Consider the following 72089-nt stretch of genomic DNA (forward strand, 5'->3'; position numbering starts at 1 on the left):
TCACTTTAACATGTTATTAAATGAGAAGAATAAGCACTTTCTCACATTTGAGAAGCAAGTGATAATCAATCAATTGTTTTGAATTGGCTTATCATTTCAACAGTGGCCTAATGAATCATTGTGTCTACATTTTGTGTTTCTTGCAGCAGCTTCGCCATGAACTGTGTGAGAATATTTTCAATATCCCAGATACAACATCCCTTGGCCTGCTTATAATCATTGGAGAGGTCTGCTTTGGCAGCAAGATAATACGTTTTTTTTTTCAACTTTTCAATTTTAAGGGAAAATCTAACTTCTAAAACAAATATCTCGGGATAAGACATGTTAGAACTCTTTATAAATATCAATTTAAAGTTGAAAAGCAGCCATCAATCCTCAGAGCGATCTCTTTCAAGCCTGGTGGGCTTTGAGAAAGGCCACGTCTTGGCCTGCTGTCCGAGTCCGTGCCTTTTCTCATACCTTGAACTTTTCTCGGACCCTGTTGATGAATCTTGTCAGACAGAGGGCGCACCGGCTGAGCCATTGGCCTTGTAGCCCTTGTAAATACTTGAGTGATTCTGGAATGTCAGACACAAATTCAGACCAAGACCAACAGCAACTCTTAGTGCTACCGCCTCCGCTTTGTCTCATCCACCCAAAAATAATACATAAGTAGGATGCTGTTAAAACCACAGGTTTGGTGAAACCTGTTGAGTATTCACACTGTTGAGTGTCGGTCACTGCAGCAAGGTGAGACGTTTAACCACTAGAGGTCAGCAAAAACAAGGTTTTCAAGCAGAGATTTAAATTTATTTTAATTGTGAAATGTTAGCTCAGGGCTTGAGATGAATAAGGGGTGAAGGAGAAAAGGAGAAATTAATTCCCCCATAATTTAAAAACATAGTTTTCACACTCTAGGTTGCGTGTTGTGGTAATCAACTTAAAATAAGTCACTACTGTGTATGAGGAAGAACCAAATAATGTAAAAAATAGGGGAACACATATACATTATTGTCTATAAGCTTTAATATGTTGTCATACACCTTATGTTATTTTACTTCATGACAAAACACAAGACCAAAATAATTAAACGCAATTATGAAATATTGTAAATCACAGCCATATCAGGTAACAGTTAGTGAGTTGCTAAGTCAGTACTTATTGAAGTTTGCTGTTCAAGATTTCTGTCTGTCGTCAATAAAACATCCATTTTCAATCACAGAAATTAAATACATTGTTTGCTAACACAAAATAAAAAGCTTCGTGTTGTGACCGGAGGCTTCCTTTGAGGCTTTTTAAAGTGAACAAAAAACAGATTTTGTTCAGAGAAAAATTAACAAGTGTTTAAAGTAAGAGATGAGGAGCTTACAGACAGATCAACAATCAAAGAATAACAAATCCTTTGAGCCGTCCCTCCACATACCACCCACGTGCCAGTACCACCCAGCGAGAGAGAGAAACATTATTCATCATCAGTCCCACTGGAAAAGGACTCCTCTGCATTTTGTCTGGTTGTAGTTTTCTGTGTCTGCTGCTTGTGTAAGTGACCCCTGGGTGAGGAAGTGGCCCAGTGTGTCTGCCCTACACACTCTCGCTAGTCCACGGCTGACCTCAGAGCTGTTCTTAATCTCAACGGGATGACAGAACTGCTGAGGAATTTCTCTGCTCTGTGCCTAAGCCAACCTGTCAAGACTCTCTCTGCAGGCCGAGCACGTTCCTCTGTTACGTCTCCTGCTCCCCAGCCTAAAAAAATACCAAACTCCCTGGCCTTAGTAACCCCTCCAAACACAGCCCACCTACGTGCAGATGCATCCGGAAAATGTGTCTCCTTGCCACAGTATGTTCAGTGTCCCCTCCTCACCTTACCTACCTGCACGCTGGCCACAGTGGAGGTGCCAACATGGCTACTTTTTTTTATATTTTATTCGTCAGCCTCTGCCAAAGCTGTCCTGCTCTTGTGTAAGACTAACGAGAGACTCCGTCCAGATGTAAGTGTGGAGCGCCACAGCTGAGCAAACAGTCACTGGCTTCTCTTCTGCATGACATGTTTAAAATGACGGGCTGGTCCAAAATGGAGGAGACCAGCTGAGCTTTGAGGAACAGTCAAGAAACACTCGTCACCTGATCGGCTTGTTACAGCAGCTTAAAGTTCGACATCCCTTGGATTTTTACTGGCTCTGGGGTTTGGTAATGTTGGTCAGACTTAAGTCAGTAAAAAAAACATGTCAAGAGAGTGCAAAGTAGGTAAAAGATTAACACCAAATGGCGAAACAAACACGGAAATCCTGAGGTATGTTGATGGTTTTCATAAGGTCGGTTTTGACTTTAGAGCCGCAGTGTGTAAAAGGAATTGACATTTTTCAGAACAGACTTGGTATAAATAGAATATTATATTCATAAATGTTTTAATAAGTGTATAATTGCCTCAGATTAAAAATTGTTATTTGAATCACTTTTGAAATAGCATTTTATATCTAAATAGGGGCAGGGATGCCATGTTGAACCGCTATGTTTCTACTGTAGCACAGCTGGGACAAACTTAACAGCCTTACTAGTTTTTATATATAGTGCTTGTCCGCCGGAAATGGAACAGTTGGCAGAAGACGGAAAAGTATTCTAGAATTGAATAAATTACTAAATGCATATACAGCCTAAGCTGCAGTTTGTGTTTTGTGTCCTTGACAGACAGGACTGAGGTCTACAATAGAAGGCTGGGGGGTGATTTTCCAGACACTTTCAATAACATAGACAATCTACTCTGGCAGGAAGGCACCTTGTCCACTTCCAACGTAAACCAGTTCAATTGGGCCTAATCTCCCCGGTTGGCTGATTTCTTAAACTAAGACCGAGCTGTGTTTCGATGTAAATACCCAACATCTGTGCATTTAACAGTGCATACATTGTCTGGAGCCTGCATGTTTTCCAGGACATCATTCAAAACCACCTTTGTGATACATAAAGCTTTGTCTGAGGTAAAAACATATTTGAATCAGGTGAAGCACTACCTGCCCGAGAGTCAATAACATCTACGCAGGTTTAGTGTCTCTCCATTCATTCTTTTGTTGTTTGAAACAGTCTAGTGCTTGCTGCAAACACACCTTTATCCTTGGTAAAAGTATATATTTGAAGGACTCTGTGGTTGGTTGTGTCAATCAACCCACTCAGACAAAATATATACCAGTGCTATTAAAAGGCCTGTCGTCTTAGATGACCTTCGGTGGACGTGAGAGAAGCCACCACATGATGAATTCTGGGGCCAGGGAGGAGTCCTTTACGGCCGCTAAGCAGAGAGTGAGGAAAAGGCCTCCATTCATCTTGCTCTGGCTGTGTTTTAGGAGATATGGCACGGCTGTATAAGATCCTGCGGGCGGTGTCTTCACAGGGGCCTGTCAGCAAACATGCCGCCAGCGTCTTGTCTGTTTGTCTCGGAGGCCGCAATCTAGAAGCATCACTCAAAGCAAAGCTCCTCCATTCAACAGTACAATGACGAAATACTGATCCAGTCCTGCGTAGCGCTGTGTGAACAAGACACTTTTGTCCAGTTAGGAAATCTGATTTAAAACCTTCAAAGGCATCGATTCTTAAACGTTCCTATGAATTTTAAAATGAAGCATTGACGTGCAGCTTCAATCCAGGAAATGATTAATAGATCAGCTGGAAATACTTTAGCTATTGTGGCATCTAAGGACGTTAAACAGATTCCTGTGGTGATCATTCAAAAGACAAAGGGAGAATTGTTTTAATAATAAACTCCTCGCCATCTTTATTGCATTAGGTCCAACATACCAACAGAATCAAACAATTCAACAATGTTTTTAGCAATATAAACAGTTTTACATTACAGTTTCCACATTCCGACTGTTCCACATAAGCACACATTCATCGAAACATACTCATAGAAACATACTTTTTGACATTAAATGACATTTGTAATATGCCGATGTGACTCTCAGTGGTTAAAGGAGAAGTCTGGTGATGTTAAGTTATTTTCGTATTGGAAACACATTGCATGAAAAGACAAAAAGCAGCAATAAGAATTGATTCTTCTAACAATCCAGAACCTGATTTTTACGATTCCTCTGGGCTACATACAGGTCCTTCTCATATAATTAGCATATTGTGATAAAGTTGATTATTTTCCATAATGTAATGATAATAATTGAACTTTCATATATTTTAGATTCATTGCACACCAACTGAAATATTTCAGTTCTTTTGTTGTTTTAATACTGATGATTTTGGCATACAGCTCATGAAAACCCCAATTCCTATCTCAAAAAATTAGCATATCATGAAAAGGTACTCTAAAGGAGCTCTTAACCTAATCATCTGAATCAACTAATTAACTCTAAACACCTGCAAAAGATTCCTGAGGCTTTTAAAAACTCCCAGCCTGGTTCATTACTCAAAACCGCAATCATGGGTAAGACTGCCGACCTGACTGCTGTCCAGAAGGCCATCATTGACACCCTCAAGCAAGAGGGTAAGTCACAGAAATAAATTTCTGAGCGAATAGGCTGTTCCCAGAGTGCTGTATCAAGGCACCTCAGTGGGAAGTCTGTGGGAAGGAAAAAGTGTGGCAGAAAACGCTGCACAACCAGAAGAGGTGACCAGACCCTGAGGAGGATTGTGGAGAAGGTCCGATTCCAGACCTTGGGGGACCTGCGGAAGCAGTGGACTGAGTCTGGAGTAGAAACATCCAGAGCCACCGTGCACAGGCGTGTGCAGGAAATGGGCTACAGGTGCCGCATTCCCCAGGTCAAGCCACTTTTGAACCAGAAACAGCAGCAGAAGTGCCTGACCTGGGCTACAGAGAAGCAGCAATGGACTGTTGCTCAGTGGTCCAAAGTACTTTTTTCGGATGAAAGCAAATTTTGCATGTCATTCGGAAATCAAGGTGCCAGAGTCTGGAGGAAGACTGGGGAGAAGGAAATGCCAAAATGCCTGAAGTCCAGTGTCAAGTACCCACAGTCAGTGATGGTCTGGGGTCCCATGTCAGCTGCTGGTGTTGGTCCACTGTGTTTTATCAAAGGCAGGGTCAATGCAGCTAGCTATCAGGAGATTTTGGAGCACTTCATGCTTCCATCTGCTGAAAAGCTTTATGGAGATGAAGATTTAATTTTTCAACAAGACCTGGCACCTGCTCACAGTGCCAAAACCACTGGTAAATGGTTTACTGACCATGGTATTACTGTGCTCAATTGGCCTGCCAACTCTCCTGACCTGAACCCCATAGAGAATCTGTGGGATATTGTGAAGAGGAAGTTGAGAGACACCAGACCCAACACTGTGGATGAACTTAAGGCCGCTATCGAAGCATCCTGAGCCTCCATAACACCTCAGCAGTGCGACAGGCTGATTGCCTCCATGCCACGCCGCATTGAAGCAGTCATTTCTGCGAAAGGATTCCCAACCAAGGATTGAGTGCATAACTGAACATAATTATTTGAAGGTTGACTTTTTTGTATTAAAAACACTTTTCTTTTATTGGTCGGATGAAATATGCTAATTTTTTGAGATAGGGATTTTTACTTGTTTGCCAAAATCATCAATATTAAAACAATAAAAGGCTTGAACTACTTCAGTTGTGTGTAATGAATCTAAAATGTATGAAAGTCTAATGTTTATCAGTACATTACAGAAAATATTGAACTTTATCACAATATGCTAATTATATGAGAAGGACCTGTAGCCTACATGCAGAAGAAATATTTTAACTAAGGCACATCGGTTAACTGGGTTATCAGTGCTGAAGTCTTACCATATACTGTACAGCGTCCTGCTTAACTGCAAACCATCCAAATCTGCAGCTGAAAACAGTCCCTAACAAATGCACAATTTGAACCTGTTTCGAGTAAAATTAGCAAAAAAAACTACAGTGCCAAGTTGTTTTGGAAAAATTATTGACTTTAAAAAAAAAAAAGGACACAATATATTTGTGAACCATTTAAAAAAAAGTAAGTATCTATACTGAATATGCAGGAGGGACAGAGAGCAACACAACAAAGCAGAAACACAAGACAAAGACAACACGTGGCAACGAAAACACACATTTCAAGCAACAGCATTTCACACCACAGTACTTGTATTTAATGCAAAATCTTTATGTTTTGGTTATCAATCATGGCACATTTGTAAAAATACATAATCAAGTAAATCTGAGGATCTCACTAGTTTGATGTACAAAAAGTTGGTGTAAACGTTTGCATTTGTTTCCAGTAAATGCAACACAAGACTGTGTTGCACACAGTTGCATTCAAACACTTTACCAAAAGAAATGCAGATTTTGATGTTGCTGTACCGTTACAGGGAGAGACGTTCGCTGCAAAAAGTAAGATTTTAACCCCTGGAAAATGAAAAAATAAATAAAAAATAGATATGAAATACAGGCATTAAAATGTAAACACACAAGACAAATATTTGTAATGGAAATAGACATTGTGCAATGAAACACAAGTACCGTACCTTGTTACTCGACAGTTGCGTGTCTGAACATAAACTCCTGTGTAGGTGATATCACATCTCACTACGTTGTTGGTGAAGTCGGACTCCAAGACATGGAAGTTGGGATTGACAGTAACCTGCAAAAAATCATAAATAAAAACCGTTTGAGCAGGTTTGTTAGATACAGCTCCAAGTCGAGAGAGAAGTTGAAACAAAGTCCACGTGTTACTACCTTCAAGATGTAGTTTCCTGGAGGAACGTCAGTGATGTCGATCCACTGACAGTCGATGTTGGCAGCATAGACGTCGTGGCATCCGGGGCTCAGTCCCTGCAAACACAATCCAAACCCCCCACCGGGTACTGTTTATACATTTCACTCGGGCTCTTAAGATGACTTTGACTACAATTTTCCTACCAGTGAAGCACATTTGAGTTTAAGTTATACAAACAGCTCTTTGGAAGCAAAGCTGTTATGAGAAACCAGCACTAAAGCCAGAATCACAGAGCCGCCGCAACAGATATAATAAATATCCCCATGTTCTCAGGATGCTTTTTTTCTTTTACTGGCATACAATAGAGCTTTTATAATAACATTTCTAAAGTGGATCTGGTGGATTTGCAAAAAAAGAAATAAAAAGGAGAAAATAAAACTAACACAAACGTAACTGTGCAATTCTGGGGCATTCTTTCTGCACATTTTTTATTTATTTATTTTACTTAATAAAAAAAGATTTATAAAAAAGGTGTCTCTTCTACAACCTATTGACTACTGAATTGACTGTGATTGAATTACATAAAAAACAAAGTTGTTGCTTCTGTTTTTAATATTTTTCTTGTTCAGGTTTTAAGCAGTATTCCTAAGTTGTCTTTTGACACATCAAAGTAAATGTATTAGTCACAGAGAATAAGTAAGCCAAATGTAAACTCGAATATCGAAATATATTGAAATATGGATTTTAATCCTTCACTTTGTAAATATTTAGAAATGTCTGTGGCTGTTTCCAATTTCTTAAGGTCTCTCTCTTGCAACAGCAAGCTTGATCTGTGAGGTCACGCCATTGATCAAAAGTTATACAACATGCTGTCCAAGTGCATAATACCTGTGTATGAGAGGTGCAGGCATAGCGCCGCCTGAATCCAGGATCACAGCCTGTGTCCTCTAGGCAAAAACTGGCCTTGTGCCCCTCTGCCACTTTACGTCCAGTGACGATGTCCAGCAGGTCGTAGTTACTGAAGGCGTCCATGCTGTGGAAGTGTCTGAGGGGGTGCAACAGAAAAGAATAAACATATTTCTTGAGGCGTGGCTCACAAGCTGATCAGGAATGCTTTTAATGCCACAATTTATAAGGAGATTTTTTGAGAATTTTGTCACATCACATGATGAGTGAACTCACTGATGACAGCTGTGCCAGTCCCACTGATATCTGGGCTTGACTGGAAGGAAGTCGGTGGTGCCTTGGTTCTTCACTTTCTGGGGGAACCGCAGAAGAACTCTGAAGTCGATGTCTCTCACGGCTGGTCCATACGCCGACCTTGGGTGGATCACAGGGGGAATCAGACATTAGCTGAATTGGAAAGTGCTACTGGCCGAGCTCCCGGGGCCAGTTTTCTTAAAGGTAACGGAGTGCAGAGGGTTTGTTCCATTGAGCTGAATGCTTTTGGGAAAAACCAACCCAGAACATTTATGTCTTGGCAGGACATCATGTTGGAGAATCACTGCTCCGTAATAAGATCAAACAGTTTTTGTAACTTTCTCAACAGAGCAGTTATTTGGCCTTGTTTAAAAGTTACACAGACATGATTGAAAGTCGTCCTAAAATGACCTAAATCTGGAAGCTGAAACAAGCGAAATTGACCTTCAATGAGAAGCAATAACAAAGGAAATACTTGTCTGTAAGTTAGTAAGTGCATGTGTGTGTGTGTGTGTGTGTGTGTGTGTGTGTGTGTGTGTGTGTGTGTGTGTGTGTGTGCGTGCGTGCGTGCGTGTGTGTGTGTGTGTGTGTGTGTGTGTGTGCGTGTGTGTGCGTGTGTGTAAGTGCATGTCGGTGTGTTCCTGTGTCTGGTTCAGTGTCTACGTTCTGAAGACATGAGTCACTTTTGGCACGAGCCGTTACCTGGCCAGACAGTTCTCCTCAGCAGCACAGCGGAGCGCGTACATCTGCATGCGCTGGATGTAAGCACCTGCTTGGATGGCATACGGGTCTGGCACCAGGTCTGGTAGTCCTGGCAGGAGAAGACATTACAGGGACAAGTTTATTTAAATGTTGTATTCTTCTGTATCTGTTGCGATTTTGAACAAATCACAAAAATAGAAAATGTTCAGGCTTAACATGAGAGCAGCTGTTTGTGTCTGTTGGCGTAATTCAAAGTGTTTTACATTCCTGAACTGTCAGCCTGGTTTCCAAAGCCCAAACAAGATTTTTTTTTCTCTCAGTTTTTCCCCCTCTCAGTAAGTGATGAGTCTTTGCAATCTGGCTTCAAAATACTCCTTAATTCAGCTGATTCAAAACACATTTTGAATTTAATAGATGACTATTTTATTTCTTATTTTTTAAATATTTACCCTTATGAATGCATTCACTGGACCATCATGTTGGTCTAAGATTATTCAAATCCATGACAATTAACAAGGCTTTAGTAATTCCATAAAATTAAAAAACCTAATTTACCGTTTTGGAAATATCTTGTTCCATGTCCTGTGCCAGGCGGAAGGCGCGTGCGGCCTGCCGTCCTCCCGCTGGGATACGCGTTGTAGAAAACAGAATTTCTGTGGTTTTTAAGAGGGTTTCGAGGGTCGTCGTTAACCATGTCATCTCCACGACTTGTTGCCTCGTTTGAGAGAGCCTCACCAAGTGTGGCAGTAGCCTCGGATTCCCTTTCCAGAGTGGTTGGATATGCTGGGATGGAGTGATCCGTCTGCGCCTGTTGCCTGGAGACGGGCATCACCTCTGGCACCGCGCGTAACTGTTGGTTTTGCGCGCCGGGTCCTGGTTCTCCTCCTCGGCCGTGCAGAATTGTAGCATCTACACCGACGCCTCCTCTTCTGCCTGTAACATCTGTATAGCTCCCCATTGTGTTGGTGTGGTTAAAGCGACGTGCGCCTGGGTAACCTGCAGCTCCGTTAGGGCGCTCGGGCGGCTGTCTGGCCCCGGGCCCACCACCGTTAGAAGGTGCGTACTGTCTAACAGGCTCCACACTGTTTACGGTGCTGGACTGTCTGGAATCAACTTGCCCGGTTCTGACTCGCGTCGCTCCTCTGTGCGCTCTCGACATTTGGCTCCCGATACCATCGCCTCTCACAAAAACCCTCGACTGACTTCCAGACCGAATCGGAGCCTGGAACTCTGATCCGGTACTCACTAAACTATAAACCTGCCCGTTGTTCGCCCACTGAATCCGGTGTCGCCAGGGGCCAGCTGTGCGCTGTTGCTGCTGCTGCTGACCACAGGTGAGGGGAAATAATCCTTGGAAAAAGTATAGAAATAGAAGTGACCATTTTGCCATGGTAGAAAAAATATTAAGAAAAAATGAATCCGTCCCGTAAATCAGTTATAAATCAGATGAAGAGATAAATGGCGCGCACAGATGTTGCCTTGAGGAAAGTGAATGAAAAGCAGTAGTGTGCGCTCTCAGACGGATTCACATATCAGTTCACAGGAAGACTGACAAGTGGAAAGGAGAGGAGGGCTGGAGATTTTTCTTGTTGGTAGTTTATCGAACTCAGTTACTAAGGCAAAGTCAAACTTTGAAGCAAGGAAATTTAACCCATGCCTTGCAGCGGTTTAGCTGTTACACAAGGCTTACACAAGGATGTTTGCTTGGCAAACTTTACGCACGGGCGTGAACTGAAGTCATCTAAGCTTTACCGTTCAATGTGGTGAATTTGAAGAACCAGTGCTCCCAGTAGAGGAACATATAAACAGTTTTTGGTTTCATTTTTTTTAACAACAGTTTACCGTTTAGGCCTACTCCTTGGTGAAAATTGTTGAATTACAATGACATTAGAAAAACAAAAACAATGAAAATGTTTAGTTTATTTCTAAGTTAATGTCATACACGGTTAGGTTATGAACATTAACAGACATCAGATTGAAACTTTATACTAAATCTACCAAATCAATGTGCAGCAGCTTTGGAGCGGCTGCACATCGTGACTTCACGGCTTCATGCGGTACTAAACCTCCGCCACACGGCGGCAGCCTGCACCTACGACCATCCTGCCCATTAACATCCAGCATCATCCTGCTCAGGTCCATAAAGAAAAAAACTATTTAGTTGTGGATCATATAGTTACTGAATGTATCTATATTATATTATGAATTTCATTTTTATTTTCATATTACATTCCAAAGGAGCAGACAATATGCTCATGCAATTATTTCCTCAGACAACATAAAAACTGTTAAACTTACTAACAGGCCCGGTTCTAGACAGTTAGATTAGGGTGGGCCTGTAGACATTTTAGGTGGGCACACTGGGCAGAGAGACCGAAGATGCGAGCGCGCACAGAGCGCGCGAGCCACATTTTTTTTCCCTTGTAAGATCTCTGCATCTGCTTTTTGGCACATTTACTGTGAATTGTGTAGAACACAATATGCAAATAAACTTTGAGTTTTGCTGTGTGGGAGATTTGATTCTTGCATGTTTTTTTTACCAAATATTTCTGAATAACATATAATATACATTATATAAAACATAATGTATCTTTTTTTTAATCGCAGTATTAACTGTAGGCAGCCTGAGCTGATTGAAGAGAAAGCTTTGGGACTGGGCAACCTGGATGGTGGTAGTCCAGAGCTATATACTATACACACTATATAGATATATAGTCTTTCCACTATTGCCTCCGATGTCCAGCTGCGTGAAAATAGCAGCCAGCCGAGGTCACGTCCCTGCTAGGGGGGTCCAGGGGTATGCCTTTTTTACCTTTTTAAAGTGAAATGCATGAATCTGGTAGCCTGGCATTCCCAGACCTGCCACTAGGCGCTGGGAAATTAAATTTGCTGCGCGTGTTGGTCTGGACACGCTCCGTTGAAGCTTTATCAAGAAAACCAGAAATCTGGCTATGGTTTCAATTGGTTCTATCTAATATGGGCGCGCCAGAGCCCTTTATATGGTACTCTGGGGAGGACGTAACCGGATGACGACAGTGACGTGCATGCGACGTCGAAGCCGTGATAGTAAACATCAAAGATGGCTGCGGATATGTTGTGTGAGTTTGAGACTACTTTGGCCTCGACCCTTAACGATTTGGAAGACGGCACTCAAATCTTTCATTAGCAAGTAAGTGGAATGTTCTGTTTTGCCGACCGACAACGGCAAACGTTTAATTTAACAGTTTAACAGGTGTTCGCTAAACGAAAGGGGCTTACGTCACCTTGTGCATCGCTCTGATTGGTTGTAGTGCTATCCAACTGCGTGCAGTGGCATTTGAAATGCACGAGTAGGAGCCGCCCCTTGAGTTGGAAATTACTATTGATCGTGGCCAGACCCTCTATCGTTCAAGATATCAGTGTCTGGATTTCCAGGCTATGAATCTGGTGCACTTTGAGAGGAAAATTAAGAGGCTAAATCTGAGGAATTTTGTGTGAACAAATAATTTGGAGACACTGGGTCAGATGAATTAGAAGCTATTGAAGAAAGACACATGGATTCTCCATAGAAATATACATTTTAAATAAAATATTATGCAGGGTCCTCTGGGATGGGCTTGGTGCTCTTTTTCTTTTATGGGACATATTTTTCTGTAATATAATGAATTCATTTAGATGCAGTGAGAGGAACGAAGCAGAATAACTCTGTTGTCCAGTTATCTTTTTTTCCACAGACAAGGCTGAAATAGGCTATAGACTATACACAGTGCATGGGCAACTGAGGGCAGCCCCATTTTCAAATATTTTTAAATAAACTCAATACACACTGTGCATGCCATGGACTTGAACGTGACGTGATCAGTTAACCTCGGATTACCTCCCAGATGAACTGATTCAATTATTAAGATATCTACCAAATCATTGTATTCCTTTTATTGTATGATAATTTACATTTACATAATATGATGTTGATATCAAACACACAAACTAAAAACAAAACAAAATAAAATAAAAAATTGGGGGGGCCCCCCTGGCAGTCGGGACCCTAAGCAACCGCTCATTTCGCTTATGCCTCGGGCCGGCTCTACTGACCAGTGACCACTATAAGCGGGTGGGTAACTTGGAGGCAGGCTGTCCTGCCCACCCAATAATACAATTAGAAGCAATGCATGGTAATGGTATATTCTTTAGTATTAATTAATTGTCTGAATTTTATTTGAAATTTTCTTGGACAGCAAATGAACAGGTCCGTCCGATAGTGGGTCTGGACTTCCACCTAAAAATTAAAAAAAAATTTTTTTTTGATTGGGTGGGCACGGCCCACCTTGGCCCCTGGCTACTGTCGGCCCTGCTTACTAAACTGTTTGTGGTATTTTTAACCACCAAAATTATTTTATTACTGAATTCATAACCTAATGCATATGTATTATCAAATTAGTATTACAATCATTGTTAATATTATATTATGCCTAACTTGTTGGGTGTTGTTATCGCCATCAAAATGTACTTTACTTTCAGTCATCATACAAAATGGCCCATTTCAGAAAACCGTATATTATATATATTGCTAATTAGTAGTGCATGCTTGTGTAAATTTTCAATTACATTATATACTGCTGAGGAGCTAAATATATAACAATACATTATCATTTACATTATAAATAGGTCATATTTGATATTAATAATATGAATCTGCAAGGTATATATAGTAGTAACTTGAGCTGTCAATTAAATGTAATGGAGCAGAACAATAAAATACTAAAAATGAAAATATTCAGGTAAAGTACCTTAAAATAGTACATGAGTTAATATACATACTAGTACACAGTTATACTACCAATAAGGTGAGCTCACAGTAATTTCAAGCAGCCCCTTAGCTTTTAACATAAAGTGTTTTATTGTATGTGTCTGTTGCTCAATGTGGCTTTTACATATAACAAAACAACAAAAACTGTCATCACCGTTATATTAGTTTTCCAGGTAAGGAACCTAAGTTGTTTGATATGGGCCACACATAGGCTACACACCCTGATCTATGGACGAATCACAGAGACCTCAGTATTAGCCACTTCTCGGATGACGTGCCAAATAGGGCATCGGGGTGGCAAGCCTGTGTGCTGCCTTTCTATTCTTAGTCAAAGAGAACCTTCCCCTTGTCCAAAGTCCAGCCCCTCCCCGCTCCCTGCTGCAGTCCATATTTATAAGAGCCCTGGATCCTCGGCACTGGTTTGGCACAAGACTTCCCGAGCAGGACACATAAGATGTAACCCACAAAGTTTAGCCAGTAAGTATTAATGTTGAATTTAGTCTTTCTTGTGTGTCTGACGTGAACGTAAACAAATCACAACAAATGTTGCCACAAAAAAAACCTAATCTTTACTTTAACTTAGGAGTGCTTTTGCAAATAAAATACTGTTTCTGGTTGTTTTTCTCGGTACACCTACAGCGGCAGATCTTTCCCTGTGTGAAAGACTAATTATTTTACGCTCTGAATATATCTTATCCCATGAATCTAGGTACCCAGGGCTGCTCACAGCTTTGCTTCTTGTGAGATTAAACGACGGTGATGGTCTTAAAATGGTTTTACCACAAGAACACTTCCCCCACAAGGAATATACCTGTTGTCTTCCCCCTGAGGCCTCACACTGCCAGTCTGAGGAGTTTACAACTAAATGATAAATCCAGAAGGTTTACCACAGATCATGGGGAGAAAATACAGGTGAGCTGCTGAATAAAATGTGTGGAAAAACCAATGAAAATTATGAAACTCTGTTGTGGGACACCCTCCCATTTAGTTCCTCCTCAAGTTTTTTTTATTTAATTTCTTTAAATTTTTTAATAAAACTGAGAAAGATTTTGCAGTCTAACCGGAGTTAAAATAGAAATGTCTAATAGCTGATGATTTATACGCTATGTGACAGCTACAGAGCTGCCGATCATCAGGTTTCCTGCGACACATGTCTTGCTTATCGCTGAATAACCTTTGCCAGAACCACTGTGGCCAGCTCAGCTGACATTTCAACTTTGAGCAACATAACTGCTGTGTCTATCGTCACGTTTTGGTCGCTCTACACGTGACAATCTAATGTTGAGAGCACTTAATATGTGAGCTATTAAAAAAACTGTCTTTAAAGCAGTTCTAACCAGTGGAATCTTGACCCCGTCTTAAATGTTAATATCTTCTGCTATTTAGGGTTTCGCCCTGACCTTAAAGCTTCACAGTATCTTGTTAGGGGCAGCTGGCTACCTCTGCTTTTGACACCTTTTGTATGAATCTTTTTTTATTAATAAATGATGAAGATCCAAGACAAGAAACACATAGTATGAAGGCAACTGGAGTCTTTTTATTATTTTGTCTCCATTACAAGATGGACTAAACTTAGTGTAGTATTGTATGTCGGTGTCCCCAATCTAAATCACAGGTTTTTTATGTATTTCTTTTAACGATGGATGTTTGATATGGGGGACATTTTTACCGCGTTCACTATTACATTTTTACTTAATTTTTTGTTTAACCATTCATTTTACTCATTTATTAAAGCCAATGTGATGTGAATGAGTCCGAATTATCTTAAAGGTCACGTCAAGTTTATGCATTAATAAAAAAACAGCAAGCAAAACTAATAGAATAGAAATTCATAAATAAATGAAAAGAACCTCAATAAAAGCATATCTATGTGTTTAATTCTAAATTCTAAAGTATTATATATAATTTATGTTTTATTTTATAAATGATATAATTAAATTAAAATGTTGATAGTTTGTTTACCGGAAATTATACAGCTGAAAAAAAGAGTATACCTCAAGGAACTGGTGCCAGATAGAAAAAGCCAATAATGATACAAATTACTAGTAAAATGCTGCTTGTTCAGCAGGACAAAGTCATTAAGACACCGTTTGACTGTTTGACCTTCCTATAATTTTTTTTCTGGCTGTAATGAAGCCGTTGGAGAGGAGTTATGGTTTTGTATTTGCTCCTCGGTTGGTGGTGTGTGCTTTCACACTCTTGATGAATGAGCCCCACTAAAAGTTGTTCTTCTGTTAGGGGTTTTAGGTAACTGTAAAACGATCAGGACCAAGTGCCAAATACATAATCAGCGTCTGTCTGTGGCCTTTTATTAATCAACGATGAACACAAGGTCAACTTGTTCTTTGGTTAACACTTCACTTTAATATTTCCCTATTTAGAATTTATAAGCAGTATATAAGCATTTAATAATTGGTTTATAACGCAGTTCAATGAAGCTGTAAGCACATATATTTACGTTTTTATTATATAATGTCAATAACTACAACTCGTTTTGTTGCCAAAGCAGTGGCTCCTGTATAAACAGATAATACATGACATTGTAGTAAAACTGTTGTAATATAAAATATGTCTTCATTAAAAACGTTATGATTGGTGACAAATGACATGAATAAACACTGTTTACAATGTTTATACTATATTAATAAAGCTTACAACTTCAATGACCAAAACATGTATTAATTGTTAATATGGGTCTTATAAATGCTAAAATGAAGTGCCATGTTTAATCAGAGCGAGGCAGCCATAAATATTCCTGTCATTCATTCAGTGCCATAATCACAACTGTTCAAATGCCTCAGGGGGTGCTCACTCACTCATACATGGGGGGTGTACAGCATACCACTCGTCTCCTGTGTCCCTGCCTCATGAACCTTATATGGAAGTCTAGGTTGTACATTTTTTTGGGGGTTGCCATGATGGTGGGTGACGTGGGAGCACATGACACCCTACACAAGTTTCTCGCCTTACCCACCCTGTGGTGGCAAGTGGGGACCGGACTGAGTCAGACATGGGGTGTGTAGGTGCACACGTTCTATATATTCCCCTGACACCACAGGCCCATATCCTAAATATAAACCGACAGACCTGCTACCCACTGCCCCAGGCCAACTGTCGGCACGAAAAGACTCTCAGAAATGCATCACAAGACCCTGAAACCCCCTTCAACACACCCTCGAGGGCCTGCTTGGTCCCCGGACAGAGCTGGCATGTCTTCTAATGTACAGTGTGAGGCAATAGATATGATCAGGACGAATGATTCAGAAAACCCTTGACATTGGAAAATAATCAGTACAGAAGTACAGAATAGATAGATAGATAGATAGATACAGTCATATGAAAAAGTTTGGGAACCCCTCTCAGCCGGCAACATTGCACTGATTTGTTGAACCATGTACAGATACACAATCTGCAGCCAGATATTCTTGCAGGTCTTTGGAGGTGATCTTTGGGTTGTGTGCAACCATTCTCACAATCCGCCGCATATGCCGCTCTTGTACTTTTCTTGGTCTGCTAGACCTGGGTTTAACTGCAACTGTGCCTGTGTCCTTCCATTCCCTGACAACGTTCCTTACAGTAGAAATTGACAATTGAAACCTTTGGGAAAGCTTCTTGTAGCCTTCCCCTAAACCATGATAATGAATAATCTTTGTTTTTAAGATATTTTGGGAGCAGTTTTGATGGTCCCATTCTGTCTCACTTCAGCAGAGAGTCAAAGAGAAGTGCAACTTGCATTTAGGCACCTAAAATACATTTTCTCATGATTAAACAGACATTTCTATGAGGTTCAAGGCTTAACAACATAATCCAACCAACTTTGTGTTTAAAGTCATCAGTTTTACATGCTGTTACAGGCATTAAAATCAACAAAACCACAAGGGTACCCATATTTTTGCACAGCCAGTTTTTCACATTTTATTTTATTTCACACAACCAAATACTGCTTTTCAAAAAATCTTTGTTTGGAAAACATCCCAGTAGTTAGCTGTTCCTGGTAAATTAAAGACATACCACTTTTATCTTTTTTTTGTGAAAGCAGAGTCAATTATAATGCCGGCTGAGAGGGGTTCCCAAACTTTTTCATATGACTGTAGATAGATAGATAGATAGATAGATAGATAGATATATAGATATATAGATAGATAGATAGATAGATAGATAGATAGATAGATAGATAGATAGATAGATAGATAGATAGATAGATAGATAGATAGATAGATAGATAGATAGATAGATAGAATACATATATCTTGTTCATCACTGACAGTCAGACATAAGTAATTTGTTTAATTCCTTCTCAAAAGTCATGGTGTGTTGTCACAGATAGGAAATACAACTCTCAAGGTTAAAAATATATTGTATTTCACTGGGATTTGATATTGAAATATAAATACAAGTCAACATTCACCGCTCTATGTTTGGCATTTGTTCTATTCAAGCAGTGTTGGCTGAGATGAGAGGGTGTGGGGGACTTTCTGAAAGGACGTTTTGGATTAAATATCAATAAATACAATATATGCCAGAGAGGTTGTCGAGACAGAGATTTGGCAAATTTATTTTGCAAAGCACCAGGCTAGAGGTTATGTCAGTGGATGTGCTCTCAGCACAGCACGCCAGAATAAAAAGTCTTCAACCCAAACAACAAGGGTTTAGCACGGCTCCTGAGCCAGACACGTTTAGTATACAGTAATCATTGGCAGACTCTGACCTTCAGTCAGTCAGTTGACAATGACCTTTGTTTTCTTTTTTTTGCCTTTTTAACACTGAGGCCAGGGGACAACAGATGAAAAGTAGCCTTTTGATTAATTCTAGACTTTTTAACCCATGTATCATCATGTGTATATAATAAATAAATAGAATTGCACTTTAACCTCCGAGAAACTTATCTCTTATTATTCTGCAAATTATAACGACATGGTAGGACTTGTTAAATTTACTGTTTCATATATCAAGAGCTAAAACAACAATTATTATAACATTATTAGATGTAATGTTAAATGGCAACAAATATGCCCTCATCCACAGGGAAGTGTGGCATTAAAAAAACACTTCCGAGCTTTTAAGTTGGTTATTCAAATAAGTATCTTCAATAAATATGATTACGCATAAAAACCCATAAAATGCTCCTGTTTAGTTTTTTTTTAATCCTTCAAAGTTATTTTCATATTTATATTTATCCTGATGTATTCAATTTCAGTTACATGGCATTAAATTAAATCAAATTCCTCTTTCTCTTTCTGTAAACCACAATAGTCTGTTGTCTTTTAGAGGAAACCCTTTGATCCAGTCTGTCAACCTCTTTTATTACGGCTTTAAATCTAATCTAGGTGATAAGGCGTATCATTCAAGAGCCGCGGGATGTTATCAGTCATCCTCAATGTTTGTGCTGTAAAACGGTAAGTTTTATGATTCCAAACAGGAAACGTTATGTGTGAAATGAGACACAGGAAAAAATGAATTTGATTCAGTTGTTTCATTCAGTTACAAGACCCAGAGTGTGTTCTAAACATTCACATACAACAAGATCAACTTGAGATCTGTCCGTGATGTTAAACACTGGGGCGTTTCCAGAGGTGGCTTGTCTTTTGGAAATTAAAAAAGTTGCACAGGATTATACAAAACACAATGCTTCTGCCAGTAGTTCTTAATAAATTACAGGATTAACTATTTACAAATCAGGCTAGAAGTATAGAACTGGTGTTACACATTGATGCAAAATGATATTTACAAGTCTATACACAAATCCGCTGTCGTCCCCGTTCGCTGTAGAGAGAGAGAGAGAGAGGAGAAAAGTTAAACTCATTGAATGAAAGTCATCAATTTCTGTAATTGAAAATATATAATATGATATATATATATTCTTATAAAAGTTTGTACTAACTTATAAGCTGTTCAGCAGGGTATTCTGAATGCTTCCGTACACTGCGCTGTAGATATCATCTTTTGATGTCATCCCGTCAAGGTATTCTGTCCAAAAAGAGACAAACAGTTAGCAGCTAAATCTCTACTTTTGAAGGAGAGATTGTTTTTATTTTGATGCTAGTGATGTCGATAGGTGGACATCTTTAATTCAGCAGTGAGGAATTGGACAACATACTTATTCTATTGCAGTTGTTCTCCATCTCTTTCCTGTGTCTCAAGTACATGGGCCAGACGTGGCCGTCGAACAGGTTGGGGGGGTCAGGGACTGTGTAATTCCTTGTACTGCAGAAATACAATCACTCAAGTCACATAACAGCCTGGCAGTACGACTGGAATCGGTCAAATTCACTCTGAGAACTAGTTACCTTCTCCTCTTTTTGCACTCCTCATACGGAATGGAAATGTAGAAACATTTGTCATAGACATCAATGAGGGGCCTGTGGAGTGGGACAGAGATCAGATTAGTGAAAGGTTTCAGAGGTGAAGAGGTCCGTGGGTAAAATTCAAGACGCTAGGCGACCCACTTGTAGTTGTAGATGAGAAACCCCTCCACGATGAGAATATGGATCCCGTTCTCCCCCGAGTCGTCCTCCTCAACATCAGGCGTCAGGCTGACGCCGTGAGAGCGGGCAAACTTGACCGGGTTCTCGCGCCAGCCTTTCACAGTGCTAACCATAGCCTCCATGTCCAGGGCAGAGATCACTGATTAAAGAACAAGGGGAGAAGAGAAAAGAGCAGGCTTAAACACACAAGCAAAATAACATTCCTCACCAATGTGCTTTAACACACATTAGGCACGGCTAGTGAATGTCTTTAGCATTCACAAAAGAAGTAGGATTTACTGGTTACCAAACTACAGAAATGTGCAGGAAAGAAAATGTACATTACTGCATGGTTTTCCTACGAGAAATCCATTCTTACCATCCCACTGTCTAAAGCCGTCCTCCCCGACTTCTATTTGATCGGGTTTCTGAAATAATAGTCACCAATAAAACATTGCTGCAACCTAGTAATCGGTCGGAGCTGATCGCACCTGGACAGGACAAGTCAAGGACTCGTCACCACCAAAAGTATTAATGCACGCTGACGTTTTTGGGTTCGGTAGTTAAAAGGTTTTCCCCCAAGGTTGAGCTTATGGATTGTTAGCTTATGCAATAAGCACTTAAATGTATTAAAAATAATGCTGGGAACGCTCTCTCTATCCTCACATTGATGAAAGGAAGAGTGTTTTTTTGTAGATGGATCCTCTAGCTTGGTTCGCGAACTATGTTTTTACCTTTTAAGAAAATATCTGCAGGCTCCAACAAATTGGAAATTAAGATTTAGATTTTTTTGCAGTTGTGCAGCCCTAGACAACACCGTTGATGTATTGCTATAGCAGTGAAACGTATGATAAGGGGTGGAAAAATTACACTACGTCACTGATCTTAAAACCAATTGGTGATCAAGGAACCTTTACTGGCCCTGCAGAGATAAACTCTTGTGGCTTATTTTCAAGCCAAATGAGGTTAATGATCATGAAAACGTTGGTTGCAGAATTTGCAATATGACTACACATAGTCTGACTTTAAGTGGGGACGCCAAGCCCTTTCATTGGTTTGTCCAGGAGACAATCAGCCAGATGCATTACTAGGCTACTGAGATGACAGAACATCTGCAGGTCAGAGTGGACGGACATTTTTAAACACATGTTCTCGTGGTTGAAAATTAACAAGCAAATCAAATATGTTTAAAACACTTGCAAGATTGTTACATTAATGAAATATAGTTACCATAGCTTTAAACAAACTATAAAATTATTCAAATGCTCAAAGCTCAAAAGCAAGGTGATTTTCAATTCATCTTACCTTGAAAAAGTCATCCTGGTGCACCACGCAACAGTTGGGTAATGTCTTTAGTAGACTATTTGTCAAAGTGGTCTTTCCACCGTTGGTCACTCTGAAAGAAACATTTCATTCAGAAGAGTTAAATGCTTGAAGGATTACTCATCGTAATCAAAAGACAAAAAAGTTAATTCTTAAAATAGGACTTACCCTCCAATGCCAATGATGAACTTCATTTTTAGTTGTTTTTGTATATTGGTCACCTCTGGAATTCAGTAAATAAAAGAAGGGAACCCAGCCAAAGCAAACACTCTTTTAAAGGCTTGTTCTTAAAACCCTTCCTTCTCTTTGCCACCAACGTTCCCTTCTTTTACTACTTCATTGATAGACTATCTGCTCGCCCGGCATTTAAAGGATTCAGATGCAGCGTCACAGGCCCAGCAAACCAATCGGCAAGCCTTTTCCCGCGGCCAATGAGCAGCAGCTTTACAGCATCGCAGCACCAATGGGAGGAGGAAGACTTTGGAATCTCTGGTTTGCATGAAAGTCAATTCCAGATTTTTCCGCATGCTGTCAGGAGTCAGTTGACACTGGCCAAGCCAATGCAGGGCAAATCGCACACCCAACAGAGTTCTAAGAAGTTGACAGAGAAGTTGTGACGGGGCTAGGTTGTAAAACACAAAATTAATTTGGTCTTTGGAAAAAGCCAAAGTCATAATGTGGAGTCTCAGACTGACAGAGAGAGAGAGAGAGAGAGAGAGAGAGAGAGAGAGAGAGAGAGAGAGAGAGAGAGAGAGAGAGAGAGAGAGAGAGATAGCCTACCTTAGACTGTTGATATCAGCATATTTCCTCAAAGATACATTTGATTTAAAGAAATTGACATCAAAAGGCCAAATCTTTTAGATTAAAAAGTAAGTCCGGTGTTAGTGCAGGTGTTATGCATCAAAGGGGATATTTTCTATTAGAAAACGGTAAACGCTGCAAACAGTATAGTCATTAGAAACTGAGATTAATACATTCCTGGGCATAAAAGTTGCATCCTTTTACTGGAACATGTGTCTCACAGCTCAGGAAAAAAATCATTTGGGATTTTTGGAGGGAAAAGTTTCCATGTCTGGACAGCTCCAGGTGGGTGAAAACCAGAAGAACTATATTTAGTCGGGCTGTTGTGTGTCTGCCTGCTGCGTCACGCATATTTCTGATGCAACCAGCTGGAGTACATGGCCATCAGCCATCTGAGCACAGGGTCTCCAGTCACGGCTGTAGGTCTGATTACACAGGTCTTCCTGCTTTAAACTGCTTATTATCGGCTCTGTTTGCTTAGAATCTTATGATGTGTGCACCCTAACATAACCTTGTATTTACTCTTTGAACAAATTGGTATAAGGCTTTTATCCTTTAACTGTCGATGTGAAAGAGGTGAACTTTGAGTCCAAGCTATTAATGCACATGGTCTCATTCACTGGCAATCCCAATGGAAAGGTTAGGTCTATTGACACCACGTGATGATAATATTTGGTTTATCTCTTATATCAAAAAGTGATTAGCAGTTTTGATGTGGTGTTGTAGTTGTCTTATGTACAGGAAATGTGGTGTCCAAATAAAGAGAAGGGATTACACAACTGTCCCATATAGGCTGAGACATGCTGTAGGGCATGGACACCATGTGGTCCTCCACGCGAAGCATGTGGTGCGCATACTTTTTCCTTCTCAGACTCCGAAGATAGGCAGACATTTACTTGACCAGCATTTCTGTGAATACTTTTGTAGCAGTTATAATTTGACAGTAATTATACTTCTCCTATCTATCAAAACTGTTATATATTATACCCATGCTAATCCACAAATAAATTGTGACATTACCTACATTTACAGGCTAAAATGGATCGTTTCTTAATTTGGGAAATACACTGACTTAGGGACTAATGAGAAAACTCATACCACTCTCTTGTACGGTATGTGCCGTCAAATATGGAACAAAAACAAGGAGGTGATTAGCGTAGCTCACTGATAGATGAACTAGTGCTTATCAATCAGCTATACATATATATACAGTATCTCACAAAAGTGAGTACACCCTCACATTTCTTCAAATATTTCATTATATCTTTTCATGGGACAACACTGAGGAAATTACACTTTGATACAATGTAAAGTAGTCAGTGTCCAGCTTGTATAACAGTGTAAATTTACTGTCCCCTCAAAATAACTCACAGCCATTAATTTCTAAAGTGATGGCAACAAAAGTGAGTACACCCCTAAGTGAAAATGTCCAAATTGGGCCCAAAGTGTCAATATTTTGTGTGGCCACCATTATTTTCCAGCACTGCCTTAACCCTCTTGGGCATGGAGTTCTCCAGAGCTTCACAGGTTTCCACTGGAATCCTCTTCCACCTATTCATGACGACATCACGGAACTGGTGTATATCAGAGACCTTGTGCTCCTCCACCTTCAGTTTGAGGATGCCCCAAATATGCTCAATAGGGTTTAGGTTTGGAGACATGCTTGGCCAGTCCACAACCTTTACCCTCAGCTTCTTTAGCAAGGCAGTGGTCTTCTTGGAGGTGTGTTTGGGGTCGTTATCATGTTGCAGTACTGCCCTGCGGCCCAGTTTCCAAAGGGAGGGGATCATGCTCTTCTTCAATATGTCACAGTACATGTTGGCATTCAGTGAACTGTAGCTCACCAGTGCTGGCAGCACTCATGCAGCCCCAGACCATGACACTCCCACCAACATGCTTGACTGTATGCAAGACACACTTGTCTTTGTCCTCCTCACCTGGTTGCCACCACACACGCTTGACACCATCTGAACCAAATACATTTATCTTGGTCTGATCAGACCAAAGAGATGGTTCCAGTGATCCATGTCCTTAGTCTGTTTGTCTTCAGAAAACTGTTTGTGGGCTTTCTTTTGCATCATGTTTAGAATAGTCTTCCTTCTGGGACGACAGCCAAGCTGACCAGTATGATGCAGTGTGCGGCGTATGGTCTGAGCACTGACAGGCTGACCCCCTACCCCTTCAAGCCCTGCAGCAATGCTGGCAGCACTCATAGGCCTATTTTCCAAAGCCAACCTCTGGATATGAGGCTGAGCGTGCACTCAATCTTCGTAAACTTGCCCGCAGGCCAGTATTGCAACATGATAACGACCCCAAACACACCTCGAAGACGACCCCTGCATTGCTAAAGAAGTTGAGGTTAAAGGTTATGGACTGGCCAGACCTAAACCCTATTGAGCATCTGTGGGGCATCCTCAAACGGAAGGTGGAGGAGCGTAAGGTCTCTAATATCCACCAGCTCCGAGATGTCATCATTAATGAGTGGAAGAGGATTCCAGTGGAAACCTGTGAAGCTCTGGTGAACTCCATGCCCAAGAGGGTTAAAGCAGCAGTGCTGAATATAAAGGTGGCCACATAAAATGTTGACACTTTGAGCGCAATTTGGACATTTTCACTTAGGGGTGTACTCACTTTTGTGAGATACTATATAATATATATATATATATATATATATATATATATATATACAGTATACTGCATATACCTGTATAAAGTATGTATGTAATGCAAAGTGCTTTTCTTGACTGAATTCATTTTCAAATTCAACCAATGACTACACTGCTTTACAGGTAGACTTAAAAACTCTTTTGTGTAAAATACTTTCATAATGCCCTTGCAATATTGTAAATCACACTGATGGCATTAGGTGCCTCTCTTATCACAGATAATGACAGTATGAAAACAACATACAGTAGTAGAGAAGCGTATGCTACTTTGGTCATCAGTATAACACTGACGCAATAAGCAAAGCGTTGTCACTCATGACCAAACCTGATGTCCAAACTCTCCTGCCACAACAGATCAATAAGAACATTTGTATTATTATCTCTAATGGTAAACATGTTAAGGGTCATAGAATACGGGAGTAAGTATGGAGTAATACGGGTTATGTATGGCCCTGTGATCACAGTCACCTTGCCTATAAAAATAAAGAAAGGTGACATTAGGAGTATTATGTCAAAATGACCCCAATAAAGAATAGCACAGTGCGACCAGGCAACACAAAAAGCTTCAACTGACGACCACTCATAAATCCTGATCATGCCTTCCAATAACTCACCAGGGTCATTCAGAAACATTCAGGATCAAACCATCAGACATTTAAGAGGCAATAAAAAAATATATATTTATATAAAATATTTGCTGTCAAGTTCATGAGCATACCTGTACCTCAGGCTCATCTGCTTTGTAGCAAAAGTCAAGGTTGCAAGAGGTTACTAATGACAAAGACTTGTTTTGGTTCACTCATTTATTATTATTATATTTTTTTATAAACAATAAATGGCACATTTTCATAAATAACACTTTTAGCAATTCATTAATTAATTTCTCTCTTTAAATACATTTTGATTTCATTTTTAACAATGTACGCTTTCCATCTTGTAAAAGTGACATGATGGGAAATGACTTGAAAAACTGACAAAAACAAAAGTAGCAGAGACAGAAGGATACAAACAAGCATGCCAGCTGCATATCAGACTCTGGGAAACTGTAACACATGTTTGCATCAGTAACATCTACTGTAGGTCCAAGAAGAACAAATTCATTGCACGTAATTATTTTCAGTAAACTGACATGAAACCAAACAATACCCATGCCAGTCATATTGAAAAACACACCTGTGCAAACACCTTTCTCAAAAATATATATTTACAAGTATGTACAATTTGAAGTGGATGATATTCCAGACTCTGTTTGGAAGATGCTTGAGTCCTTAATTTTTCCTCTGTGTAGTTGAAGCCATGCTGTAGATAAAGCTCGATTTGACATGCGTCGAGCAGACACTTTTTGATTCAGCTATATCTCATAAAGGCTTTGGCCTAAATTAACTTTAAGTTAGAAGCAGACATGTCACACAAGATAATGTTTCTGAGAAATGATTGTCTTGCAGCTAATAGATCCAGTCAGGAGGTTTAATCCTGTGGTAACGAACGTGAGATGATGGTCTGGGTGGATTCACGTTTTAATGAACACACGTTCCTCATTGGCTCTTCATTTTAAAGCTCTGTAAAGCAAATACAGACAGTATTTATCCTGACAGCCTGAATACCACAGTCTGAAGATATCAGTCGATATTTTTGCCAATACAACAATTCTTCTAATACAGTCCTCCAAATTGTCTTTAGGCACGCACTGTATCTTAACGAAATCCAACTCAACACATATCAGGTTTTCCTATTTATTTTTCCCTTGCTTCCTCCCTTGGCATTTGGTTTGGAGACGGTGCCTGTGTCCATTCCTAGGATGTCGGATGCCAGTCCTCCTTTGATATATGGCTGGCTGACAGGAATGATCAGCAGCCCAGGACAGTACGAGGGGTGTGTGTGTGTGTGTGTGGGGGGGGTTCTAAAATTTCCCACCTCGACCACCCTAATCCGGTTTTTGTTTGTTTTATCTCTTCATGTTATGAATTGTTTAATTCATGATTGTAGGGAACCCAACATGCCAAGCCCCTTGAGGGTTTTCTGGGTTTCCTTTGCATGTCTTTTTGTACTTACCGTCTCCTTAATGTATCCTTTTGTTTTTATGTAGAAATATGTGCTAAATAAAATAGAATAACCGGTTGTGGTGGGTATTTACTCAGATTACATTTGCAAGACGTTGGTTGTGAAAGCTAATTCAAATAGAATTGATCAGTTGTGTTTAGGGCAGGCTAAAGAGATTAGCAGATGTTCGTTATGTAATATGACGTAAAAAGGGAACATGATGTTTGAATATCAGCTTACATTTCTTGGACACACACATAGTCTGAATTTAAAAACAGAAACATGACATTGCAGAATAGATGGACCTGATGATATTATTTATTAATTTTTACAAAGGCTAACTATTCATGAATGTAATTATAAATTATTTTGCAGATTATCTTCTTGATTAATGGTTTGTTCTATGAAACAGTGATAATGTATCTTTATAATACTGATGACGTTGACGCCACGTTGTTGTGTATGTTTGACCAGCAACATATTTCATTTAACATATTTTATATAATCATACAAGACAAGGAAAATCAACTAATCTGCTCTATTTGTGAATGAAAACTAACATGAACTGTATATTTGTTAAAGAAACCGATAGAGTTTAATGTAAATGAGAACTGAGTCATCCCCTCAGTGTTTCTGCGTGTGTTTTATATTGACCGTCTGATAATATAAATTGGATCTGGGTGTCCCTGAACTAACCCTTTGGACAAATCGTCCAGCATTAAGGTGATTTACGGCATTGTGTCTCTTTTGCACACAAAAACACATGTGAACATATCCCCGTACGTTGGAGATTAGTTACAGTGGGCTGACATTGAAAACCAGACAAGTTGCAGTTGATGGAAACATAAGCAAATGAAACCCTTACCTTAATGTCAGATGTCCCGGCTGACCTCTGGTATCACAGACTTTGGCCTGTGAATGACGGATTAAAGTTAGGCCATAAGTAAAAATAAACATTTTGTTTGACACGTAGGCCATATTGTGCTGTGCTTTTTGTTGTCAAAATAGATGTCTGCAGAAGTAGCTCACACACATCCTGTAATTTAAAGAGAAGTAAAGCAAATTCAACCATTTACATCAAATGTATAGATACTTAGAGTGGGAGCTGCTTTATTTCAGTAATACAACCAACTAAATGTAATAACTAAAGCTACTGAAGTTGCACTGTGTGTAAGTGAAAGTGACATAATATTACAGCAGCCAACTGTTACAATGAAATTAGTTAATAAAAGCGTATTTTCTTGTTTTACAGAATAATAAATTATGAAATCTGAACATTTTCCATGTCGAAGTGTTGTAGTAGAAAAACATTTTATCTAGCCAAAAATGGCACTGGACTGTATGTACCGGGAATTGAGGTTACCTTTCTTTAGGCAGTGTTGATTTGGTCTGCTGCTGCTCTTGCTCAAGTCTGTAGGAGAGATGGGCAAATTATAATACCAACACACAGTGAAATAAAAACTCTCTCCAACTTTAAATCACAATGTACTGCTCACCTTTCCCTTTGTGTTCTTAACTTCTCGTCGTCATACCTTAAAAAAAAAAGAAAGATCTGATGTGTCATGACGTCAACATACATCTCACCAATGGCACAAATTAGCTAGAAGCAAGTATATAAAGTCCAGTGCAAGTATATAAGCCGAATATTATTTCTGCTGCTATAGTTTGGCCCTGCTTACTGTATTCATGTATTCAAAGCATCTGGATATGAGACTCACCCAGCTAAGTTAAGCTCCCTACAGTTGCTTAAAAGTCAATATTAAAACCAATGCTTGATTTTAACTTTTGGTAAATCCTGGTCCTCTGTATGTGGTATAGGACTTGGATGTCATGGTTTCTTTGATTTTCAGCTATCTGGGGTTATCCACAAAAGAAAGAAATTTAACGAGTCAAGGTTGATTTAGAGTAGTTTACTTGATCTTGATCAACCACTGTTTCAGCACATAAGAATCCAACAGTTACAGCTATACATTTAAATAAATGCTAGCATACTGTACATACTGTAGATTCCTACACACTTCTTCTCAGGTTCAGTTCGACCGGCCTTATTTTCAAGGTCTTAGTACTGTATGCATGCGATGTGTAACTGTAGCTGTGACAGGCATTTGTAGTGTCTCAACAATGACCCTTGGTGGCTTAAAAGACTTACTGCAAGACACACTCTGGGATCTGCACATGCTCCATGGGGATAAGCTGGCTGAGTTCGTCCAGGGTGTGAACGTAACGGATCTTATCCATAAACTTCACACTGCAAAAAAACAAAAAACATGATAATTATTGTGACAGTTGAACTTGTGTGAAACTGTGCAGTGTGCACCTGTACCAGTGTGATCAGAGGCAGGGCCTGAGGCAAAGCTCTCACTCTGTGGTTTTGTTTTGCTTTGTGTAAGGACAGATTGATGGACTATTCACCACACTGAATATATCCTCACCTTATGAACGGTCTTGAGATGGCCAGGACGGTCCGGATGAACCACGTTGGGTGAGCAATGATGAGACACTTTAGATTCTTCCGCAGTCTGAAGGAGACATTAAGATTTAAAGTGTTTGTGAAGCTTAGCCGTTTTTCATCATCATTCAGTATCAACAACATAAGTTTTACATTCTTGTTTCCATCTTATTTTCATAATCTGCCCAGTCTTACTTCCTGTCAATCATCTGGTAGCATCTCTTCAGCCAGCTGATGCCGGGCATCTTCCTGCGAGGAGTTGCTCCGTTCAGGTAAATAATCATGTAATCTTCTGCCACTAGCAGCTCCAGGCTGCTCACAACGTACCTGAAGACAGAACAAACAAGCACAGATCTTAGTCACACTGTGCTCAAACACTTTACATGAGAGAATCCCTTGTTCAAAATGTATTTATAAGTGGATACGACCAAGGTCTGATCTTCACAAAGTGGAATTCCTGAAGCCATTATTAGAGTTGTTCAACCTTTTCATCTTTCATTTCTAGCACCTTATGTTAATAATCAATCAATGCATTATGATTTGACATGCATATTCCATTTCCCCCAGTCTTACAGGAAGAGATTCTCCATGATGTATGTGTAGTCCTCACAGCTGCTGTCAGGAAGGTAACTGGCTGCAAACACGATGATGGCATTCAGACCCTCACCATAATAACCTGAAAGATTAAAGGGACAACTATAAAAAAAAAGTATCTACAAAAATTGCGATGTTTGGTGTGGGAGTTATAGCCCCAAACGCGTTTTCTTTGATACAAAGATGCAGCTCAATGTACCGAACAAGTGGATGTCAAGTTTTTGAATGTGCGATGTTTGATTGGGGAGTTATGAGCAAAAGCCCTCCACTGTAAAGACACTTAAAAACTGCTTTTAAATAAACATTCTAACATTTAGAAAGGTAGGATTAACTGCAGGTTAAGGTTGTTGTATAAGGCTGCATTAGTTTTAGGTTGATGTAAAAAAGAAACTGGAAACTCACCATTAAATATCCTTACATAGCTCCTATCTGGCGCTCACATAATCTTTTTTGTTGAACTATAGTTATATCGAGCTCTCTTTGGTTGAGTATAATGTTTTCTTTCACCAAAGTTCTTAATATTTGTCTTACAAAACCCACAAGGGCCCACACATGGAGACACTTTGCAATATAAATAAAAGGATACACACTCAGACTCTTCTACTGACCTCCATGTGTGACCACCCTCAGGTACGGCCTGATGACCAGCATGTCAATCCGCTGCTCCTGGTCACCGATGACCACTGTTCGCCACAGACGACCGGATGAGTCTCTCTCCTCTTCACTTTCACCTGGAAGACGCTTGGCATTGGCCACAGGAGTGTCGTCTAAACACAGGGTGACACAAAAAATTGGTTGTTCAGTTTGTAAAATCTTCCTTCACCACTTAATTTAAACTTAAGTCAGTTTGAGGCAGATTAGTGTCCATGAGCCTTTCTAACTGCCTACTGCGAGATATATCTAACCGTGATCGGACTCTTAACATGAGAACGTGAAAAAAGTAAAGAAAGAAGTTAACCTGTGAATATTTTGCAAAGCTCCCACAAAATAAACGTGGGAGATACAGAAAAGACAGACTGTACTAACTGGTTGTGGACAAAATAAAATGAACACCTGACAATATTTTGCAAATCCATAAAGAGTAGCCAGGGAAAAAGTACTGCTATTGTGAAAGTTCATATACTGTTCTATTAGCTTTGGGAGATGGATATTTATGCTATCCATAGTTATATCATTGCACTGCGCCAGTAATGGAAATATTAGAAAAGAACAACAGCCTTGGATTTCTAGCCATGCATTGATAAAGACATTCAGTGTCATAAATACAGAATATACACACACAACAGCTAATATGATTTGCTTCTCAAATTCAAATTCAAACATGGCTCCCATAGCCTTGAACAGATTGGTGCGTATTCCCTCTTCCAATTAACATCTCCATCTTTATAAAATTGTGATGTTTTGTCATTCCACCTCTGCCTGACCTTCCCACTCCAGCTCATTGCCGTTGTTGAACTCCAGCGAGTCGGTCTCATCTGGAGTCTCCATGTCGTCCACGTTGATGTCCAGGTCGTCGGGCGTCTCCAGGAATTCATCGGAGAGCACCGAGCACTCGCTCTGATCCAGGGACAGGTTCATGTCGGGGGCCACCAGAGTGCGACGCTTACGCTGGGCCAAGGACTCACCCACATTCAGAGTGGTGGGAGGATCTGGACAGGCGGAAGGCACAAGAGAGCTTGGATATAGAATGTAGTAAAAATAAATATACAGTGTATAGCCCTGTGTATTTATTCCACTTACTGCTTCTAATGTCAGTGAGGCCACATGAGGAATCCATGTATCCATCCTCTGGTAGCGGCCTGCAGAGAAACAAATGAAGATATGGCAGAAATACAATGACAAATCAGAAACAGTACAAATTCAAAATGAAATGCTATGTATAGGAATTCTCTGTGGAACTTTTAAACTATTGAACTTTTTGAGTGTCTCTATTGTGATATAACTACAGTGTGTCCATAGGAAACACTATGTGGTGTTTGAGAAAGCAACACCCGTAATTACCGACACCCCAATGACATTTTAATAAGACAGCTGAACTCTCAGTGTTCAGGGACAAGAAGGCTAGATTATAGTGGATGACTATCACACACACACACACACACACACACACACACACACACACACACACACACACACACACACACACACACACACACACACACACACACACACACACACACACACACACACACACACACACACACACACACACACACACACACACACACACACACACACACACACACACACACACACACACACACACAGACAGACAGACAGACAGACAGACAGACAGACAGACAGACAGACAGACAGACAGACAGACAGACAGACAGACAGACAGACAGACAGACAGACAGACAGACAGACAGACAGACAGACAGACAGACAGACAGACAGACAGACAGACAGACAGACAGACAGACAGACAGACAGACAGACAGACAGACAGACAGACAGACAGACAGACACACACACACACACACACACACACACACACACACACACACACACACACACATAAAGACGGGCATTATCACACACATGCACACATAGACAAACACACCCTAAAACAGCACAAGTTTGGGCTTGCTGATGATGCTGTTAGAATAATTGCTGTTATTATGTTGTCAGTAGATTTTTAGTGGTGTATTAAACAGTTGGGAGGAGAAAAACAATTTGCAGTATAAAGAATTCAATGTTTCTATAAAGGATTTTATAGGTTTAAACTGTCTGCCACTGTTTTCAATGTCACACATAAAGGAGAAACAAGATGCATGGCTGAGATCAAGATGAAGTAAAAAAGAAAGTTAGTTTGACATGAAAGTTTGAGTTTTTGCTGAATCCCATTACTCTTCTTCTCTTATCTTATTTCATTATTTGTATTGTAATGAGCTACTACGAAACCATTGTTATATTATTAGATCTTATAAATACCAAGATGACTTGCAGCAGATAACAAAAATGTCCCCAAACTATAAACTAATAAACTCAAATAAAAATGTACTTAGTGATATCATGTACAGTATATTGCCATGTTGTTGTGATTACACTGTATGTTCTTGAATAATTACATTCCCTTAACTATAGAAATGATTGTTGCCAGCAAAAGAGTGTCAGTAACAGAAAAGGCATTTTCTCATTGCTTGATGAAGTTTGACTCTTTTTTTTTCTCTCGGCGCTAGCTGCTGTTTTGTCCACTGACGTGAAACAGCCTCATCACGTAACACATAACGACAACATCATGGAAAAAAACACACTGCAGCATTTCAGCATTAAACACATGTGATTAACAACCCATCATAGCTGGGTCTGTTTGTGCAGGCCTGGACACAAATCAGACAAACTGTGCCCACACACAACCAACCACCCACTCACATAGACTTACCCTAAAGTTAGCGCTATACGCTACCCTTTCATTAAACAAAGTCTCTATCATAAAATGTAATAATTAACGTAAAGAAAACTTGGGTTTGTCCCCAAAAGGAAGGTGAGTCCCCATAATGTGACTGTGTAAACATGACTGTGTAAACATAACAATGTCCCCACAACATCAGTAATACAGGTAGACACACACACACACACACACACACACACACACACACACACACACACACACACACACACACACACACACACACACACACACACACACACACACACACACACACACACACACACACACACACACACACACACACACACACACACACACACACACACACACACACACACAGAATTACCTAGGGAAGTCCTCATCCTGCCACTCGTCCTTAACCTCCATGCTGTCCATACGTAAAGTGACTTCTGCTGTACCCATCCTCTGCCAGTATGACGGGCTTCAGCTCACTGCGGTTGACAAACAGATAAAACAATGTCATGTAGGAGAAAACCAAACCTGTAACTGCAGTCTCAAAGGGCCACTCCCATCACACCCATTTGAGTCAACCATGATGAATTCATCCGGATTATCTGACTCAAAAATCCAAATTTTGACGTAGAACAAAGCCAGCCTAACAAAGCTGAAGGTGCAGACTTTGAGGACGTGGGTGTTTACCTGAGAAGGAGGGCTTAACTACAGACACTATCCAGTTGCATTATGGGAATTGTAGGATTCTATCTCTTTAGGGCTTGAACCATACAATGGATTGAAAGTAATATCTCAGAGTCTTTTGCTTCAGTTTCCATTATCTCGTCTCACAGGTACAACACCCATATGGGAGTCATTTACTAATTTGCAAATATTCCAAGAAGTAGAAACATTTGAACCAAATTTTCAGCAAATGTCTAGAATTTCTTGCTATGGAAAATTATTGTTTAATGATGTAATAATAAATTAAATAATTAATAAATGTTCCCTACCTCCCTTGGGAAAGAGACATAAATAAAACACCACATTGCTCATACAACTCCTCAGGGCAATACAAACAAATCATTTGTGGCGCCATAATGCAGATGGCCATCTAAACGTCCATATTTTACATAACCAAATTAGAAAATGACAGTGGTCTTGATCCAACGCTGCATGTACTTTACGTGACACAAAGCTTCATTGTCTTGTGTACATAGCTGTTGTTGAAGGCTGTCATGTGGGGCTCAGTCATGCAAAAAAAGTAACATCATGTGTAAGTCTTGTGGCAGAAATGTGTGTATGGGGGAGGAGTGCCCTTTCTACATCACTGTCCCATCCAGAGTTCAGGCTGCAGCAGACGCTACCACAGTCCATTTGTCCACTGAGATGGCACTGATGTGCTACAGCGAGGAAGAAAAAAAACAAAAAACAAAACAGAAAATGTGGGCTAAAAGGCACAGGGCCCTCAGGCTACATGCTGCTGTGTTGTGATCGGAGAGATGGTAGCTGTGTCTGGTTGCTATATTCCCCCAGCTCCTTTACTTCCTAGGTCTTCGGTCTCCGGTGGGGGACGTCCTGTGTCTTCGGTCTCCGGTGGGGGACATCCTGTGTCTTCGGTCTCCGGTGGGGGACGTCCTGTGTCTCCGGTGGGGGACGTCCTGTGTCTTCGGTCTCCGGTGGGGGACGTCCTGTGTCTTCGGTCTCCGGTGGGGGACGTCCTGTGTCTCCGGTGGGGGACGTCCTGTGTCTTCGGTCTCCGGTGGGGGACGTCCTGTGTCTTCGGTCCCAAGTGGGGGACGTCCTGTGTCTTCGGTCCCAAGTGGGGAACATCTCTGCAGTCGTGTGGTATAATTTTTAGTGATTGTGTGCTGCTTGGACTCTGTGTGGCTTGGCGGTTGCCAGAGCAACCGTTTTAAGGGGGGGGGGGGGTGTTATGTGTAGATCTGCTCTATGTTTGCAGTGCTCCTGAAGCCCCTCCCTCACCTCGTTGACTGCCACCTGCGCTGCCTATTTAAGCCTGAAGGCTTAATTTACTCTCTCTCTCCAGCCAGGGCCAGCAGCATGGCTCCCATTCACCCTTTAGTTGATCTTATGTTACAATAAACACAGGTTGCGTTCCGAATCGCATACTTTCTACTATATAGTATGTGGAAAAAAGATTTAGGATGTCCCGATTATTGTGGCCAGATTTAGGATGGATAGAAGTACCCGGATGTCCTACTTCATGCGGCCAAGATTGTTAGTGTTGAAAAGTGCATCCTATTTGGGCGATTCTGACCCACAATCCAGTGCGCACGTGAAGTGACGTAACATCGACGAAGCCTCCATATGAAAACAAACGGTGATGCAACGGATATAAAAGCAAGAGGCAAGATCAAGGCGCAATGTTATGATGAAATAAGAGAGAAAAGTATGTCCCAATAGTATGCCTTCTGCATCCTAACTAGATTATTTTTATCGTCGGATGTAGTATGTAGAATAGAAAAAAGAAAGAGTATGCGATTCGGAACGCAACCACAGTTTTCTTACACCTTTAACTTGCTTTTGTGTACTTTGTGTTGCTTGATGGGGGACACCTTAAATTCACACTTTGAGTCGACTTCCACTGTTCTCACACTAAAGGCTTTCTCAAACAGATTGATCCGTTTCCCTGCTAAGATAAGGATGAAAGAGGGGATGACTTGCTGAGAACAAATTGGAAAATTCACACGGAAACAGCAGATCCGTGCATGTTATTTGTTGTCTTTGCAATGGTGGCTCAGCTGCTCATTGAACTGCTGATTGATGGACACAAAGTAATATTGCAGTAGCACGTGTTAGGTAGGGATTTGAGTCCAGATGGCAGAGCAGCTTTCTCTTACCAAACACTTCTCTGAGAACTACACTCAACAAAAATATAAACGCAACACTTTTGTTTTTGCTCCCATTTTTCATGAGATGGACTTAAAGATCTAAAATTCATTCCAGATACACAATTGTACCATTTCTCTCAAACATTGTTCACAAATCTGTCTAAATGTGTGATAGTGAGCACTTCTGCTTTGCTGAGATAATCCATCCCACCTCACAGGTGTGCCACATCAAGATGCTGATCTGACATCATGATTAGTGCACAGGTGTGCCTTAGACTTTCCACAATAAAAGGCCACTCTGAAATGTGCATTTTTTTGCTTTATTGGGGGTCTGGGGACTCAGAACCAGTCAGTATCTGGTGTGACCACCATTTGCCTCATGAAGTGCAACACATCTTCTTTGCATAGAGTTTATCATATTGTCAATTGTGGCCTGTGGAATGTTGGTCCACTCCTCTTCAATGGCTGTGCGAAGTTGCTGGAGACGGCTTATGGTGGAGAAATGAACATTCAATGCACGAGCAACAGATCTGGTTGACATTCCTGCTGTCAGCATGCCAATTGCACGCTCCCTCAATGCTTGTGGCATCTGTGGCATTTTGCTGTGAGACAAAACAGCACATTTCAGGGTGGCCTTTTATTGTGGACAGTCTAAGGCACACCTGTGCACTAATCATGATGTCAGATCAGCATCTTGATGTGGCACACCTGTGAGGTGGGATGGATTATCTCAGCAAAGCAGAAGTGCTCACTATCACACATTTAGACAGATTTGTGAACAATGTTTGAGAGAAATGGTAAAATTGTGTATCTGGAATGAATTTTAGATCTTTAAGTCCATCTCATGAAAAATGGGAGCAAAAACAAAAGTGTTGCGTTTATATTTTTGTTGAGTGTATTAACCAAACACCCAAACATCTCTCCGATTGACTGAAAGCAGGAATGCTCAAGATATAGACGCTTAACTTTATTTTTTTGTAAATGTTTTGAAATATGACACATAATATTGTCTCTTTCTTTGACATACAGTAAGCAGAGTGTAAAGGAACTAGTAGAGCTTCCACTTGAGCAGAAAATCATTGTATTATTTCCTCATCTGCGTTATGAAATCATTTACATGGCCTGCAGCCTGGAGATAAGCATCAACAAAGCCATGGATGATAAAGGGCAAGGCAAGGTGAGACAATATCATTAAGTACTGGCTTCGTCAGCTTGTCTGAATGGAAGTCGCAGACAAAAGGTGGTTGATGCTAATATACTTCAAAAGGATTAAATGGCTTTGATTTCTGACCAGCTTTGAATGACTGCGATCAAACAACCCACCTGTCAAATGTTACTAAATCATTAATGAAAGTGATTAACTGCATTTTTGCAATAAAAAAACAAGGGAAACAGAGAAACATTTGGGGGAAGAGGTGTGTTCATGTAGTTTACTCCTATTACGTAGCTATTTGAGAAAATAACACTTTCAAGGACTCGAAGTGTGTGTGCGAGGGGAGAAGCTATTCTGCTACAAATGACATACTTTCCTTATTTGAGGCCTAGAAACAGACAATGTCCCAAATAAATTGAACAGCTAACAGTGCTAGTAGTGAAAATAAGCATGACATTTCCTGTCATTGACTGAGAAAAAAAAAGCACCCAGACCAGAAGAATCATGGCCCATGTAAAGGCAGGGTACTCACATACTGTACCTAGGAAGTATTCTTCTTCGCCGTTTTGAAAGTGTCTGTGTTTTGCTTTCAGATGCTGCTTTGCTTCTTCTCGTTCTTCCTCCTCCTCAAAAGTGCCTGAGCAGTGCGTTGGTCATCACTGTTTACATCTGCAGGTGGCACACGCTAACAGAGGCTGATATGAAGATTGTGTCCTCCTGTATAGAGGAGAATGGTTAGTAGAGTCGGGACCATCACAGAGAAAACACCATCCTTTTCTCATCTTCTCAGCCTCCTCTACCAGTCAGATGCTGCCGTGCTGCTTTTTTGAACAAAAGATAATCCTCGCTGTGCCCTTTTAGCCCATCTCACGCCGATCACTCTCTATCTCTACATCCTCCCTTTTAGGTACGTTTGCTTCTCTCGGCTGAATCTCCCTCTAGCCCCCTCCCTCCTCCTCCCTACATCAACACTAATGCTCCCGCCCCGGGCTCTAATCCTGCTGTGATGATGTCATCTGTATGGGCGCTGTGTTATGGTAGTTATGTAATCACACCTGCCTACCTTCTCTTTGATTCTCTTTGCCTCCTGGGAGTCAGGATCAGCTGTTTTCTTTCTCCTCACGTTCAGTCTATTTTACATCCGTGATTCAACGTGTTTTTGTCCTCTCGCAAGCTGGAAAAGACGGACGCTTCTACTTCACTGCTGTTCCCTGGCAACAGCATCTTCCTCCATCACACACACACACACACACAAGGCAAGGCAAGGCAAGGCAAGTTTATTTATATAGCACAATTCAGACACAAGGCCACTCAAAGTGCTTTACAGGGGCAAGATTATAATACATAAAACACATTATAAAACATTTAAACGCGAATAAAAGAAGCAAATAAAATAAAAATTGCAGGTTAAAATGGAGACACATTATAAAACATTTAAAAGCTAATAAAAGAAGCAAATAAAATAAAAATTGCAGGTTAAAATGGAAACAAAAAAGTCTTCAGACTCGATTTAAAAGAACTGAGAGTTCTTTTAAATCGAGTCTGAAGACACACACACACACACGCACTCTCTTGCTCTCTCTCACGCTTTTTCTCACCCTCTCTTTTAAGCTCTCTCACTCCTGATGAAACTCCTCCTCCACATTATTTACAGTCCTTTTCCTAATGCCGTGATGCTCACACTCCGATCCCTCCCTCTCTCCTCACATCTGCACTGAGCTCTGGGCGATGTCAGTAGCATCTCTCTCTGACATTTGCCCTCATTCAGTGATCAAAGCCAGTTTCCAAGCTTCTCCTGCCACTGGTTGTTTTTGGTAGAAAAATGCATTTCAGGTTTGTTTACATATTTCTATTAATAACACTACTTTGCACAGCACTGAATTACTAAAATATTCCAAAATGTGAGACTATTGATTTAGATTCCCACAGATCCGATGCAGTTGAGACATGATAAATAAGTTAATAGGTTTCATTTCTATATGTATTTAGGAAAGACAATAATTTTTCAGTTCCAGTTGCACATTGTGTCGTGTTTAATTTCATAAAGTTCAGTATCAAATATGAAACATTCCTATATGTATTTGTATTGAACATGTGAATCTGGGTCATTGAGTTATTGTTTTGTTGTGCATCTTAACTTTTCTGCCAGCAGATGGTGGTAGAGTTTTCCCTATGAAAGACACATTTGCAAGGCTCCAAGACAGGAGGTTTACTCATCATGTTTGGGATTCATAATTCTATACATTATTATAAACGGCTGTTGCATTTAGCTCCCTAACCAATGCAAAATTTCCATAACGTCTGTCATGTATAGTTATTCAGCAATAACTGAATAACTATAGGCCTACAAATAAATTAAAAAGTACGATTTCAGTGTAACATGTTTCTATGAATTAATGAAAAACATTATTTACTGTTGCCTGTAATCTCTCTGAAACAAAAATCTTCAATTTCCAGGAATGTTTTGATGCATACCTGATAAGATCTAGAAAGGCTCCTATGCAAAGCCTCTGTATTACCACTAGAGGACACTGAGGCAGAAAGCTATAGGCCAGGGCAATGCCAGTGAAGGCAGCAAGAAGTATGGTGACCGTTTAACAGGTGGTAGCCCAATTCTCCCATAAACCTTCCTGTCCACAGATGATATTCCTGAAATAGAAATCCGTAAATGCATGTTATTGTCGTAATTTAAATACAGTGTTGTAAATAATAACCACAAATGAATAGGCAATTTAGGATGGATGATTAATAGGGAAACAACATCAGAGAAAATAATGTTAAGTTTGTTTTGGGAGTACTGCTCAATGAAAAACCATGTTTAAATCTAACATAATCAAATCAAAATGAGTCATTTTAAGGGCATCCCAGACTTTCACAAACTGCATGTGACTTTAAATAGCCTTAAGTCGTAGGAAAGCTTGCAGCAGCCATTAGCGTGGTTATTGATTATGAATATATACTACCGTGATTATTCCCAGAGAACTATGTGTTATGTGGGTCAAACCATGTCTTCATTGATTAATTGAATCTAGTCCAAACAAGCTGTGGATCTAACCTGTAATCAGACTGGAAATGATGAGAGGAAGCACCAGCACCTGCAGGATTCTCATCAGCAGTTCTCCAGGAAAGGTTGAAGATTTTTCATCCCGGCAGGGCTAACATATTAATGTGTTGCAGAGCAAAGCCCAAGAGGCCAGTGCCTCAGAAAAACATAAACACAACAAGCAAGCGAGTCTATCTAATGATGTGTTTTAAATACAAGCCAATACCACAAAGCATTGCTGGAGAAGTAACAAAGCAAGCAAGAACCAGGTTGTAATTTCTTACAAACTGTATGGTAGATTAATTGTAGATACAAAAACATCTGTTGGAAAACCACTTACGTAAAGAAACAGTGGCCATAGTGAGCCCAACAAATATTTCTCTTGAGAAAAGCCATAATAATAGATAAATCTGAGTCGAAGATACTTGTAGGAGAAGTAACAATGAAGTGTGAGAAGCATAAGAAGTTATATATATAAAAAAAACCACATTCTCCTAAGTCATGAAATAAAGAAAAAAAATTATCACTTTTAAAATTCGATTCCGCGACAGTCTTTCTGCATGAAGTCCAGTCATCGCGGTAAAGACGGCATGGTCGATAAATATAAGTAATTTTCCTCTTGATGGATTGACTTGACACAATGATTTTACTACATTAATCATCAGCCTTGTGTTTGCGCTTTTGCCTCAAGTTATTTGCAATTTTTTTATTTGAATGTTTAATTCAAAATAGAGAGGAACTAGAATATGCACGACACCCCAAAGTATAACAGTATAATATTATGTTGAGTAAAGTGCTATATTTTCTCAAATACAGAGTTTGTTGCTTACTTATTTTACCAGCCAGCAATGCTGTACGGTTCAAGGGCCATCAAAACAAGGTAGATATTTTGCAGTCTTACATATTGCCCCAAAATTACAAGATGAAACGTACCCCAACAGTAACAACAGTTTCATCGGAAACAATGTAGTCCTACTTTAAGAACAGTTTAAAACTTTTATTTTAAAGTGTTTGGGTGTGAATTAGGCAGGTTAAACTTCATTTCCTGTATTGCCAAGTGTGACGCAAGTGTGACATCAATGGATGTGAGCAGGGCTTACGACTTAGCGTTGGGGGTATTTTCCAGAGAGCACCAATTAGAGAAGCAGATCAGGCTCGGAGTAAATAACTCGCCAGGACAGAAGCCACCATTAAACTTATCTCTTGTCTTACTCAGTGTGCTTTAAAACAATTATCATTTAATCCCCTTAAAATCAAGTAATTCTGTTGTTTTGGTCATATTCATTTAAGTAAAAACACACAATGTAATGAATTTAAGGTTTCACTGAGCAATTGAATGTGGCAACGTGTTTAAAAACGGGAACAGTTTAAAACTCAGGCCTTGCTTTTAAAACAACAGATTACCTAATTAACCAACATGCATGGATAAGCCTCAAGTCCACAATTTGTATAAACTATATTAGAGAAAGGATCTAGGTCTGGGGCTGAGTCAGAGTTTCAGTAAATCCATACTGTAGTGTAGACAGTTTTTAAATTGATTTGACAAAGAATTCCAATGTATTTATTTATTTCCACAAACCACAAAATGGTATCTAAGCAAAAGATAGTATCCTCTCTTTCTATAGACAGCAAAGCAGACTACGGACATAAAGTCAAAAGGGCAGTCTTGGAAAAGTAACTGCAAATCTATATTATCTTATTAAAAAGGCTCATGGGCTGTGTGACCGCCCTTAAACAGAACAGATTAGCCTATATTAACCTCAATTACAACAGTAGGCTAGTCTGTTCAGGTCAAAAAGCTACAATTGGATTGAGAGCGGACCAAAGAAAGAGATACAATTAGGGTATGAATGTTTTAATTTGTGGTTTCTACAAAAAACAGCAACGCAGTATGATAGAGTGATTGATCATTCCAAATAATTATAGCATTTACAAAACTCGCTCAACAGTCTTTTATTTATTTATTTGTATAGGTTAACAGTCAAATCTAGTTTAGTTACTTCTGAAAAATGCTATAGAAAATTTTAATATAACAATGTTTATTTATTTAGGGAGGGCAATTGAGAGCAAGGTGTCTTTTCCAATTATGCTCTGATTACAGCACACAACATAAAAACAATCCCAAAATTACAGTACATATATGATCATAAAACAATCAATGTGCTATTATTGTATTAATGATATTATTTGTACTAACAAATTTAATGTGTTTATTACCACATTATTAGTGCTGGTTAGTGAGGTGGACAGAAGTGACCTACATCCTGAGGATACGCATATGCTTCTGCATTTAGGTGACAAGGTACAGACTTTGTCTTCGTCTTGAGTCTTCTACTTATAAGCTGAGCTCTTAAGACGTTTTGCATCCGCCATGATTTCCATTTTGGGAAGTTTCAAGAGCAAGCAGAACATAGTTATGGGGATCCTGTTTGGTAAAAAGTTGAAAGGTTTACTTGAGAGTATACCAGAAGCAGCTGGTTAGCAGGCGCTTATTATAGCTTCATAGCAAGATAGACTACTGGGCTAAAAACACAAATGAGTGATGTAGCACAGCAGGTAAACAAACAGGATACTCTGCTTGAAATAATTCATCAATATTTGCTTTGTGTTAAGGACATACTCACAAAGATTCTTAAATGTTGAGTTATAGTTTGTGGGCCTGAACCGTTTTGCACAATAGCTAAGCTGTATTAATTTATGGACAACAATTAGCATAATTAACAAGATATTGGTTTATACAGAATTGTTCAAATAGTCTGGAAAATAGTTCTCAAGAGAAAATATGACCTACATATCCAGTCAATTGAGATTAACAACTGTGATTAGTATTACTTAAAGTAGGCTCCCAATTCATGCTTGTCCCATAGCCACAGACACACAGATATGGGAAAAAAAGCCTCAAACACTCATATAATAATGAATGAATGATAAAGTATTTGTATACATTTGAAAGTGGACCAAGTACTCCAAATGACAGTGTACTGTTACAATTTTGGCCGTGTTGGTATAGCACTTACTACTGCAGATTGAAACAGGTGGGTTTACATTTAGTGATAACGGTAAGATGATATTGTAAAAAGAAGACCCTATGCCCTTTTATGTAATATGATATATTTTTGTAACTGTAAGATGTTGTTCTTATGTCTCCACTATATTATAGTTTTCTAACATCTCTATTCAAATCCAATTAATTATCCTAACTAATTTAGAGTAAACTCTCAAATGACAAAAAAAACTAAGAATATTTTTTTTATTATATCAATCATAAGCTGATTTGAACTTGTTCTTGACATGGATTCGACTGTACACATTTTTTTAATTGTTTAAGTGTATAGTTTCCCAATTCATTATTTACAGTGGATGGGAGTTTGGATAGAATATTATTTCTACCTCCATCAAAGTTATAGTTTTTACAATCTTACATTACTGCCCCAAAATTACAAGATGAAACGTACCCCATTTAGCAAAACCCTCCAGATGCCATCATCTGTAACAAGGTGCTGAATAAGGCAGGTTAAACTTACTTTCCTGTTCTGCTACGTGTGACACAAGTGTGACATCAAAGGATGTGGGCAGGGCTTATGACATAATTTTTGGAAGAGGGTGATTCCTATGGAGCTCCAATTAGAGGGCTGGGTCACAGTTACAGTAAATCCACACTGTCCTGACGGTTAAGAAATTGCTTTGACTTAAGAAGTTTTAAAAAATTCAGTTGAGTCAGTTGATTTTACACTTATTTTGGGGCGGCAGTGGCGAAGTGGGTAGGGAGTTCGCCTCTGGTGTGCAGGGTCGGAGGTTCGATCCCCCGTCTCCCCGCCACATGTCGAAGTGTCCCTGGGAAAGACACTGAACCCCGAATTGCTCCCGATAGTTAGCTTAGTTAGCTACCCTGCGTGGTAGCTGCTGCTATCGGTGTATGAATGTGTGTGTGACTGGGTGAATGTGTACAAAAAAACAATGTAAAGCGCTTTGGGTCTGTGATAAACGGAGATATAGCGCTATACAAGTCCATTTACCATTTTAAATGTTTTTCCCCCGCTAAGCAAAACAAAATTTAGTTTTGTGCTTTTCTCAGTAAAATATGGTATCCTCGTTTTCTTTAGATAGCACAGCAAGGGAATAAAGTGAACAAAACATCAAGTGACTGCAGATCAGTATAGCTGCAGCTCTCTGTGCAGCATATCTTATTAAAAGAGGGTCATGGCCTGAGTAACCTATGCCTCGTTTCCACTGAGTAGAGCGGGAAAGACATTGGTCAAACTAGGGTTGCTGAAAATTCCCGGAATTGACCCTTTTCAAATCCTGGGATAAAAGAGCCTCCTCGGCCGAGTGGTTTATTAGGCACGTTATAGCCTCATATGCGCAGGACAGACTGGGTGCATGCTCTAGATCAGTGGTTCTCAAAGTGCGGCCCGCGGGCCGAACATATCTGGCGGCCCGCGTTGAATTATGAATTATTAAAAAAAATAATAATAAATTAAATTTTAATTGAAACTCACGGAGGGGATGCGTCCCCTGTAACAGTAAAAACAGTACAGGGGTCGAAACACTTAAATATCCATCCTAATTGTTTATATTCATTCCCCAATTATTAATATTAACACCCCTACAGTGGACCGTACCATCTTAAACTTGCGAAGTTCGGCTGGCCTCTGCCTCTTGTTGCAGATGGCTGGTCAGCCTCCCACAGTGCAGCAGGCAGTGTAGTAGTCCCAATGTAAGTTGTTAGATAGTGAGCTTGTTAAGCCCAATACGATGCACTCTCACCTTCAAGGTGAATTAGATTAGGTCAAGTGTCTAAGGATGGATGCTAACATTATCTGGTTTCTAACTCTTTTGCCTAAAGTTTAGCTAACAAGCTAATATTAGCTAGCTGCTGATAGCCATGGACCTATCTGCCTAGTTGACTGCTGATAGCCCACCCGGTATATTTCCAATGTATAGTGTCATAATAGTTAACACTGCTGCTGCATCATGAGTAGTGAGTCCTACAAAAAAAACACTCCAAAAGGTGATACGTTTTCAATGTGCAGAAAGTTTTGAACAATGAAGTAGAATAAATATTTGAATGCAATACAGAATGCCTCAGTGCCTTACTGATTTATATTCCATTAGATGTGTGTCAATGGGAGCTAGTTGTCTTTTCCTTAACTAGTCCACCATAAATAAATACAGAAGACACAAATTACTGCATAAAAATTTACCAAAATGCACAAAATGAAGTGTTTGAACCTCAAATTTTTTGGAACCTAGCACTTCATTTATTAATTAAAATGTGTTAATTACACATCACTGGATGCAGACCAATACATGTAAACTGTAAAGACGCAAAGACGCTGGCCATTGAAATGATTTCAGTTTTTTCAAATGTTTTCCTTCGGCGGCCCAATGTTGGGTTCCTAAATTGGCCCTCAGCTATCAAAAGTTTGAGAACCCCTGCTCTAGATTCTGGAAACAACTTTTGTTTACAACAGTGTATCGCTTCTGTTAAATATCTACTCATATTGTTAACATTTGTTTAGTTAATAAGTGGATTAGTTATTCAGTTTCGTTTGGTTTAAATGTCTACTTTGTGGATTAGGTCTAGGTTTCACTTTAGTGTTTGGTGGAAGGAACGGGGCGAACAGCGATGCTCCAGCTGTTTCATCTCATTAGATTTCTATTCATGTCGCTACAATAGAAAGCAGCAAAATAACTGGCGGTTTTATGTTCATACAATCTTGACTTTACAGTTTTTTTCGATTGCTAACCCACAGTGGGCACAACTGTAGCTCAATGTGCAAAACTCTAACTAGTCTGCACTACCAACAGTCACTAGAGCTGAACAGTTCACTTCACCTGCAAGATAGGCTCAGTGCAGCAAACACTATGAATTGTCCTCATTGAGATAACACACACTGTCACTCAGAATATGCTCAGAGTACAAACACTAGCATCAAACCCCAATACATAAATTACAAACTTTTAATCTTTACAGTTTGAATAATTTGAGTTATTTCACACAAATTACGTAATATTTTCTTTTATGAAAGGGTGAAATTCTTTCACATGAAATTGTTTATTTTATAACATACCAGTTTTTTTAGGAAAACAAAAAGAAATGAAAATCAGAAGTTTGCTTCAATAGATACACATTTTGTATATTTTATTAAAAACATTTCCAAATGTAGTATTTATCTGTGTAAATATTCTATAATTGTAATACAGAAATCTATCTTGTAATGTTGTCATTTACTGTAAGGATGCAACTCTAAGCTGTTTGTTTGCTGGAAAATTCGTATTACAGATGCAACTTTAGATTTTTGCAGATTGGGTTGCACTCTCAACCCTGCCTCTCTCAATGAGAGACCATGATTCACAACAGGGTCTATCAGTGTAGCCCCTACTGTATTTCAACAGACATTACAGCTCTATGTCTTCCTCCACACATCCACACTCTCACTGCCACTCTTCTCCCTCCAACAACCTGTCTTCATTGCTCCATTTCCAAAAAAAAAATAAAATTTTTGAGCTTCCCCTTTATACTGTATATGTTCACTAACAAGTCTAAAACAATACATCTTACAGTAGTGTTTCAGTTGAAATTGCAATCTGCAGTGTTTGAAATGCACTAGGCATTCATTCTGTTTTGATTGTGTGGTTTACAGTTGTGGCAGTAGTGTGTTAGTGTTTGAAAAAAAGGGCTGGAAATCCACAGTGTTGTGCAGGCTGTGGTTAAGCCATGAGATAGGTGTGTAGAGTTTTGAAAATTGTGTTTAAGCAATGAAAAACGAGCTAGAGTTTGGCCCGAATGAACCGCTGCTCTGCATACTGTTGTTAGAGTTTTGCACATGTCGCTCCAGTTGTGCCCACTGTGGTTTAGCAATCGAAAAAAACTGTAATACAGAATGTGTTTTACTTTTCTCTCCTCAATGAGATGGTGATATTCACCATGCTTCTCTGAATATCACCATCTCATTGAGGAGAGAAAAGTATAATACTATTCAGCTGTGCCAGGCTGCCAGCGCGTGTGTGAGGAGCACAGACGTGACAGTTTAGCGGTAGTGCGGCCTCTTGTCGCTCTGTCTCTACGGCTGTACATCTCTCTCTCTACTCGCATGTCATTGAAAATTTATTACCAGACACGTCAAAAGCCTCCCGTCTGAAAAGGCCATAATGGCGAGAGTATATTTTATTAGTAAAGGCAACTGAAATCTAAATCTAAACTGTCACGAAGCATCTTAGTCCTGTGTAAAGCAAAGCATTTATTGGATCAAAAATCATTGCATATTCTTTACTGCTCAATGATCTTACCTTATTTAAATTACTGTGTGGAGGTCTGGGGGACCACTTACAAAAGCTCACTGCTACCATTAGTCACAATACAAAAACGAGCCATAAGAATAATCAATAAAGCTGGATATTATGATCACACCAACCTCCTCTTTTTACATTCCCGTATCATAAAGTTCAATGACCTGGTTGAATATCAAGTTGCACAAATCATGTTCAAAGCTAGAAATAAACTGCTACCAGGTAACATTCAAAAACTTTTTTTTGACCGAGAGGGGGGTTACAATTTGAGGCAACAGTTAAACTTTAAGACACTGGCGGCAGGGGTGGACTGGGACAAAAATTCAGCCCTGGCATTTTTGGCCATGGCAGCCCACCATGATTATTTATACGATATGTGGAGGCAGGGGCTCCAAATTCTGGGCCCCTATACAGGAAGTCCTGATGGGCCCTCTGAGAGGCAGTCTTACAATACAAACATGTAAAAGCTATGTTTGTCTATAGTCCAAAACGTATGAGTGACTGGTCACTCTCTGAGCCAGATAACAACACAATGTTTCTATTGATGAATGACCAAATCATTACGCGTACTTGAACACAACCCCTGGTCTAATGACTCTTAATAATCATGCACACACACAGTGTTTCTCACAGGAATTTGGGAGACTGTGTCGTGGACCCTGGACCTTCTAGGGGGGTCCGGGGGAATGCTCCCCCGGAAGATTTTTTTTCAAATGTTAAAGTAAAATTCATCAATCTGGTGCACTTTGAAGAGAAAACTAAGGATAAATAGTTAAGTTAAGTTAAGTTATCTTTATTTGTCAGTTGTACACAAGGCACATTGAAATTTGTCTTTTCGCATATCCCCTCTCAAGTTACCACACTTCGGAGGGGGTCAGAGCGCAGGGTCAGCCGCAGTACAGCGCCCCTGGAGCAGTTTTGGGGTTAAGTGTCTTGCTCAAGGACACAATGGTAGAGATGGTGGGCACCGTAGACGCAATACCAGCCTCTGCTAGTTTTACAACTAACACCCTCCTGTCCGGTGCCGGGGATCGAACCAGAGACCTCGTGGTTACTGGTCGGCCACCTTTTCCTCTAGGCCATCCTACCACCCACGTCAACTGTTTCCTATGTAAGCTATTTAGTAGGCTATTATTTGCTGGAATAATGTATAGACACAGATGACCAAAAAGCAGAAAGAAGAAATGTACATGTTTAAAAAATCCAGTCAGCTTCGGGAATTTTTTTCCTTTGTTTGTATTTTTTAATGGCCCAATATAGGCCCCTGATCTTCGTAGCCCCGAACAATGTTATTTAAAAAATAACATAAATGTACTGACGAATGAAAGGCCCATGAAATCTTTTTTTTCCCTAAATAACGTTTTTCTGGGCCTTCAAAGATCAGGGGCCTATATTGAGCCAGTAAAAAAAAAAAAAAAAAAAAAATATATAGGGGAAGGTGGGGTGATTTGTGCAACTTTTTACTCAAAGTGATTTTAAAGTGAGGCCTTGACAGTTATGTCTCCAACTCAAATATGTACATATATTTCAGGATGTTGTGCATCCCTGGCAATAAAAACTTTGGATCTGGAATAAACTGTTTAAGAAATATAGCTTTCGGAAAAAAAGTTGTCTTGTCGCACAAATCACCCCACTATGTGGATACTATGTGGGGTGATTTGTGCGTCATTGTGTCACAATGACAAAGTCACCATCATCATCTTTCTGGCCATCTGAACTCTTATCAGTGGTGTCGTTAAGTGGAATTGAGATGTCACTCTCTTCTGAGCTACTGTAGACAATCACTTTCTTTTGGTGACCAGCGTATACAGCCATGCCACTGGCACAACTCTCAGAAATGTACTTTGCACTAGTTGCTCCGTGCTTGTGGAACCAACTGCCACCTGACAAATGTGATTCCCCCTACATTTCTGCCTTTAAATCAAGGCTCAAAACCCATATGTACACCCTGGTGTTTCCTCCCCATTAACCTCTGCACTACTTACTTACCTCTGCACTACTATCTGTGTTTATGTGGATGTATGGGCTTTACGTCTTTTATTTTGGTTATTGTTATTTTACCTTCATTGTTTACCTACTGAATGCACTATGTACAGCACTTTGGACAGTGCAAACTGTCATAAATGTGCTTTTATAAATACATTTTACTTACTTACTTACTTATAACTCACCCAGGCCCTTGCGCACAAATCACCCCATCCCCAGAATTTTGGATAATAGGCATGATGCAGCAATTTAGGGTTGACATTGTGCTAACTATATAGACTCAAAGTGTAGCATACCAAAGCACTAAAACATGTGTCAAATGTTTTCAAACGTGTCTATAATTGTTCAGACACAATAATCAAAAAACCTTGATCATGGAAATTTTACTTTGAAAGGCAAAACACAGTTTTTTGAGCTTAAATGTGCTTATATCTTATTCCTTGTGTCTCCCTTCTTTACAGGATGAGTCAAATGGATGGCTCTTCTTAAATATGTGGTCACATTTCCAATTTCTTCCACGGTTTTCTAGAAACAAGGGGTTTTGCAACTTCCAAAATGCACAAATCACCCCACCTTCCCCTATATTTTTTTTTGGGTGCAGCCCCCCTCTGCCTTGGGCCCCCCAAGCCTGTCCGCAGTCCGACGGCCCTGAACGTAACTGACCATCGTCAGATGCTCATAATTACGGAGTAGAAGTTGAATGCATGATAATACAATTTAATGCAGCCTCTGAATGGGCGGCCCTCTGCTGTGTGTGTGATTGGGCCAGGCCCAGCCTAGAACCAATCATAATGAGTAATGGCCTGGGACAAAGTTTTATTTAACTTTCAGGTGAAGTTGACAGCCTGCACGCACAATTATATGTCCATGGCACTCCCGAGAGGGAAGGGCCCTCGGCCCTCGGCTGTTTGACTTGGCCGGGCCGGGCCGAGTCACACAGCCGAGGGTCCATAAAAAAAAAAAAAAAAAAAAAAATGTTATATATAAATGGACCCGGCCCGGCCCAAAATGCCTGCTGGCCCACCGGGACGATGCCCGGTATGCCAGATGGCCAGTCCACCCCTGACTGGCGGTACGCATGACTTTAAAATGTCATTGCCTCTCAATTGGGGTGTGAAACTGTGGAATGGGATGAGCATGGAGCTAAAGCAATGTCCAAACATGATCCAGTTTAAAAAAAGGTTCAAAGCAATGATTTTCAAAAGGTACAGGGATGAGGGTGTGAAGTAAGAAGGAAATTATAATTATATGGATATATATACTGATTATATAGATATGTATGTAGATATGGATATATTGATTGTTTATAAATATAAATATAGATATATGCATTGTATAAATATATAAAATATATTTTTTTTTATAGTATATTAAGATGTATGTATGTATAGTTCGTAAATGGCAAATATAGTATCGCCAATTGTACAGAGAATATATGGATTAAGAGAAGCGAATATAATAAATATTTTAATTTTTTTAATTTAATAAATATTTTTATTTTTAATTTTTTTACTATGGAAAAGGGGTAGGATTAAATAAGTGTATACTTCTTCCTGCTCCTTTTCAGGCATATCTCAGCAATACAGATAATTTGTTTTGTTTTCTTTTTTTTTTGTGAAAACATAATTTTTGTTTATTGTATTTCCATGCTTTTCATTTTGTTTTGTATGTTTGATATGTCTGAAATAAATTGAATCAAATCAAATCAAATCAAACTATTAATGAAAGATATCCCATCCAAAACAATAAAAAAATTAAAAAACAGGAAGACGGGATCCCGTCGTCACTTCCCGGTACTCCCGTGCTGACCAATTTCCCGGGATTACCGAAATCCCGGGTCCCTTTCAGCAACCCTAGGTCAAACCTAGTGCAAATATGGAGACTGCACTCCATACATATGACTGCAGGTATACTTAAAGGTCACATATTATGCTAAATGCACTTTTTAAATGTGTTCTAACATATCCATGGGTCCACGGTGTGCCTAGAGACTGCCAAAATATTTTAAAAAATAACACTCTCCCTTTCTCACTCTACCCCTTTCTGAAACCACCACCCCTCCCCCACCCAATATACTCCAGTCAGAATTCTCCCCTTTTCTGACCTCACAAACTGGAAAGCCATAAGCTTCCACTGTGAAGCCCACACCCCATTTCTTATTGGTCCACGGCCCTGACAGACAGAGGGCGAGGCGTATCTGGCTTCGCTTCCGGACAGGGGGCGGGGGGAGCTCAAAGATTGTATATTTACGAGGGGAGCTGCAGCTCTTTTTTAAAAAATAGGCCATTGTGAGATTAGCTGAACATCAGCATAGTACAATAAATTATCTGAAAGTTTTTTTCAGCAAACAATTAAAGAAAAACATATTAGGGACCACTAAGACCATATAATATGGTGTATAATAGAACCGAAAAGTGTATAATATGGGAGCTTTAAGGAAGAAGGCTTCAAGCAGAAACGATGCAGGTTAAATCTTTTCAGGCCAAAGTGCTAAACCTGTATTGAGAGGGGTCCGAAGACAAAGTCATAGTTAGGTTATGTATGTTGATTTGTGGTGTTGACAATGCTGCATGCAATGCTGGATTGTGTTTGGTATAATAACACTAGTAAAGCTTTGGAAATGCATTTGGTATATGAGCAGTGCTTTCCTAACCAATTATGATATCATTCAGTGTGTTTCCATGGCACAACTAGATTGGATTAAGACATATACCGAACTAGACACTCGAACGGACCGTGTCACTTGTCTGAGTATACATGGCCTTCCAGGAATCGGATAAATGTCCGATGCATGGCTGTCTCCACTATGCTAGGTGGCGCTGTAGCCCTTTCAACAAGTGGTTATAGAGCCACGTCCGGTTCCCTTCCAGCAATACTTTATATATATATAATGACTCCGATATGGCATTCCTGGTTTGTTTCCCCTTGCTAACTCCAGTGCGTTTACATGCAGACTCATAATCGGGTAAATGAACGAATAAGACTTTAACAGGACTTGTAAAATTAAATATATATATGAATTATTGCCGGAAGGGAACCGGACGTGGTTCTATAACCACTTGTTGAAAGGGCTACGGCGCCACCTAGCATAGTGGAGACAGCCATGCATCGGACATTTATCTGATTCCTGAAAGGCCATGTATACTCAGACAAGTGACAGTCAGTGCGGTTACATGGCACAACTAGATTGGATTATCACATATATCGAACAAGACACTCGAACGGACCGTGTCACTTGTCTGAGTATACATGGCCTTTCAGAAATCGGATAAATGTCCGATGCATGGCTGTCTCCACTATGCTAGGTGGCGCTGTAGCCCTTTCAACCATGCTTTCAACAAGTGGTTTTAGAGCCACGTCCGGTTCTCTTCCGTCAATAACCCATGGTGTAGCCTATCACGCGCAGGCACACAAGCACAGAACGAGAAGTCCGATATGCGATATCTGATCCCTGTATACATGCAGAGAGAAAGCCGACAATGAACGAATTATCTAGGTGTTCTTATCCGACTTCTCTTGTCCGTTATTGTGCCGATTTGTGTCCGAAGTAGATCGAATAAAGGTGTTTACATGCAGTTTAAAAGTCCTGTTGAGGTCTTATTCGTTTAGTTATCCGATTATGAGTCTGCATGTAAACGCACTGACTGTCCGTTCGAGTGTCTAGTTCGGTATATGTCTTTATCCAATCTAGTTGTGCCATGGAAATGCACTGAGTGTTACTATAATGTGATAATGCGGCTGATTGCAAGACCCTGATTCTTGGAAAGCTTTAGTCAAAGCCATCTGTGTTACACGTAAATCTTTAATACCCTGTTCTTAAGCTAGGGCTGTACACATTGTAAGAGCTTCTTGCACACAGGTCACAGAGGTTTGGCACAAATTAAAATATGCAATGAATATGACTTTAGAGACATCTCGATCTGGGGCTGGGTCACAGTTTCAGTAAATCTATACTGTACTGACAGTTATGAAATTGCTTTGATATCAGAAGTTTAAACATTTCAGTTGAGTCTATTTGATCTGGATTTAACATTTATTTCCATTTGTTTTGTGGCGGACCCTAAATAGAACCATAATTCACTTAAACTTTATTACGTGTTTAGCACGAAATGTGGGATATATATTCCCTCACACTGCAAGTCATTATGTTCCCGTTACAGTTTTTCACAATTGTTTAAACACATTTTTTGGAACATCAGACACAATGTGCACAATCTGTAACTAATTTACCAACTGCTTAACCAATTCTGCTGAACTCCAAACACATTTCCTGCCTTAGACTCATATTCTCATTTGAAAACACACATTTTTCACAACATTACACACAATTTTCTATATATTGCACACTCTTCCTGAATTCTCTCTCATGGTATTCACACAGAACACACTGCCAATCAAATTTTTAAACTCAAAAGGCTTTTGTGCAGTTAGCTATAGAAGGGTCAGAGATGAGCTCCTGTTTGCTGTGATTTACAGTAGATTGCACATTTCGGTACATATACAGTTTTGCCGAATACTGTAAACACTAAAAGTGACTGCTATGACCACAGCATCACAACCTCTAACTTTTGTAACTATGCCCTAAACCAAAGCTCCAACCCTACAAACACGATATATGCTTTGCGCTGTGTTTGAAATTCTCCAACATACTTCTTGAAAAAAAAAAAACTAATTGAAAACCAATCAGTCTAAACCTTAGCACTACAAATGAGCTCAGCTCCTTTTTGAGACAGTAAGAGTCAGGGGAAGAGGAGGAGAGAGAGTGACAGGAGTACAAGGACAAAGAAGGCAACAGAAGGAGACACACATACAACAGGAACACTATAGTGGACTATGTTATAGATCATGGCCTATCAATGAGGGAGCCTGGACAGAGAGTGCAGCTAAACCTGAGTCGCTCCATAATTAGGAGATTTAGACTGGATATCATGTGATCATTTCCCTGTTGCTTCTCAAAGGATGACATTGAGTGTGATGTTGATGAGGCGATGTGGCCAGACGCAAACAGGAGGCGGTATCCATAAAAGGATTCATAATCCAACCACCCAATTCCTTACAACGCTGTTTTTTTAATTCTACTGTAATTGTTTCTTAGTTTATGATGACTCACTGAATTGCTTGAACTGCAGTCCTACCTATTCATTGTGTTTGTTTGAAATGGCTAAATAAACTATTCTGCATAATGTGTGTTAGCATTTGGCAAAAACTGTAAAGTATTTGTTGTTACTGTGGGTGAAAGTGTATGAACATGCAAAGGCATAATTCTACTGATAAAGCATTCATATAGTGTTTTGCATTTATACTATAGTGTTTTCCATTCTGCACACCAGTGTTTAATGAGTGCTAGAAATATCTAGTCAAATGATGTATGTGTTTCTCATTTGAAAAGAAAACACCATTTAGTGAAGAGTTAACACTGTTTTGAGGGTAGAGTGTGCTTTTGCAAGAGAAGTGAAGGATTTTGCATTTTGTGTTTGAGTTTTGAAATTTGGGTTTAGGATTTTGAAAAAGTGAGGTAGTCTATCAGGAAATGTGTTTAAGCAATTGTGAAAAACTGTAAGAGGGCGTATGCTAACTACGGTAACTGAACACAAGTTGGGGTTAAAAGGCTAATCTGATGTGAATAAACAGCCACCGAGGTGTGCAGCCAAAAGAATGGATCGGCTTGAATACTTCCTTCAAAGCCAACAGTATCCTCATTGTCTACAGATAGCACAGCAGTGTAAGGGAATGAGGTGAACATGGCATCAAGTAACTCCAGATCTATAGCTAACTGCAGGTCTCGGTGCAGCTTATCTTATTAAACGAGGGTCATGGCATGAGTGACCACCCATGAAGGCATATTAGGGGCCTCTACAGATTCTCTTTTTTGCATAGGAAATTTCCTTTCCTATCGAGATTAACCGGAAGTACTCGGCGATAGGTGATTCGAATTCTCAAAAATGCTTAGGAAAGGAGCCTCGATTCATCCCTAACCCTGTCGCTACACGAAGTGAGGAGCCTATGATATGCACGATATGAGGTGCGCATGCGCAAAGCAGCCGCCATCTTTGAAAGCCCACTAAGGCTTTTACATATATGTAAATTTTATATCTTTATACAGTATGTCCATGGGCAACAGCATATTCAATCTATGCCTAATACTAAAGGCCCCTTCCCACCGCCGCGCGGCAACGCCTCCGCCTCCATTCATTTAAATGAGGGAAGGGCGGCTGAGGGGAGGCGGTTACAGCCGCGGCGGTTGGACCAGGAAGCGGTTGACGCCCACGTGAACGCGCACATATTTTGCCCAACCGCTCAGCTTCCCCGTGTTGAAACCTTCAGCGGCAGCTGCCCGGCAGCAAGACGGTTATACAAGGCATCGTTGCAAACTGAGTATCCAGACCTAAACAACATGGCTCTACCATGTATTAATTCAATGTTAAAGTGTCTGTCATTTGAAAAAGATTGAATATATATTCTACGCTGAACACAAACATGTGGAACCAGCGATTGAAGCCAATTTTCTAGGGGAATATTTTTATAGACGGAACTGTATTTTTTCTCTGTACTTTTATTCTCCATAAAAGCTTATACAGTGCTGTGAAAAAGTATTTGCCCCCTTCCCGATTTCTTATATTTTTTCATATTTTTCACACTTAAATGTTTCAGATCATCAAACAAATTTTCATTTGAATCAAAAATAACCTGAGTAAATACAAAATGCAGTTTTTAAATGATGATTTAATTTATTAAGTGTAAAAATCTATCCAAACTTACCTTTCCCTATGTGAAAAAGTAATTGCCCCCCCTTAATAAATCAATCGATTGACCACATATTTTGGAACGGTGAGTTCAATTTAGTGACCACACCCAGGCCTGATTACTGCCAGACCTGTGTAATCTAGAAAACACTTAAATAGAGCCTGTCTGACACAGTGAAGTTGACTAAAAGATCTCAAAAAGCAGCACACGATGCCATGATCAAAAGAAATTCAAGAACAGATGAGAAACAAAGTCATTGATATCTATAAGTCTGGAAAGGGTTACAAATCCATTTCTAAGGCTTTGGGACTCAAGCGAACAACAGTGAGAGCCATTATCAACAAATGGAGAAAACTAGGAACAGTGGTGAACCTTCCCAGGAGTGGCCGGCCAACCAAAATAACTCCAAGAGCTCATCGACGACTCATCCAGGAGGTCACAAAAGAACCCAGACTAACATCTAAAGAACTCCAGGCCTCACTTGCCTCAGTTAAGGTCAGTGTTCATGATTCCACCATAAGAACTTTGGCAAGACACTTGGCAAACATGGCATCCATGGGAGAGTTCCAAGGCGAAAGCTTCTGCTGACCAAAAAGAACACAAAGGCTCGTCTCACATTTGCCAAACCCGTTGAGTTGTCTTTGTCTTAAATTATAAATTATGTGATGATCTGAGACAAATAAGTGTGACAAACAAGCAAAAACAGAAGAATTCAGTAAGGGGGCAAATACTTTTTCACAGCACTGTATAGAGAGATTATAACATCGTTATACGAGAGAGAAAGAGAGAAAAAGTGTGGTTGACTTTTGGTCGGGCTATCCCAATGATACGATCACCGAAGCATCTCGCTGTCAGTTGAGAGGGCGGTTGGCGCGCGGCGGTGGGAAAGGCCCTTAAAGGTGCGAACACACTGCACTCCGCGGCGCGAATCGCAGGTTCCGCGCAGCGTGATCATATTGGGTCATATTGTGTCCGCCGCCCGACCAGAGTAGCCATCTCTACTCTGGGGATATGCTGGTGCTGGTACAAACCGGTGCTGAGGGGACCAGTCTGCTGTGTTGATGGTGCTTTACCCAAGCTAACCGGTGCTAACTTGGTTCATAAAGCAAAACTGATAACTGTAGACAGCAGGCAACAGACACATGGGCTATTCACAGAACTTATGGGAGCAAACCGTGACTATTATGTTTTCTTCCATCTTAATTTCCTCTGTCCGTCGTCCCAAAGCGAGTGACGTCGGGAGGAGCTCAACGCTGATTGGCTATCGCGGCGCGGCAAAAAGTTCAATGCTCAACTCCTGCGGCGGCCGCGCCTTCCTGCGCCGCCCTGTCCGCGCAACTCCACGCCGCGGGAACCGCTCTATGCACGCCGCGGGCTGCCCATTATCGCCGCGCGAAATACATTGACTTTGTATGTAAACTCGACGCGCGGTGGAGTGCAGTGTGTTCGCACCTTAATACTTTTATTCTGAGTGACAGTGTGTGTTATCTCAATGAGGCTGGTTCATAGTGTTTGCTGCACTGAACCTGTTTTGCAGGTGATGTGAACTGTTCAGCTCCAATGACTGTTGGTAGTGCAGACTGTAGTTAGAGTTTTGCACATTGAGCTACAGTTGTGCCCACTGTGGTCTAGCGATCGAAAAAAACTGTAAATCCCCCGCACCTCCCCCGCCCACTCTCCCTCCGTGCTCCAAGTTCCCTCCGTGCGACGTATGCTGTTACGTCATACCAAGGGCTGAGGGTAAGTGAACGAGGGGAAGTGAAACTACTAATGAAATGCAGCTTAAGTGATTCTCACTCTGTTGGCGACAACCTGATTAAAATCAATATGAAAAGAACGCATAGATCAAACGAGCGCTTGTTGTAGTCCATTTTCAGAAAATAGTGTAGTTTCACGCTAGAGACTCACGTCAGCACTACTCGCTGTCGCGCAATGACGTCGGTTAGGACAAGTGGAGTCGAATTCATTTGAAACAGTGCTGTCTTTTCCTATGTTCAATAGGAAGCACCTTTTCATTTCTCCTTAACCCCAATGACCCCAATGACTCCTTTCCTATGCCTATTAAGGCATAGGAAAGGAGGCTTAAAGGTTTGGAGATGTGACTAATCATAGAGACCCTAGGTCAATCTGGTGTTAACCCTTACGCACCCCTGGGACCATTTTCGGCCTTTTGGCCTTTTTTAGTTTTCTTTTTTTGAATAGCTTTGGCTGTGCTTATGTTAGCCTAATACATTTTGTCCAGGGTTAAGTTTTATGCAGATCATTTCTGAATTTCTACTCAGCAACTTCATATCACCTTTAATAAAGGCAGGACATTTTTTTGTTACACAGAAGACCCTAAGACCATTTTCGGCCCCCATTGACTTCCATTCAAAACGGCCTATTTTTCCAAATTTGATCCTGCTGACAAACTAGCATGAAATATATTTTTCTATTATTATTATTATTATTATTATTATTATTATTATTATTATTATTATTATTATTATTATTATTATTATTATTATTATTATTATTATTATTATTATTATTATTATTATTATTATTATTATTATATTATTTCTATTATTGTGATTTTCACCAGGTGGTGGGAAATAGCCTGTCATTCATGGGGTTGAATGACAGGCTATTTCCCTGGCTGTCAGTCCTGCTAAATTGTTGCCCTCTGCCCCAAAGTTAAGACACCGAAATTACACTTTTTACCCCCATTTAGCTGAATTATCCTTTTCTCCAGCTTTTACTGATACGTCAAAATGCTCCCTAAAACAAAACAAGAAAAAAACATGAATTTTTATATTTTTTTTAGAGTTGCAGCCCTATACTGTAGCCTACATAAAACATATGAGCAACACATGAAAGGTTAGGATCCATATGGAAACCTAAGGGTTGTGTCTGTCTGTTTGTTGTGAAGTTATTGTGTGTGTGTGCGTATGTGTGTGTCTTTGTGTGCTTCCATATATATGCAGCTAAAAGGTGCTATTTTGGGGCTTTCAGGGCTTCTCACCCAGCATGCACAAATGTTCACTGAGACTCTCCCAAAACTGTGTGTGTGTGTGTGTGTGTGTGTGTGTGTGTGTGTGTGTGTGTGTGTGTGTGTGTGTGTGTGTGTGTGTGTGTGCATAATAAGGCAACATTTTTTGTGGTAAAACTAATCCAAAAACAATTTTTATTAGTAGTTTGTATATATTTTATTCATGTGGATAAGAATAAAGAACAGCTCAGAGCCTCTTTGATAATGGAAAATCCTTCCTTGATACTCTTTGAAGTGATGCGCACTCCTGCATCTTGCAGCGCTATAAAGATGCCGATGAAGTGAAAACTAAAAACAAAACTCTGGGAAAGTCTGGTTTTGTTTACACAGGTGCAACATTGACCAATGTTTTAAGTATGGGTGTAGGGCACACTGCTCATTTACAACATGGCCAATCAACACAAACAAAATCACACACACACACACACACACACACACACACACACACTCACTCACTCACTCACTCATGCTCACACTCACACACAAACACACACACACACACACACACACACACACACACACACTCACTCACTCACTCACTCACTCACTCACTCACTCACACTCTCTCTCACACACACACAATATGAATTGTAAGCCTGTTCTACTGATCGATTTATGTTTTTTGTGATATAAATGTTGTTGTTTCTCAAAAACTAAAAATGCAAGAATGTCAATCTTTTTGTTGATCATTAATAGATCCTATCTCGTAAACATCCACACAAACAAAATCCACCTTGCATCTATTGTATGAAAAGGGTTCAGTTATTATAATTTTTATATAAAAAAGTGTAATTTCATCACAAAAACTAGCCTGAAAAGGGTTAAAACAATGAAAAATCAATAAATATTAAATATGTATGTAAAAAGCTCAAGTGGGGTAAATGGTTTATATAAAAAAAGTAAAAAAAAAACATTATTGTATAGTGTTTTAATGGCAGTTAATTGGGAGCGGCTTCTCAAGGCCTTAGGGTCTTTTGTGTAACTATTTATTTGCATCTGAGCATGCCCAAAAACGAAAGATGCATCACATTTATTTTTTGTGTAAATCATTCACATGTCCTATACTCTAATTATTCCACTTCAAAAAATCCACTCTGCATCTATTATATCAGAAAAAATATTTTTTTTTGTTTTTAGAGAAAAAAAATGACTAGATTTGACCCTAGATTTGGCATTTTAAGAATTAAAAGCAAAAGAAATTCAACAAATATTAAATATGTATGCAAAGAGCTTAAGTGGGGTAAATGGTTTATAAAAAAAAGTAAAAAAAAACATTATTGTATAGGCTTTTATGGCAGTTAATTAGGAGAGGCTTTTTTTTGGCCTTAAGGTCTCCTGTGTAACTATTTATTTGCATCTGAGCATGCGTTAAAACTAAAGATGCATCAAAAAATGTTTTAGTGTTAATCAATCACATGTCCTATACTCTAGTTATTCCATTTAAAAAAATCCACTATGCATCAATTATATCAGATTTTTTATTTTTTTTCGATTTTCGAAAAAAATTAATTACCAACTTTTACCCAAAAACAGGCATTTTAAGAATTAAAAGCAAAGGAAATTCAACAAATATTAAATATGTATGTAAAGAGCTTAAGTGGGGTAAATGGTTTATAAAAAAAAAGTAAAAAAAAACATTATTGTATAAGGCTTTTATGGCAGTTAATTGGGAGAGGCTTTTTTTGGCCTTAGGGTCTCCTGTGTATAGTAAAAGTTAAGGCTGCACAAGGGTTAATACAAAGCCTAGTCTCTGTAAAAGGGTATGTAAACAAAGGGAATGTAATCAAAGCGGTCCCGGTTCCTTTGTTTACATGCCAGTTTACAGAGCCGAAGCTGTGTATTCACACACAAAAAATTCAGTGCACAGACATTACTGACTGGTAGTAGCAAGCAGATTTTAAAGTGATATTCACTGATTTTGGCAATAAGTGATTTGTCAACATTCTCCAGAATTACCTAGTTTACCTTTAAAATGATATAGGACTAATCGAGGACAAATATGGAGACTTCGTATTCAGGCAGACACAACTGCACTTACACAATAAATAATAACTTTATTTATATAGCACCTTTCAAAACAAAGTTACTGTCAGGGTAGTGGCAGGCAGGCAAGCAGGACCCAAATGCAGAACGTTTCAAGAAAAAGGCAATTTATTCGCTCCAAAAAATACAAAAACTCCCGATGGCCAAAAAGGCAACAAGGCAAAAAGTCAAGGCACAGGGAACACAGGAAACATACAGGACTAAACCCACCAACAGGTACAATGCTCAGACAGGGAACTTAGAGTGGGCCTATCCGAAAACTTTTTTTTGCATAGGAAATTTCCTTTCCTATCGAGATGACCCGGAAGTGCTCGGCAGATAGGTGATCCGAATAACCAAAATGCTTAGGAAAGGCATAGGAAAGGAGCCTCGATTCATCCTTTAACCCTCCTTTAGCATAGGTTACTCCTGGCTAACCTATGCTAAAGGAAAGGAGATAGTGGTATCCCATAATCCTTTACGGCGGCAAGATTTAAAGCAACAGGCCACCGCCGGAGTTTACCGACTCTACACGAATACGAACGAGAGGTAAAACAGAAGAGAGGAGAGGAGAAGAGAGGAAGATTTAACTCGGCTAAAACAAAATACTCCCCCCCCCCCCACACACACACACACACACAGGCTAAAGATAATAAAGAACTCATAAAAGACCAACATCATAATAGTTATTTTCGTAGCACATAATTTACACCATAAGAAAATAAAATACCAACTTCACATTTAATGAAGTTACTGGGGGCAGTTCATTTCAACATCAACACAAGTGTAGCCTCTTTTTATTCCACATGTGAATTGGGATATATGGGAGTGATTCTCACTCTGTTGGCGACAACCTGATTAAAATCAATATGAAAAGAACGCATGGATCAAACGAGCGCTTGTTGTAGTCCATTTTCGGAGAAGGAAGTTTCACGCTAGTGACTCACGTCAGCAATACTCGCCGTCGCGCAATGACGTCGGTTAGGAAAGGTGGAGTCGAATTCATTTGAAACAACGCTGTCCTTTCCTATGTTCGATAGGAAGCACCTTTCATCTCTCCTTAACCCCGATGACGTTTAGGGGTTAAGGCATAGGAAAGGAGGCTTATAGGTAAGGAGATTGGACTTTTCGGATAGGCGAGTTCTATACACACACACAAGACAGTGTCAGCAACGAGGGACAGGTGGAACACATTAGGGGAGGGAGCAGTAATCAAACAGGAGGGAAACTTGACAGGACATGGGGAGGAACAAGACATACCAAAATAAAACAGGAAACACGGGGAATTTATGTTGGAAACACTGTGGGAAATATCCATATTGTGTCGCTGTATTAAAGTAAAGAGCTTTTATATACAACTAATGACAAGTGACACTGATTTAACATGAAACCAAGATACTGCAGGGTTTCCCACACATTTGTTCACAATTAACCTACAATAGCGCCACATAGGTCTATTAATTTCTTTCTTTCAAAGGTTTTTTTATTAAATGTTCGTAACAGAAATTGTAGCACAATTAGTACAAATTTTTTCCCCCTTTTTTTTCCCGAACATACCCCACCCACATCCCACCCTCACACCCCACAACACGAAATATACACTTCGAGAAACAGAAATAAACAATCAATATGAAAAAAAAAAAACAAAAAAAAAAAAAACACAAAGAAATCAAATTAATAATAATAATAATAATGGATTGGATTTATATAGCGCTTTATTTCTACGTGACTCAAAGCGCTTACAGGGTACCAGGTTCCATTCATTCACACACAGTCATACCGGTGGTGGTAAACTACCATAGTAGCCACAGCTGCCCTGGGGTAGACTGACAGAAGCGAGGCTGCCATTCAGCGCCATCGGCCCCTCCGACCACCACCTCAAACATACAGCAGTCATACACATTCACACGAGGCAAGGTGGGTGAAGTGTCTTGCCCAGGGACACAACGACCATGACACAAGTGGCCGGGCTGGGATCGAACCGCCAACCCTAGGATCATTGGCCAACCAGCTTAACCACCTGAGCCACGGTCGCCCCAAATTAAATCAAATAAAAAGGGGGGGGGGGGCTACTCTTCTATAGTTATTGTTTTTTTTAAATAATTTAGGAAGGGGCGCCAAATTCGGTCAAATTTATTCTCGGATCCCTGGGTAGTGTAACGTATTTTCTCTAAATTCATACATGCCATAATGTCTCGAATCCAATGTGAGTGGGAAGGAGGAGCAGGATCTTTCCACTTGAGTAGGATAGCCCTGCGAGCAAGTAGTGAGGTGAAGGCCAGTACTCTCAGCTTCACTTTAGGTAAGCCCGGATTTGGTGCAATGCCAAAAATTGCAGTGAAAGGGTTCGGCTTAATTTGATGCTGAAGTACTTCAGAAATTGTTTGAAAAACTGATGTCTATTAATTTTAAATTTTACAATGATTTGAATCGGAAAAAATATCCTCATTGAACAGCTGCACGCCATGCACTCTCACTGTATTTCTCTCAATGGCGGACTATGCAGCAATAGTCAGACAGCGACAAACCAGGAAATTCACAATTTAGAAACAACAGCCGGCAAAATCGTAAAGTGCATGAGGAAGGAAAAAGGCAAGACGCGCAACTATACAGTAGCGGATCTGTGGAACGGAGGAGATGCTGGGAAGCGCCACATATAGGCCTACTCTAGTAGGAAATTAAACCCAAACGTGACACCAACAGTAACTTTCAGTGCATCGTAAACCCAAAGCGACTGCAGGAAAAGGAACTTAATAAATATTTTTTTATATAAATATAAATGTGTCTATACTTTCTAAATATAGCTTTACTAAGATCATTAAACCCTTACAGCTATTAAAGGTACCTTTTTATAAAGCTCACTACCATTAAATCTCTCCAAAACACCATTAAATGGTTGTCTGTGATTTACTCTTAGTGACTTAGGAGTCCTCTTGAGGACTCCTAGCTTTTTATAGATTTAGGAGCTAGTTTTAGCGCTAAAATGCTTTGTGAATTACACTTATCTTAAAAAGTTAGGAGTCCTAAAATTAGGAGTGAAACGCCCCTTATTTTTGAGAGTTACTCCTAAATCAGCACGTTAGGACCTACTCTTAGCCTTAAAATGTTTTGTGAATATGGCCCCAGAGCATCAAAACAAAGCAGTGCTCATCAACCTGACAGTGCCATTGGAAGGAAGGATGGAGGAGGCCACTGAGATGAAGCTCGGTCAGTACCATTCGCTCATCCGGGAATGTCAACAAGCGTGGTGGCGGACAGTCACTTTGGAGCGCCCTATCTAGACTAGGATTCTGAGGCTCCTCTAGAATATAGCTTGTGGCTAACATCAGCAAGTAAGCAGACGCAGCATTCTGGTGGCTGTGGCTTGAGCAAAACGAGCGCTGGAACAAGTCATCCAGCAGAGAGGAGACAATATAGATCAGAGTGGTTGTGGAGCTTGAGGGGCCTTGGGGGCTGCCACAGGACACTAAGGGTATTCCGACAAGCCCTTCGAAGGTGGGTTAATTGACGAAACACCTGTGATGAGGGGTGCTCAGCTGATGACCCATAGAAAGCAACAGGGGCCCACATCACAAGGCTTGGTCAATTGGACTTGTGAAGTGCGACTGCTAGACATCATTCCCATGCAGGAGGCTGGGCCTCTCCCCTGCCCTTCAGATGATAGCGATGAACCATCGTACTACAGACCTTCTCACTGTTTAAGCCCCTATCTCACTGGGCTGCGACAGTGTGCGACAAGTTGGAGACACAAAATTGCGACAAAATATGCGAATTAGCGACAATTTTCACTTGCAGTCTCACTGAGTTGGTTCCTCACGACACGTTTGCGAATGTCCTGCCCAACACTTGCCAGGAGGTCGCATTTATGAACGTCTGGCGAGTGTCGCACGAACGGAATGTCTGTCTCATTTTTGTCTCAAATCAGTCGCAATTTATGCCTCATTTCCACCGAGTAGAGCGGGTCGGATCGGAGCGGGTCGGATCGCTCACTTTTAAGAATCTCGGTGTTGTTTCCACCGCCGACCCTACCCTTACTGGTAGGGCGGGGTTTAGGCTGGACTGCGATAGCCGCCGCCAGATTGTGGGTCAAACTATCGGGCTGTGGAACAACTGTGGTCAAGCCAGCGGTCTCTTGTTTTTGCTTGGTCAAACCAGCCGATTCTTTATTTATTCCCCCGTGTTGTGAGCACAGAGACGGCTCGATGCAACTGATAAGAGACGGTGAGCGAACAGCGCTGGCTGCGGCAGCTACGTGACATCGTAGCAGTGGGACACAGTGTAGCCAACTGATTCATTTAATGACGAGGAAAAACACCACACAATAAACAGTGCCGCGCTCACATTGTCGCCAAAACTCTCTTCACTCTAGCCGAGGTGACTACAAACGGCGGAAATGATTAAAACCAGCCGCTTCTTTATTTATTCCCCGTGTTGTTGTGAGCGTGTATTTACAACTATCTATGGCGTAAACACACAGAGACGGCTCGGCGCAACTCACAGAGACAGTGAGCGAACAGTACTGGCTGCGGCAGCTACGTGACTGTGGGACACAGTGTAACCAACTGATTAATTTATTGACGAGGAAAAACACCACACAATAAACAGAGCTGTGCTCACATTTTCGCCAAAACACAAGACTATCTTCACTCTTGCCGAGATGACTACACATGGCGGAAATGATTCTTTCGACCAATCAAATGACGGCTCCGCCGTTTCGGCACCCTTTCAGGCGGCCAGTACCCCTACGGAGGAGTACTGAGATTTGGAGCGGCTCAGAGCGGTTAGGTGCGCTTAAACCGTACCCTACCCAACTTTTGGCAAATGAAAAGCCAAACTACCCGGACCGAACCGCTCCGATCCGACTCGCTCTACTCGGTGGAAACGAGGCATTAGTTTCATATTCGCCAAACCCTCGCAAAGTTGTCTCACATTGCTCGCACTTTCTGACTCGCGGAGACTAAATTGAGAAGGGTTTGCAACGCGTTTGAGACACATGCGACCACTCTGAGACTATTTTGAGACTAGTGCTGTGTCTGAAATCGCGCACTCACGTAAGTTCACTTACATTGAGTGCACTTTATTATCCCTACAGTACACTTACTTATAGACGCAGTGCTCTCATTTCTACAGTGCACTGTCCAAACTGCCATCGCGCACCTACCGGAAATGACTTTGCATTTTGAAGGTTCTTCTTCGGTGGTATTTTTTTTTAAACGGTCGGATACAGTCTAAAACAGTGTAGTTGTACGGGAAAACTAAACAAATGTGTAATTTAACTTTTGTAGAGCGCGTCCGTCTCCACAGTTGCTTCAAGCTCCTCTATTTTGATTTTAATGTCCCGTCCTCTCCGCTACGTAGGCAAGATGGCGGCCGTTGAGTGTGGAAAGTGTCCATCGCTCCACACTCAAGTTTCAGACCGTTTTGAGTGCACGACCGAGGAACTTACAGTGCACTGCATTTTGGCACACTCTCCGGTTTTGCGCAAAGTGCACTCAAAAAAGTAAGTGTAAGTACAGAAGTGCGCGATTTCAGACACAGCTCAGATTTGTCGCACACTTTTTTTGAACATGTTCAAAATTCATGCGACAGGACTGCGCGGCTCTGCGACTCATGCGAGGAAATTGAGACCTCCGCGAACGTTTGGAGACAGTTTAGAGCAGGGGTGTCAAACTCATTTTGGTTCGAGGGCCACATACAGCCTCTCTGATCTCAGGTGGGCCGGACTAGTAAAATAATGGCAAAATAACTCCAAATCCCTAACTTTGTTTTTCAGTAATATGCTTTATCACTCAGCCTACATTTGTAACCTACATTATCCCGGATCACAAGGGATCTCTGTACCCCCCAGGAGATGTCTTAGTAAAGGTTGCTGTTGGCCACGGGAATAGGAGGTGCGGCGCTGGGCGCCGCAGCAAAAATGTTGGGGGTATTTTGCTCAAAGATGCCAATGTGCACTAATGAAATAAACAACTGTTTATTTGAATACACAAATACAACAGGCACTGACCTTACAGTTGTCCAATTTTGTTTACTATATGTACAGGGACACATGTTGTGCAAACATGCAGACTGTACAAAATACAATTAAATAAAAGTGCAACTTCTACTGTTTTGATTTATTTTTAAATACAGAGGTTATTGGTTGTTTTGGAATTCGTTTTTCCCAATTTAAAACATAAAAATAAAGCAGCATTGAAAATTAGGAAATAAATCTTGTAGGCCTACACTAGCATGCTCCTGCTCGTTTTGCGCACACAGAGCCGCAGACACACCGCGCTTGCTAGTACATTAATTGTTCAGCACTAAAAATAAAAATGTTTTTTTTTTTGGTTTTTACTTTGCCATAAAACACTGTAGGAAACATTAATAGCGGTGAAGCAGGATTGCCATTTACCATTTCCCACGTTGCTAAAATGTGCTTTTTTTATTTAGGCTGCCCCCTAGCGGCAGGAGTGAGCATTTCGGTTATTTCTTTAAAAATTCATAACTCCTCACAGGAATGGGCTAGAGACTTACTTTTTTTTTTGACATACTCAGAAATTTATGCTCTACAGGTCGCGGGCCTGATCAAATCATGTCGCGGGCCGGATCCGGCCCGCGGGCCGTATGTTTGACACCCCTGGTTTAGAGACTCCCTCGCGACTGCAGTCTCCAACTTGTCGCAAACAGTCGCAGCCCAGTGAGATAGGGGCTTTACTAATGAATGGTATCTTAATTTTGACAAAGACGAAATTCTACTGAGCCCCAAGAGAGACATGGGCAACAAAAAAATAGACCATTCAATTCAGTGTGTGTATTTAACAGCTGATGATTTTATCTTAATTTACTTCATAAAATTTATTTTGCCTTCATGTCAGAAATAATGTACAGTATAGTTATATATTTGTGTGACTTTTTATCTGCATCTTTTAAGTATTAAATAACCATCTTCAAACGGGTGAGAGTGTTAAGGTGACGACAGACAGGCAAGCAGGACCCAAATGCAAGACGTTTCAAATAAAAAAGTAATTTATTGTCCCCAAAAAAAAAAAAAAAAAAAAAAAAAAAAAAACTCCAAAAAGGCAAGGCACATGGAACATACAGGGACGGACTCACCAACAGGTACAGTGCAAAGACACAGAACAATGACACATGGAGTTAAATACACACACACACACAACGAGGGACAGGTGTATCACATTAGGGGAGGGAGCAGTAATCACACAGGAGGGAAACTTGACAGGACATGGGGAGGAACAAGACAGACATACCAAAATAAAACAGGAAACATAGGGAACCACCAAAACAAGACAAAGACAGACCATGACAGCACCCCCCCCTAAAAGGTCGACTTCCAGGCGACCACACACTGGAAGAAAAAAAAAAGTCAAACCCAAACAGGGTGGGTGGAGGGGAGCCAGGAGGAGGGAAACAAAAAAAACATGGCCTGGGGCAGAGCACGGGGGTGACCGGCTGGTCAGGGAACTGGGGTAGGGCTGAATGGAGGGGTGTCAGGCAGACGGCCAGAAACATGCCCCAGGGCATGAACAGGAGCCTCAGGCGGACGGCCTGGGGGGCAAGCAGGGGCAGAGCGGAGGTGGAACCCTTCAGGAGGTCGGCAGCAGCGAAGACCCCCAGCAGCAGTGAAGACGAACCCTCTCAGGTGGTCGGCAAAGGCGGAACCCCCCCCAGGAGGCCAGCAGCCACGGTGATGAGGGCGGACCCCCCCAGGAGGCCGGCGGACCCCTTCCGGAGGAAGGCGAGGCAGAGGGCGGCCACCCCCTGGAGGAAGGCGAGGCAGAGGGCCTGCTCGGGTTGGTCGCTAGCATGCAGGGGTTGGTAGCTAGCATGCTGGGGCTGGCATGCAGGTTGCAGGCGGCCGGAGCTCGCTGCTGGAGGCCGGGGGCTGGAACTGGAGCTTGCTGCTGGAGGCCGGGGCCTGGAACTGGAGCTTGCTGCTGGAGGCTAGAGGCTGGTAGCTGGGGTCTGGGAGCAGAGGCTGGAAGCCGGAGACCGGGGGCTGCGGCTGGAAGCAGGGGACCGGGATCAGAGGCTTGAAGCAGGGGACCGGGATCAGAGGCTTGAAGCTGGGGACCGGGGGCAGAGGCTTGAAGCTGGGGACCGGGGGCAGAGGCTTGAAGCTGGGGACCGGGGGCAGAGGCTTGAAGCTGGGGACCGGGGGCAGAGGCTTGAAGCTGGGGACCGGGGGCAGAGGCTTGAAGCTGGGGACCGGGGGCAGAGGCTTGAAGCTGGGGACCGGGGGCAGAGGCTTGAAGCTGGGGACCGGGGGCAGAGGCTTGAAGCTGGGGACCGGGGGCAGAGGCTTGAAGCTGGGGACCGGGGGCAGAGGCTTGAAGCTGGGGACCGGGGGCAGGCTTGGGCTTGTGCTGGCAGCCCAAAACTCCGGAGGGTATAAAAAGTTATTTGCCCACTCCGGTAGGGACTCCCTGAGCCAAGGCTGTAATTCTACAGCTCGACGTGCCAGAGTCAAGGCTGCCTCTCGTGGTCGAGTGTGGGGCCCTTCTCCCAGGCTTTCATGAGGCAAGATATTGTAAAAATTACCTCCTCATGGTCCACCTCAAAAGAGCTGTCTGCTGGGTCCATTTCTGGTCTTTGCATTCTGTTACGGTGACGACAGGCAGGCAGGCAAGCAGGACCCAAATGCAAGACGTTTCAAATAAAAGGTAATTTATTGTCCAGAAAACACAAAAACTCCAAAAAGGCATGGAACATACAGGGACGGACTCACCAACAGGTACAATGCAAAGACACAGAACAATGACACACAGGGAGTTAAATACACACACACACAAGACAGGGTAGACAACGAGGGACAGGTGTATCACATTAGGGGAGGGAGCAGTAATCACACAGGAGGGAAACTTGACAGGACATGGGGAGGAACAAGACGGACATACCAAAATAAAACAGGAAACATAGGGAACCACCAAAACAAGACAAGACAAAGACAGACCATGACAGAGAGAGGTCTGAAGGGGCATTCCTTGGGCCAATCCGAATAGTCTTTTTTGCATAGGAAATTTCCTTTCCTATCGAGATGACCCGGAAGTACTCGGCAGATAGGTGATCCGAATTCTCAAAATGCTTAGGAAAGGCATAGAAAAGGAGCCTCGATTCATCCTTTATCCCTCCCTTAGCATAGGTTACTCCGGACCAACCTATGCGAAAGGAAATGAGATAGTGGTATCCCATAATCCTTTACGGCGGGAAGATTTAAAGCAACAGGCCACCGCCGGAGTTTACCGACTCTACACGAATACGAACGAGAGGTAAAACAGAAGAGAGGAAGATTTAACTCGGCTAAAACAAAATACCCCCTCCCCTATAAAGATAATAAAGAACTCATAAATGACCAACATCATAATAGTTATTTTTGTAGCACATAATTTACACCATAAGAAAATAAAATACCAACTTCACATTTAATGAAGTTACTGGGGGCAGTTCATTTCAACATCAACATTAGTGTAGCCTCTTTTTATTCCACATGTGAATTGGGATATATGCCAGTGATTCTCACTCTGTTGGCGACCACCTGATTAAAATCAATATGAAAAGAACGCATGGATCAAACGAGCGCTTGTTGTAGTCAATTTTCAGCTAGTGTAGTTTCACGCTAGTGACTCACGTCAGCAATACTCGCCGTCGCGCAATGACGTCGGTTAGGAAAAGTGGAGTCGAATTCTTTTGAAACAGTGCTGTCTTTTCCTATGTTCGATAGGAAGCACCTTTCATCTCTCCTTAAACCCGATGACCTTTAGGGGTTAAGGTATAGGAAAGGAGGTTTATAGGTTAGGACATTGGACTATTTGGATTGGCCCCTTGTTTGTGTGATCTTGCTAAGACTATTACGGTAATGCTGATGGCACGACACAGATTCTTGGAAAACCTTATCTTTAACCTTTGACCTTTGAGTACAGTGTCTTAAAGGGATAGTTCTGTATTTTTTATGTATTTAAAAGTCTGTTACCTTATGGAGATGACGATCAGTGTAATCACTTTAAGGAGTTTTGGGGGAGACGTCGCTGTAGAAGATGTCAGCATTGAACTGTTACGGAGAGGGCCAGAAGAAAAACTTTTTTATCCACATACATAAATGCTAACTTAAAACCTTAATAAATCACTTAAGTGAGAATGTAGTTCTTAGTTTGCTATGACATTTACAAATCTAAACTTGTACACATGTACGTTAAAGCATATCATTCAGACATGAATAAAGTTTCAAAGACCTTTTAAAATAAAACATATCCTTTTGCTGACTGGCTCTCACATATTGATCATGGACTAGCACGTTTATGACAGTAGAAGATGTGACAGAGTCAGCTTAGCCTTCACATTGTAGCTCAAGCTGATCACATGACCAGTCTCTCAGCATTTTACCCTCCCTTTCCATCATCTCCCGGCCATGCCCCTGCTGCTCACCATCCCCCTTTCCCCTTGTAAGCTGACACAGCGCATTGAAACATTAGCTGCTTTCTTACTAATAGGATCTCAGGGGCTTAAATTGTCATCAGATAAAACTAACTCTTAACCAATTTGTACTCAATTAGTATAATGGAGAAACAAGAAAAGAAGGACAGCTTTAATATATAATGTGATAAAATGATTATCAATTTCCCTTGACCACAACGTGGGTGGTATTATAGGCATCATGCAAGTCTCATATAGATATAAGCCAATAATGAGGTGGGCCAAACAGTAAAAGTCTTCAGAAATATTTGAATTAAAACCTACAAAATAATCTGTGTCATTGTCAGTCCCACTGACTGTATGCACAACTTAAATACAAATGCTGTCCTAAATGTTAACAGTTGGGTCTTTCTTGTTATGTTGAAATTATCTGTATGCTTACCCAATATAAAGGGATCCTCCATTGATTTCTAAAATGCACATCCACAAGGTTGAGGGAATGTTAAAAACCGAGTCGGCACAGGCCAAGATATCTAGTTTCTT

General features: G+C 40.7%; 3 protein-coding genes across 4 annotated transcripts; all 3 read right to left on the minus strand.

Moving 5' to 3' along the window:
* Positions 1–3741: 3741 nt before the first annotated feature.
* On the minus strand, positions 3742–10046 carry LOC307255874 (protein-lysine 6-oxidase-like). The gene is made up of 7 exons (XM_080034686.1): positions 9093–10046; positions 8538–8646; positions 7818–7955; positions 7524–7680; positions 6656–6751; positions 6445–6560; positions 3742–6325 (listed from the first exon to the last, which is right to left on the minus strand). Exons 1-7 carry the CDS (start codon positions 9925–9927, stop codon positions 6319–6321), a joined length of 1458 nt encoding a protein of 485 aa, XP_079890812.1. The 5' UTR covers positions 9928–10046; the 3' UTR covers positions 3742–6318.
* Positions 10047–18799: 8753 nt separating this feature from the next.
* LOC307255911 (nicotinamide riboside kinase 2-like) lies at positions 18800–21431 on the minus strand. The gene is made up of 8 exons (XM_080034733.1): positions 21279–21431; positions 21093–21183; positions 20167–20215; positions 19770–19947; positions 19611–19682; positions 19421–19527; positions 19205–19290; positions 18800–19086 (listed from the first exon to the last, which is right to left on the minus strand). The coding sequence occupies exons 1-7, from the start codon at positions 21302–21304 to the stop codon at positions 19205–19207; spliced, it is 609 nt and encodes a 202-aa protein (XP_079890859.1). The 5' UTR covers positions 21305–21431; the 3' UTR covers positions 18800–19086.
* Positions 21432–25371: 3940 nt separating this feature from the next.
* On the minus strand, positions 25372–37599 carry LOC307254913 (caytaxin-like). Of its 2 annotated transcripts, XM_080033477.1 has the most exons (13): positions 37559–37599; positions 33404–33509; positions 31401–31459; positions 31085–31309; positions 30269–30427; positions 29640–29742; positions 29262–29393; positions 29050–29136; positions 28767–28865; positions 28114–28149; positions 27981–28028; positions 27483–27529; positions 25372–26136 (listed from the first exon to the last, which is right to left on the minus strand). In XM_080033477.1, the coding sequence occupies exons 2-12, from the start codon at positions 33478–33480 to the stop codon at positions 27490–27492; spliced, it is 1065 nt and encodes a 354-aa protein (XP_079889603.1). In that variant the 5' UTR covers positions 33481–33509; positions 37559–37599; the 3' UTR covers positions 25372–26136; positions 27483–27489. The 2 variants fall into 2 exon arrangements, with proteins under 2 accessions (XP_079889603.1, XP_079889602.1); XM_080033476.1 differs by lacking the exon at positions 37559–37599 and having other exon boundaries at positions 33404–33686.
* Positions 37600–72089: the final 34490 nt, after the last annotated feature.

This window comes from Ammodytes marinus (assembly GCF_949987685.1).
Source record: "Ammodytes marinus genome assembly, chromosome: 9".
NCBI classification, from domain to species: Eukaryota; Metazoa; Chordata; class Actinopteri; order Uranoscopiformes; family Ammodytidae; genus Ammodytes; species Ammodytes marinus.

Excerpts from the sequence above, each read along its gene's own strand:
- LOC307254913 (XM_080033477.1), bottom strand. The coding sequence starts at position 33,480 with ATGGGTACAGCAGAAGTCACTTTACGTATGGACAGCATGGAGGTTAAG. Across the intron at positions 31,460-33,403 it reads CAGGATGAGGACTTCCCTAG|GCCGCTACCAGAGGATGGAT; the intron begins GTAATTCTGTGT and ends GTTTCTCTGCAG. Across the intron at positions 28,029-28,113 it reads TTAAGAACACAAAGGGAAAG|ACTTGAGCAAGAGCAGCAGC; the intron begins GTGAGCAGTACA and ends TCTCTCCTACAG.
- LOC307255911 (XM_080034733.1), bottom strand. The coding sequence starts at position 21,304 with ATGAAGTTCATCATTGGCATTGGAGG. Across the intron at positions 19,528-19,610 it reads GAGTGCAAAAAGAGGAGAAG|TACAAGGAATTACACAGTCC; the intron begins GTAACTAGTTCT and ends GTATTTCTGCAG. Across the intron at positions 19,291-19,420 it reads GAACAACTGCAATAGAATAA|AATACCTTGACGGGATGACA; the intron begins GTATGTTGTCCA and ends CTTTTTGGACAG.
- LOC307255874 (XM_080034686.1), bottom strand. The coding sequence starts at position 9,927 with ATGGCAAAATGGTCACTTCTATTTCTATACTTTTTCCAAGGATTATTT. Across the intron at positions 7,956-8,537 it reads GAGGAGAACTGTCTGGCCAG|GTCGGCGTATGGACCAGCCG; the intron begins GTAACGGCTCGT and ends GATCCACCCAAG. Across the intron at positions 6,752-7,523 it reads CCTGCACCTCTCATACACAG|GGACTGAGCCCCGGATGCCA; the intron begins GTATTATGCACT and ends TTGTGTTTGCAG.